Source organism: Momordica charantia, assembly GCF_013281855.1.
Source record: "Momordica charantia cultivar OHB3-1 chromosome 8 unlocalized genomic scaffold, Mcharantia_2.0 BLBB01000008.1, whole genome shotgun sequence".
Classification (NCBI taxonomy): domain Eukaryota; kingdom Viridiplantae; phylum Streptophyta; class Magnoliopsida; order Cucurbitales; family Cucurbitaceae; genus Momordica; species Momordica charantia.
In genome coordinates this window covers 2,182,418-2,250,698 of record NW_028275166.1, presented here as the reverse complement: position 1 = coordinate 2,250,698, position 68,281 = coordinate 2,182,418, and the positions used below count along the sequence as shown (strand labels likewise).

At 35.8% G+C, this 68,281-nt stretch overlaps 10 protein-coding genes across 21 annotated transcripts in view; 4 read left to right on the top strand and 6 right to left on the bottom strand.

Annotated features, from left to right (window-relative positions):
• The window catches only part of LOC111004827 (ATP-dependent protease La (LON) domain protein), a 5,268-nt gene extending 5,063 nt beyond the window's left edge, over positions 1-205 (bottom strand). The window contains exon 1 of one of the 3 annotated variants that reach the window (XM_022276040.2): positions 1-205. This exon is cut by the window's left edge and continues 106 nt beyond it. In XM_022276040.2, coding sequence (XP_022131732.1) covers positions 1-22 — 22 coding nt within the window. In that variant the 5' untranslated portion in view covers positions 23-205. The other 2 variants (XM_022276039.2, XM_022276041.2) reach the window with 2 other exon arrangements.
• Positions 206-1,035: 830 nt separating this feature from the next.
• Positions 1,036-8,051, top strand: LOC111004602 (histidine-containing phosphotransfer protein 4). 6 transcript variants are annotated; one of them, XM_088127650.1, is made up of 8 exons: positions 1,036-1,332; positions 2,997-3,087; positions 3,233-4,275; positions 6,538-6,671; positions 6,750-6,818; positions 7,458-7,529; positions 7,605-7,677; positions 7,768-8,051. In XM_088127650.1, the coding sequence occupies exons 3-8, from the start codon at positions 4,135-4,137 to the stop codon at positions 7,819-7,821; spliced, it is 543 nt and encodes a 180-aa protein (XP_087983776.1). In that variant the 5' UTR covers positions 1,036-1,332; positions 2,997-3,087; positions 3,233-4,134; the 3' UTR covers positions 7,822-8,051. The 6 variants fall into 6 exon arrangements, with proteins under 6 accessions (XP_087983776.1, XP_022131353.1, XP_087983777.1 ...); XM_022275661.2 differs by having other exon boundaries at positions 3,206-4,275; XM_088127651.1 differs by having other exon boundaries at positions 3,206-5,731.
• A 2,852-nt stretch (positions 8,052-10,903) lies between these two features.
• LOC111005134 (kinase family with leucine-rich repeat domain-containing protein) lies at positions 10,904-15,285 on the top strand. The gene is made up of 2 exons (XM_022276526.2): positions 10,904-14,331; positions 14,655-15,285. Exons 1-2 carry the CDS (start codon positions 11,598-11,600, stop codon positions 15,032-15,034), a joined length of 3,114 nt encoding a protein of 1,037 aa, XP_022132218.1. The 5' UTR covers positions 10,904-11,597; the 3' UTR covers positions 15,035-15,285.
• Positions 15,286-15,354: 69 nt separating this feature from the next.
• Positions 15,355-21,019, bottom strand: LOC111005135 (nuclear poly(A) polymerase 4). 3 transcript variants are annotated; one of them, XM_022276527.2, is made up of 13 exons: positions 20,512-21,019; positions 20,308-20,385; positions 20,030-20,137; positions 19,748-19,810; positions 19,454-19,612; positions 18,860-18,973; positions 18,712-18,774; positions 18,302-18,631; positions 18,050-18,214; positions 17,022-17,963; positions 16,831-16,926; positions 16,219-16,320; positions 15,355-16,069 (listed from the first exon to the last, which is right to left on the bottom strand). In XM_022276527.2, exons 1-12 carry the CDS (start codon positions 20,641-20,643, stop codon positions 16,276-16,278), a joined length of 2,295 nt encoding a protein of 764 aa, XP_022132219.1. In that variant the 5' UTR covers positions 20,644-21,019; the 3' UTR covers positions 15,355-16,069; positions 16,219-16,275. The 3 variants fall into 3 exon arrangements, with proteins under 3 accessions (XP_022132219.1, XP_022132220.1, XP_087984297.1); XM_022276528.2 differs by having other exon boundaries at positions 18,584-18,631; XM_088128171.1 differs by lacking the exon at positions 20,030-20,137.
• Positions 21,020-25,810: 4,791 nt separating this feature from the next.
• LOC111005097 (early nodulin-93) lies at positions 25,811-28,194 on the bottom strand. Its single transcript, XM_022276483.2, has 4 exons — positions 27,900-28,194; positions 27,389-27,450; positions 26,285-26,360; positions 25,811-26,116 (listed from the first exon to the last, which is right to left on the bottom strand). The coding sequence occupies exons 1-4, from the start codon at positions 28,009-28,011 to the stop codon at positions 26,019-26,021; spliced, it is 348 nt and encodes a 115-aa protein (XP_022132175.1). The 5' UTR covers positions 28,012-28,194; the 3' UTR covers positions 25,811-26,018.
• Positions 28,195-30,837: 2,643 nt separating this feature from the next.
• On the top strand, positions 30,838-31,224 carry LOC148209380 (oleosin Ara h 15.0101-like). Its single transcript, XM_088127757.1, has one exon. It carries the CDS (start codon positions 30,838-30,840, stop codon positions 31,222-31,224), a length of 387 nt encoding a protein of 128 aa, XP_087983883.1.
• Positions 31,225-32,249: 1,025 nt separating this feature from the next.
• LOC111004718 (ephrin type-B receptor) lies at positions 32,250-51,045 on the bottom strand. The gene is made up of 22 exons (XM_022275876.2): positions 49,954-51,045; positions 49,558-49,673; positions 48,383-48,591; positions 48,023-48,142; positions 47,117-47,245; positions 46,909-47,034; positions 41,960-42,015; positions 41,779-41,878; positions 41,578-41,695; positions 39,448-39,657; positions 38,425-38,761; positions 37,773-37,866; positions 36,548-36,656; positions 36,049-36,320; positions 35,825-35,952; positions 35,417-35,651; positions 34,333-34,521; positions 33,962-34,221; positions 33,586-33,799; positions 33,233-33,475; positions 33,023-33,105; positions 32,250-32,922 (listed from the first exon to the last, which is right to left on the bottom strand). The coding sequence occupies exons 1-22, from the start codon at positions 50,778-50,780 to the stop codon at positions 32,775-32,777; spliced, it is 4,323 nt and encodes a 1,440-aa protein (XP_022131568.1). The 5' UTR covers positions 50,781-51,045; the 3' UTR covers positions 32,250-32,774.
• Positions 51,046-52,408: 1,363 nt separating this feature from the next.
• SIGC (RNApolymerase sigma-subunit C) lies at positions 52,409-57,164 on the bottom strand. 2 transcript variants are annotated; one of them, XM_022276129.2, is made up of 8 exons: positions 56,790-57,164; positions 55,737-55,900; positions 55,513-55,636; positions 55,058-55,338; positions 54,755-54,985; positions 54,010-54,150; positions 53,724-53,921; positions 52,409-53,192 (listed from the first exon to the last, which is right to left on the bottom strand). In XM_022276129.2, the coding sequence occupies exons 1-8, from the start codon at positions 56,881-56,883 to the stop codon at positions 52,914-52,916; spliced, it is 1,512 nt and encodes a 503-aa protein (XP_022131821.1). In that variant the 5' UTR covers positions 56,884-57,164; the 3' UTR covers positions 52,409-52,913. The 2 variants fall into 2 exon arrangements, with proteins under 2 accessions (XP_022131821.1, XP_022131819.1); XM_022276127.2 differs by having other exon boundaries at positions 55,058-55,636.
• A 2,676-nt stretch (positions 57,165-59,840) lies between these two features.
• LOC111004910 (EPIDERMAL PATTERNING FACTOR-like protein 2) lies at positions 59,841-62,595 on the top strand. 2 transcript variants are annotated; one of them, XM_022276184.2, is made up of 3 exons: positions 59,841-61,201; positions 61,517-61,630; positions 61,763-62,595. In XM_022276184.2, the coding sequence occupies exons 2-3, from the start codon at positions 61,528-61,530 to the stop codon at positions 62,116-62,118; spliced, it is 459 nt and encodes a 152-aa protein (XP_022131876.1). In that variant the 5' UTR covers positions 59,841-61,201; positions 61,517-61,527; the 3' UTR covers positions 62,119-62,595. The 2 variants fall into 2 exon arrangements, with proteins under 2 accessions (XP_022131876.1, XP_087983894.1); XM_088127768.1 differs by having other exon boundaries at positions 59,843-61,286.
• A 221-nt stretch (positions 62,596-62,816) lies between these two features.
• On the bottom strand, positions 62,817-67,675 carry LOC111004909 (inositol-tetrakisphosphate 1-kinase 3). Its single transcript, XM_022276180.2, has 10 exons — positions 67,235-67,675; positions 66,827-66,908; positions 66,550-66,582; positions 64,922-65,042; positions 64,732-64,824; positions 64,330-64,449; positions 64,046-64,222; positions 63,733-63,788; positions 63,551-63,635; positions 62,817-63,420 (listed from the first exon to the last, which is right to left on the bottom strand). The coding sequence occupies exons 1-10, from the start codon at positions 67,393-67,395 to the stop codon at positions 63,329-63,331; spliced, it is 1,020 nt and encodes a 339-aa protein (XP_022131872.1). The 5' UTR covers positions 67,396-67,675; the 3' UTR covers positions 62,817-63,328.
• Positions 67,676-68,281: the final 606 nt, after the last annotated feature.

Below are 68,281 nucleotides of genomic sequence, written 5' to 3'. Positions count from 1 at the left end.
CCAAAACCCTCTCGTCCTCCATTGCTTAGGGCTCTTGTAATGGCGAAACTGAGATATTCATCGATCCACAGGAGCGTACCGCCACCATGCTGTGCTCACTGACACATATGGAGTTTGTTCAATCGATCAAATCTCGTAAAAATTTCTGCTCTCGGAAATGTGCTCGGATTTTGCCGCATCAGCAAATGGCGCCACTTCAGTAACATTTCTTTTTCTTTTTCTTCTTTCTTATAAAAGAAAATTAAATTTTTATGTTTTATTTAATTTTTAATATTAATTATGTAATTTATAAGTTGATAATTATAGAGTAATACTTTTATTTATATTATAATAAATAAATTTGATTGGATTGTTTCTAAAATTTACTGAAAATATTTGTTCGAAACAAAAAGAATACAACCAGACACGTGTATATATGTTCAAAAACGAAAAATGAGAAATGAGAATGTCACTAAATTATTCTTATTTCTAATTTATTTTTTTGTTTTTTCTAATAAATAAAATCACAGCTGAATTTTGTAACTATTTTATTGTTTTTTATTAAAAAATAATATAAATATATTTAGTAACTATTTTTTAGTTTATTTTTAACTAATATTTGAAATTAAAAAGGAGTAAACTGTTTCTGGAAGATTAACATTTAAAATTAAATATACAAAAATAGAGTGCTATCTAACGAGTCTAAGTGATAAAATAATACTCTTACGTGTGTTTTGAAAAAAAAAATTATAAATAAAAATAATAAACAATAAATTTGATTTTTTGTTTCTAAAATTTATATATAGTTTTAGAAAGGTTTATTAAAGATAAAAAACGAGACTACAAAATACTACAAAATTAGCTTTTTATGCGCGGATTCAATGCCACTAGGTTTTATATGAACAATCAAATTTGTGTTGAAAAAAAAGTCAAATGCCCCTTTTTATTTTATTTTTAGGAAAAATATGTTGCAAACAAAATTTACTTCGATAAGAAAAAACAATATTCAGTAAATTATTAGTTAAATTACAAATTTAGTCGGTTGTGTCACAAGCTTTCTGATTTAAGGTAATTCCATCGTGCTTTCTTTCTTTTTTTTTTTCCCCGCCCTAAAAGGAAAACAGAGTCGCCGGACCGGAAGGAGTCTGCCGATTCCGATTGCTCTGCCGAAACTTCAATAAGCTCTCGCTAAATACTCTATTTTCTAAGCGATGCGTTTCTGCATTTCCCTTCAATATCTTCGGAACTACATATCAGACTGGCATGTATGATTTGGATTCAAGCAGATAAGAAGTTACTCGGTTTTTCCATGCTATCATGGTGTTTCGGCAGCTCAATCTGCTCGAAGTGCAAGTAATTATCCCTTCTCTAAGACTGCTTATTGACTTAAAATTTAATTTGTAACTCTAGCTTTGAAGTATTGCTGGATGATAAGTGTTTCAATTGCTCGTGTGCGTATTTTACCTGATTTCGTGTTTCTAGTGATTTGGATTATTTGTTAAACTAAAATGTATAATTGAAGTGTTGAAATGTTAAATTTATTTGCATGGAGATAAGAAAACTACCGGCGGCGTTTCAAGTAAAAAACTTATAGAACATATCATCCGGTTGAGGTCAGTACATTTGGACCTCAATTAAAATTTCTCAAGCAGGCTAAGGCAAACTCCTAGCAAGAAGGAAAAAGAAAGAGTGAAAATTAGGAGCCAGACGTTTATAGGAATTATAGGGACAAGCGTCCTCTTGGGTTCTGACGCCCAAATTTCTTTCGTAATTATCAGTGTTCAATTACCGTGTTGGTGTCTCTATGAGTCTGCGTAATCCATCTTCTAGTAAGTAAAGATTTTGTTCATCACCTACTTGCGTATATCATTTTTTAAAGATAACCTTATGTAAATGATGAATCAAATGAAAAAGAACTACATTAATGTTATTGTTTGAATGATCAATTGAAGAGTGAGGACAACAACGTTCAAAAGTGTTGCTTCTCGTCCTCTGTCCTATCACTGGTGATGTTAAGAACTCCAAGAGGTTCAAATAATTTTCACTGTTCGAATTATGCAACTGGTTGAGCAACACATCTCAAGTTACATATTTTTCTGGTTACAATCACTATCTAACTATCTCCAAAAAGTTCTTTACGAACAAGGTTCCTTACATAATTATGCATGTTGTCTTACATTAATTCAATGATATGTATGTGCATGTTTAAATAGTCTCATGACTAACAGTTCTGATGATGCAGCCATATCATAGGCTGGTATCAAGTAGTTCATATTCATGACTAGTATTTATAAAATGGTTGATTAAATGTTGATGTCAGCTGTATTTTAAGGAAAACCTGAAAATTACGAATATCATATGAACTTTTGGAAACTAGTTAGATCAATTATAAACCTTTGGTATCAATTTGAGTAAAAAGTACATCTTTTCTAGTGCTTGTGTCTATAATTAGGATCCAATTCTGCACATTTATCCTAATATAAATTACTTTAACTGTTGATGTCATTAAATTCTATGAAATAGTATGGAAAATAATTTGAAAGAGATAAAATATAGATAACAAAGTGAGGCTTAGGTCCGTACCCCAAGTCCCCAACGGCTACCTTGTGTGGAAGGGGGAAGGGGAGAAGATATTTATGATTAAGATATGTTTTATTTATTATTAGAATATTGGATGTTTTTCCTATAGATATCAATGAATATCCAGTCAGTATCCACGGAAATGTTCGCGCCAGTAACATGTTATGATATTGTATTCTTGTGGATGGAAAGGTGGTTGACTGTATAAAAGAGAATCCATTTTCCATGTAGTGTTGTGGAGAATACAGAAATGTAGAGTCGTAGACTTATCATCGAGTATTGATAATATCATTGATATCGATGATATTTTACATAATGGTTGGTTCAATGGTCAAAATAGATAAGGTATTTATATAAAGTTATGTATTCAAGCCTTGACAGTCACCTATTTAGGATATGAATATGTTGTGAGCTTTTTTTGCCTTTAAATGTTGCAGAATCAAATTTCACTCATGAACTCAGTCAAGTTGCATACAAGCAACGTAAACACAACCATTATATATGAATAACCCTGTTATCATGATGCTGGTAATGATCCTAACATGATTATCTTCCCCTCTGAACTTGTGCTTATAACAAATGATGGCATTTCCGTTATCCATTTTCACTATTTTGGTTCTTTACAAATATATTATGTTTGATTCAGCGTATGTGGATGATATTTTGTCCGAAGGTGCTCCAGAAGTTGCAAAAATGTTGTGGATGCTACCCAATAATTTCTATGCTACTGGATTCTAGTGGGAAGAACAGAATAAATGCTTCAGGAATAATAAGGAATGATCAATATGATAACATAACCAAAGTCTACTTTTGGATGTTCTATCATCCCCCACAAGTTTTGGACTCTACCAGTGAGCATATACTTGATTGAGAAAGAAAACAAATTATTTTTGCTTCCATCTCTCCTCTTATGGTACAGTAAATTTTATGTGGTCCGTTCTTAGCATGGGATTTTATCGCCCTTATCTATTGATTTTGGTATATTTTTCAGATCAGGGCTTTTTTTAGTTCAGTATTCACACTTGAACAAAATTTTCTTTAGCACATTATATGATGTGTGGTATTGGTGAAAATAATTTGCATTTAACATGCTTAGAGTGGTTTGTTCTAGTGTGAACCCATATTACATTAGGGGCACAGCTGCAGAAGCTTTATGATTAATTATTGGCCTATGAGAAAACTTGGTCCCTTCCATCACTTTGCAGCTATAATACAAATGTGAATAATGTATGTGATTAGGCAGGGGACAATTACAAGGTGGGTTTGTGTATATTTATCTTTTGTATTTGTGTGTGTGGGTGGGTGGGGAGGGGGGGAACTGAAAAAGTAGCACCTTCTTTTCTTCAAATATAATTTGAGGTTTCAGATAGAATCTTCTCCCCTATTTTCTTCTCTTTTTATTCTACTCCTGTCACAACATGTATTTATTTATAAATAAGCACTGCACTACGTGTCGGGTTTATCATATCCATGCTGGGATTCTTATCAATTTTGGGAGACTGATAATGAAGAATATCAATCCCTTCGGTGAAGAAAGGAGGGGAACACATAAATTCATATTCTCAATCTCATTCGATGCACCCACAACTTTTGCAAAGGAGGAGGGGATGTGACCACAGATTTACAAAAATCGCTAACAGAGAACACAAGATGTCAACGGGGCAGCAAAAATCGACCGAGGGAGGCATGGAGGGGACCATGATCTGCCAGCCTGAGGTAATATTCTCTTTCAATCATTTGCCCTCCACGTAGCTTCTTCATTCATTATCTTCTGTTGTCTTTGCCTGCAAGTTTTGTTAACCAGAATTATCAAGAATCTATGAATTATTGTAACAATCAGTCTTTGGGAAAAGGGCATTTGTTGTACATATTTGATGAATTGACTATTTATATAGGAGCATTTTTCCAAGTTTTTAGTGGGGCTCTAAATCATGTTTTATGTTTAATGGATGGTGTCGTTTCAACTTGGGCTCCAACTCGGTTGAAGTTGATCTTAATATCTGCTTTTTCTTGATCTTCTGCACTAAATGGCATATTTGTCTTGTTCAGCCGAAAAGTTCTCATATACCTGCCAGAATGAGACGCCAATTTATGTTAATGTTTTAATTTAACATGCTTTTTCTATTCAAGATTGTGGTGGGGCAGCCCCATGAATAGTTACTGTCCTGAGGTTCCAGGAAATTTTTATTCACCGGATCACTTAAATTGCTTATTTTCACATTGGTTCGCCACTCATTATTGACTTTTACACTAAGCACTGCATCTATTAGTCCCAGAAAGGTGTCTATGAACGAGTGAGTGAATAAGCTCTCATGCTGTGGCTGCCCAAAATTGTAAACATAAATTTTGGTGCATTAGATGCTTCTTTTTAATTTTGACTAACCAAGTGATGTTTAATCATGACAAGATTCCTCGGCTCCTATTCCCACACAGAATTTGGACCATTAGCTCATTCAGTGTTGTTACGAATATAATAACAGATCAACAGGATGCTTTTAACTCTCTCCCTTTCTTTTGAATGCAGATCCATAGATCTATATGAAAATAGAGATGATTCCTTCGTTTTGGATCTTTCTGTTTTTGGTGAATTAACGATGTTCAGGGCCATTCCTTTAACATAGGATAACTATGAGTTTCTCAGGAAAAAAATCTGCTGAAGTTGTGTAACATTCACCCTAAAAGCACCTTCTTCCTAGTACTTATCATTTAGAATCTTTACTCACTTGGTTTCGTATTTCTTATTAGCATGGAATTTGCTTGACACGTAAGTTGCAACCCTTTATTTCTTTTCCTTCTTTTATCCATAGAGTTGGATTGTTCCTATATATGTTCTTTTCAATAAATTTATTGAATCATCACTTTTTTGGTTTCATTATGTTTTAAAGAGAATGAGAGCATAAATTGACAGCATATGGCATTTAAATTGCAATCTCAAAGATGGATAAACTCTTCTGCATCCTTCTACCATACACTTCTTCCACATGCTAGCCTATAAATACCTTTTGATTGACATATTGTTGTATCATTTAAAGAAGGCAAGATACTTACAATCTAGTTCTCATCTCATCTATCATTTATTTTCATCAAACCTGCTACTTTTTTTTGGTGAGAGATGGACTCAAGCCTTTTGCAACGTCAAGTTGCCTACACGAAGAGGTGCTTTTTTGAGCAGGTTTATTTTCAAAATACAGGAAATTCTTTCACTTTTCTTCCGTCTTTGACATGGTGCAGTTGGTACTTGTAACTCATACTTTTCATTAAGCATGTTTGAGAATCCATGGTTCATAGTTTCCAGTACAGTGCAGAATATATAACTACCAAACTTTGTGTCTAATTTGGAAGGGCAGGTTTAGCCTTATGGTGCATAAGCCAAATAGGAACTGGTTTCCTTCGGATAGGAGCCAAACTGAGCCATTGGTCCAAGAACGTATTCATATCCTTTATTTTGGGACGGACTAGATATGGTAATTGAACTTGTTCCTAATCGTGCTATGTCTTGGCCTTGTAAATCTTCCATTTGAGAGTGAAGTAGAGATTAAAACCACAAGCCTCCAAATATTTGGTTGAAGAATAATCTGTCATTTACTTTTTAAAGTTGTTTCTCCAGGTTCTGAGTTCTGGATTGCTGCATAGTTTTTACGGTGGGATGGGCTAACATGAAGTCAAAGGTCTCAGCTGGTCCTTGTTCAACTGGCTCACAGTTGTACTGGATGAATACACTTGTGCTCTACGTTTTGGACCAGCAAAAATTATCGGCAGACCAGGAATAAGACAAACTAAATTTATAAAATGCTAGCCAGTTGTTATGATTCTCGTGAATCTTAGCATTCACATCCATAAGGATATTCCTTCAGTTTTGAATCGTCTCTCTTTTTGAAATTTGTGGATCTTTATTTACTAATTTTTACTTCAAATGATTGACAAATATCCTACTATTAGGACATAAATGGTTGAACCAGACAGAATCCTTTGTTTCAGGGTTATCTTGATCGTGATCAATTCACTCAGCTTGAAGAATTGCAAGATGATGCTAACCCAAATTTTGCCGAAGAAATTGTGTCATTGTTTTATAATGATTCTGCTAGACTCATCCGGAGCATAGAACAAATTATGTGAGTATTGAGCCTTAACATTATCAAAATCATACCGGGAATCATTCATTAAAGCCACTGTTTTACTGGCTTGTACAGGGTCAGTAAGCCTACGGATTTTGAAAAGCTTGACAACTACGTGCACCAGTTCAAGGGTAGTAGCTCAAGGTAAACTACGATAATCATGTACAAGAAAAGCATGGGGGTGGTAGGGTGCATTACCAATTACCCTAACTTCAGATCTTTTAGAATATACTTGTAAGTGTCTAGGTCAGCTTGTACATACCTCGACTAATCTCACGGGACAACTATTGGATACCACTACATTTGGTTGTCTAAAAAACCCATAGGATATCAAATCCTTGGCAGATATTAAATCCTATGGTAGCCACTGTAATTTGAATCCATTTTTTCTAATTCATTTACTTCTTTCCGTTGGCCCTAATGATCACTAGGCCGACCCGTGGTAGTTCACCTGAATTTGAAATTAAGCACAAAATATTTGTACAAGAGCTCTAGGGATGAACAGATACGTGGTTTGGATTCACCACAAGTAAGGAACTATTTTATTATATGATGCCAGTCACTAGAACGAGCTCATCGTAACACTCGGAGCAATGGCACTTTATATGGTTGTTATGGAACATTGGTTCAATGACGACACCACTTCAACCTCATGTGAAAAGCTGAATCCACGATGTGTCATGTAGGTCTACTTCATAACAAAGAAATATGGTAGTTGTCATAGAAATAGCGTTCCTAACTCTTTAAGAACCTTGGCTTTAATCCACTTCAATTTGTTTCTAGTATTGGAGCCAATAGGGTGACTGATGCATGTTCAAAGTTCAGAGAATACTGCTTGGCAGAAAAACTTGAAGGGTAATAATCTATATTCTCAGTTCATACTCTGTTGACAAGCTACATTAACTTATAACATTTTTGTTTGTTCTATAGATGCATCAGGAGTTTCCAGCAAGTAAAACAAGAGCATGAAATTCTGAAGAAGAAGCTTGATACCTATTTCCAGGTTTTTCTTTTTTATTATCTCTCATTAATATTAGAAATTCTCTCTCTCTCTCTCTCTCTCTCATGTCTATGCGTTGGTTTCAATTTTTAGCTAGCTAGACAAGCTGGAAAGGCCGAGAATGAGGAATGTACCAAAGCTGGATAAGATTATGCGAATGAGAGGCTACAGCTTTCATTTTGTGTAATGCATATGCGGCCACATACACAATCTTTTCTGATGTAGATAAATGATAATTCTCTCTATAATTAAATCTCATGTTACTCTTTGCAAAATATATGTATCCAAATATTGTACCTTCTACGTGCATGGTTATGTTGATTATATCGAAATGAATGAAAAGGAAAAAAAGTCGACCTCCCCAATGGCTTAGATCAGATTTTCGATCCCAACTCTCGTAAGTTGTTGTCTTTGTGCATTAATTGCTCAAGTGTTTGTGACTTCATATTTCGCCTGTGTTCTGTAAGGAAGATTCTGTTGATGACCCTATTTCTACATCTTTCTCTTTGATATCAACTGAATTTCATTATCAAATACAGTTTCTACACCACTTTGGAATCAATTTCAATCCCACTATTACTTGAACAAAGCAAAATTTAAGAGTTGATGGATTAGTGAATGAGATCGAAGAATTGAGAAAATTCTAGATGGTAAAAGAGGGAGTTCAGATTCATGGAGCCAGGAAGATAAGATTCTAGTGGTTGGAGAAATTAGTTTGAAAGAACAGAAGGATTTGATTGAAATAAATCGATAAATTAAATCAAAGATGAAATTGAAAGTTCCAAAAGAATATGGGCAAAATTGAAAAGTATAAAAAATTAGGGACCAATATACATATAAATATAATTAAAAAGGACATTTTTAGAAATTTAAAAATAGAGAGAAACAAAACAGTCCAAAAAAAGAATTTGAACCATTCTCCCTTAAAAGGTAATAAAAGATAAAGATAATATACCCAGTCTACCAACTGCATTTCTACACCCATTCCTTTAAAACTTAGCCCCACCTGCAAATGCAAATCCAAATCCATAGGTTTCAAATAAAAGGTTCTTACAAAAAGATTTCCTTAACTAAAAACCAATCAAGATCAAAAGAATACACCACAAAGTGAGGGACAACATTGGAATGTTGTTTTCACATATGGTTTATTTTTAGAAATATTGAAGTTATTCTTCCTATAAAAGGTAGCAATTTGGGAATAATTACTCACATCCTCATTGATTTTTAAGATAAAAGGATAAAAATGGGACATCTTCAGCACTTTAGTCTAAAATAATAGCAAATCTAACACCGGTTAAAAAACTTTACAAATATGGCACATTTTTCAAAAATTTTCATCAACATATCTCAATCTCGAATGTTCTATCAGCAATAGATGTCTACAATCTCCAACCAAAATTAGGTTGGTGTTTTCAATGCAAGAGATTTTAATTCAAAACAACTCATTGGTAAAATATTCCAAAATGAAACAAATTTTAAACTAAGGATGCTTATTTAAAGTTTACCTATAAAAATATAAAGCCTCTTGTATTTATTAAATTTGTTCTTAGTCTAGTCTTCTAAGTTCTACCGAACTTGAAAATGAAATGAAGCAAATTAAAGCTATTCAATGCCTTTGAAATTTAAAGAGTTTTTTTTTTTTTTTTTTTTTTTACTTTACCCACCAATATCACTGCCTTATTTAAATACTAATTATCCAAAAGTATCCATGCCTATTTCCACTCATTTTCTACTTAAAATATTATATATTTTTTTTTCAAAGATTTCAATGTGCCTAATCTTCCATCAATTAATTAAATTATAATTTAAGTATAAAATGCTCTTCTAGGGTCTAAATCCTATACCATTTTGTTCCTTGTTGCACTTTAAATGAATCTTTGAAAATGTATGGGTACCAACTCCATTTAAGTGATGCTTTGATGAAGTGGAAATATTTTTAAGTAAGATGTTGATAGTTTATTTTTAATTTTATTTTAGTTCCTAATGAAAACAAAATTGAGAACTTAATTGTAATTCAGAGTAATAAAAATTAGTTTTTCTCCAGAAATAAGTTCTTTAAGCCACACATAATCTTTGAACATATATAAGTTCACTAAGCAATAGATAAGCTTGCTTCTATAAGAAACAAGCTTTGTAACAATATTTTTTTCACGATTTGTTGTAGGATAAAAATACTAAAGAATTTTTAAAATAATTATTACAATAAAAATAGGGTGGAGATTTGAATCTCCGAACTCAAGAGAATTATGTGCCTTTACCGTTAACCTGTTCATATCGACAATGTTAAACTCATATACTCCATAAGTTAAGTACTCATACTTATAAATTTTTAAAAACAAATTACAAATTTTAATACATAATATCTAGATAAAAATACATATTATAAGATAATTAGGTCACCCACCACTATCTTAAGTCTAATAATGAGGCCTCAAGGTAAAAGCCCAACTTGCATATATTAGGTGCTTTTATGTAAATAATTGATTGGGACACCAATGAAACCAAGTAGAATAATCTTTCCTAACAAATCAAATATCCCTTGGGCCAAAAATTTGAGAAGAAAAAACCAATATAGAAAAATGGTTTTTATTTTTTATAAGTATATAGAAAAATGGTTAAACATTCTTGCTTTAACCAATCAAATTTAAAAATATTACTGCTAAAGCAAGTATAGCTCAACGGTGATTGACATATTTTTTAAGTCCTCATATTTTACTATTTAAAAATTTTTGATTTTTTTGCTCTTATCCGTTTAGCATTAACCCATAACATTAATCAAAGTTGAGTAGAATCTAATATAGAAATTCATATATATTCACACAACTTCTAAGATTAACAAAGAAAATACTAAACCTTTAAAAAAATTGAAAATTGCTAGAAATGCTTACTTGATAAGGCGCTCAATAGATTGAAATGAGGGTCTCCCTTTGTGACTTTCTCGTTTAGTTAATGTTAACATAATATGACGATTTTAATCTATCTATTCCCGAGAAAAATTAACAAATTTATAGTCTAAGATAAACAAACTCGCATAATCTTTAACTCATTCACCGTCAGAAATAATATTTTTTTGAGGGGTTATGGTGTAGGTGAAGGTTGTTTGATGATGGGGAGCAATCAGAGCAACAATGCCCTCAGCAGTGACAAAACAGACATGGCATCCATGGTCAACAGCCAACCCATATCAACTTTCAAAATATAATACTAAAAACAAAAAGCATTCAATTTGCACTAAACAGTGTCACCTTTGAATGTGGCCACATTACATTATTTAATATCAATTATAATTTAATATGAAGTGACTTGACAACTTAGTCAAAAACAGGTACTAATCAAAATCTTCTGCTTCAGGCAATCCATGGCTGATACATGAAATGAAATAAGGAAACATGGGGCAAGCTACTGTACAAAGTTGATCTCCTTTCAGCATTTGGTCAAATTTGAACACTATGAGATCACATGGAAACCAAGATCCATCCCGCTTTAAGATTCAGGACCCTGTTCAAGTTTCTCATGCAAAATTTCCAAACCAAAAAAGTGATACTACAATGCTGAAATATCAATCAAATCCAAAAACTGAAATGCTACGATAAGATCTATATAAGTAAATCCTTGTGTTGTTTTTTTTCTAAAATGCAGTCCGAGATAAGCGTGATCGTGTATCCTAACACAAGTATCATATACTTTTCCAATATCTCACATGAAAGTATAGAAATTTTGAATGTAGAACTTGAGAGAAGCTTAAAAGAAACAAAAAACAGTCTACGAATCTGAGGAGATGAATATTCATACCTAGAAAGTAACAATCATGTCAAAACCATTCGTGAGTTTGGCAAAGAACCTAACCAGAAATAATTACTAGCTTTTGGACTTTGGCTGTGCCGTGTAAGAACAAAGCTCCCCCAACTTTTGACTCTCAGTATATGTTAACTACATCACATGACATCTTCATTCCACAATCACCTATCCACTCTTCTCCGGTTGTCTTTCTGAACTTTGCCAGGCGAATCGACCTCACCGGAGTAACGATGGGAGCATTCGAAATGTCCCGACTTCCGCTCCCTGTTTTCATCTTCTACTTCATCTCCATACCATTCTATGTAAGTTCACAAACTGTCAGCACTGACCATGCCATCTTGCTTAAGCTCAAAGAACAATGGGGGAATCCGCCATCTCTCTGGTTATGGAATTCCTCGTCCTCGCCCTGTGATTGGCCTGAGATCGTCTGTAGAGAAGGCGTGGTCACTGGAATCTCTCTCGGATGGAAAAATATCACTGGAGGAATCCCGGCTTCCATCTGTAACCTGAAAAACCTCACTGCTCTTGACCTTTCATGGAACTACATCCCTGGTGAGTTCCCGGAAGTTCTATACAACTGCTCCAATCTCAAATATCTTGATCTTTCAGGGAACTATTTTGTGGGTCCAATACCCCAAGGCATAGACCGAATTCAAACTCTGCAGTACATGGACCTTGGCGCCAACAACTTCTCAGGCGATATTCCAGCAACAATAGGCCGGTTGTCAGATTTGAGAACTTTGAACATTTGCAGAACTCAGTTAAATGGCACATTGCCAGTAGAAATTGGCAACTTGTCCAATCTTGAAACTTTGAAAATGGCGTACAACACTTTGCTGGTCCCATCGCCAATACCACAAGATTTCGGGAAACTGAAGAAGTTGAAGTACCTGTGGTTGACAAAATCGAATTTGATCAGCGAAATTCCAGAAAGCATACTGGATATTTTGAGCCTTGAGCACTTGGATTTATCCTGCAACAACTTGGTTGGCTCTATTCCTGCTGCGCTGTTCTCTTTGCAGAATTTAAGCAATTTATATCTCTACCAAAATCATTTATCCGGCGAGATACCCAGATCAATCCGAGCATCAAATTTACTTCATGTTGACCTCTCCACAAACAATTTAACTGGCACAATCCCGGAAGATTTTGGGAAGTTGAAAAGGCTGGAGGTCCTTAATTTGTTTGAGAATCATTTGTCTGGTGAGATTCCAGGGAGTTTAGGCCTAATTCCTACGCTGAAAGATCTTCGTGTTTTCAATAACAACTTAACTGGAGGCTTGCCACAAGAATTGGGTCTGCATTCAAATCTGAAAGCTCTCGAGGTCTCAAATAATACACTAAGTGGGCAGTTACCTGAACATCTCTGTAAAAATGGTGTCTTACAGGGAGTGGTTGCTTTTTCCAACCATCTTAGCGGCGAATTGCCGAAAGGGCTTGGAAGTTGCAGGACCCTACGCATAGTCCAGCTTTCTAATAACAATTTTTCTGGCGAAATACCTCTAGGTCTCTGGACTACTTTCAATCTATCAATCGTAATATTAGATGGAAACTCTTTCACAGGCAAGCTACCAGATAGCTTATCTTGGAATCTCACAAGACTGCAGATAAATAACAACAAATTTTGGGGTCAAATTCCTGATAACGTTTCTTCATGGCGAAACTTGGTTGTGTTTGAAGCAGGCAACAATCTGCTTTCTGGTAAAATTCCAGAGGAATTGACAAACCTTCCTCATCTTACCACACTCGTGTTGAATGGAAATCAACTCTCCGGCCGACTTCCATCGACAATTGTTTCATGGGAATCATTAAATACCCTAAATCTTTCAAGAAATGAACTTTCAGGCCATATTCCAGCAGCAATTGGTTCCCTTCCTAGCCTAATTTACCTGGATTTATCAGCTAATAACTTCTCAGGTGAAATCCCACCTGAAATTGGCCACTTAAAACTGGCTTCCCTCAACTTGTCTTCCAATCAGCTTTCAGGGAGAATCCCAGATGAGTACGAGAATCTAGCATACGGAAGGAGCTTCTTGAACAACACCAACTTATGTACCACCACCGATGTACTTAACCTCCCCACCTGTTACTCCAGACAAAGAGATTCAAAAGGACAGTCCTATAAATATCTTCCTCTCATTCTAGCTCTCATTGTCACCATGCTCGTAATTGCTTTACTATGGATCTTCTTCCTATATAGAGGTTATTACAGAAAGGATGAGAGATGCCACCCTGACACATGGAAGCTTACTTCATTCCAGAGACTGGACTTCACAGAAGCGAATATCTTATCAAATTTGACAGAAACTAATCTGATAGGAAGTGGTGGATCCGGCAAAGTGTACTGCATAGATATCAACTGTGCTGGTTATTATGTTGCTGTCAAAAGGATTTGGAGTAACAGGAAGTTAGATCAAAAGCTTGAGAAAGAATTTCAAGCAGAAGTTCAAATACTAGGCTCAATTCGGCATTCAAACATAGTGAAGTTGTTATGCTGCGTCTGGAATGAGAACTCAAAGCTCTTAGTCTACGAATACATGCAAAATCAGAGCCTAGATAAGTGGCTTCATAAAAGGAAGAGAAGGTTGAGGGCGGCTGCAATGGACTTTGTTGATCAATTTGTCTTAGACTGGCCGAGGAGGCTGCAGATTGCCATTGGAGCTGCACAAGGCCTCAGTTATATGCACCATGATTGCTCTCCACCAATCATTCATCGAGATGTGAAATCAAGTAACATCTTACTAGACCGTGAGTTCCAGGCAAGGATAGCAGATTTTGGACTGGCCAAGATGTTGGCCAGGCAGGGAGAGCCCCACACTCTGTCCGGAATAGCAGGATCTTTCGGTTACATAGCACCAGGTAAGTTCATTCCAGATTATCCTTGGAAAAAACAAGGTCTTTAAACATCAAAATCCTATAATAGCCCCAGGTTAATCAAACCAAGATTGTTGTGCAAAGAACATGGTCTTTAAACATATTAACTCATATAAATCCATATCACTTCTGGTTGTTTCATGTGTAGGCCTGCCTGCCACCCTAGCTTATTTCTTGCATTAGTAAACCACGTAGAACTAAATTGCCACTGGTTTGAAATTCTATCTTTCAGTTTGAAGCCACACTAGAGGGAATACCATCTCCATAATACTATTCAGTTTGACAAATTTGCTTCATCTCTTCTGCAGAGTATGCCTATAGAACGAAAGTCAATGAGAAGATTGATGTCTATAGCTTTGGGGTTGTACTCCTGGAACTCACTACAGGAAGAGAACCTAACTGTGGAGATGAGCACACAAGCCTAGCAGAGTGGGCATGGCAGCAATATAATGAAAGAAAGCCTATTATCGATGCTTTCGACGAGGAAATCACAAGCCCATGTTATTTGGAAGAGATGACTACTCTATTCAAACTTGGTCTAATTTGTACGAGCACATTACCTGAAATACGACCTTCTATGAAGGAGGTTCTGCACGTTCTACGCCAATGCAGCCCTTCAGAAGATTGTGATGGGAGAAAGATTGCAGGTGAGCTCAATGCTGTTCCCGTCCTTGGCACTCCTATATGACCTCAACAAGATCCTTTCTATCTATGGAAAATCAGTGCTAGCAAACATTCGAATTTGTAGCCATTTGTATACTCCACCAGAAGATATGGGGTCATAAAATAGCTGCCAATCCTACCCCCTTCTTCTACACCCTTCGTTGATGTTATGGGATAAAGAATTTTCTTTTCTTTTTTAATCAAGATATTATAGGATACAGAATTAGGAAAGAGAAATTTTAATGAAGGGAAGAAAAGAGTCTTGCAGTACTGGAATTATCAATTGCATCTTTCTCAAGTAACTTGCAGGTTAATGAATTAGACTTCAGAGCAATCTGTATCATGTAAAGGAAAGACAGGAAGAAATCTCATAAACTACAAAGAGTTTCATAAAGAACACTACACCGCAGATGTGAGATGTACAGACACCAGTAAATTTACATACCCAAAACATTTTTGAGACGCCTAACTAGAGTACAAGCAACCCCCCTCCTTTCTCTCTCTCTTCGCCTCCCCCCACCCCACCCTCAGAGGAAAAAAAAAATGGAAAAGGAAGAAAATAACTTTCTCCGCACAATTTGCAATTAAAAACTCCGAATGGTTAAACTGTAAGATTGATCTCAAAAGTGTAGAAAATATTCGTCCCAGAAACGACCTCATGAGCAGTTTCTTCACAAACAATCTCCCGCCTTTAAGAAATGGGAAGCTGTGACAGCAACACCAGGCATCTAACATATAATGCACCAGAATCTTCAAAGCATCGCATGCACTTATTTGTTCATGTTTTTTTTACAACAGCTCTCCCTCGGATTCCCATATTGAAGGGCAACAAACAGCATGTTGGAACTGAACCGTATGCCTTGCTACCAAGACATGTGACTCCTTCCCAGTTCCGCAGTGCATGCATGATCAACACCATTTATATCAATAATCAAAGCCAGTGATTGAGGTGATACTTACCAAATGCTGGCTAGCTCCCATCCTCCAACCCATCCGGCATCTAGTACTTCACCTCCAGAAGTCATGCCTTGTAGTATGGATTCAGTCTGTTCCAAGAGTGCTAAAGATCCAAACAAGCAACATAGAAGATGATTAAAATAAATATAATTATACAACTTAAGTACTAATGAACGAAGAACACATGCCCTATTTCCAGATTCAGCAAAACCCCTTTTAAATTGAAATTGCGTTGAGTCTTAAAACACATGCCTTCTAGCTGGATCCTCCGCAGACTTTTTTTTACCAGAATTCTGCAAAGATTCTGATTTAACTCCATTCTGGGACTGCATGATCACTGAGTTTGATCTCCGGCTAAAAATTCCAAAAGGAAAAAAAAAACAACAAACTTATCAGGCTAGAATTTTCACAAGAGAGGAAAAAAGAGGCAATGCAGGAAAAACTTGAGCAGAAATGGGTTCTTTAGCACAGTTACTGGAAACATAACACGTATAGTGGTGCAGGACCTGCCACCACATATGCACCAGTCAGAAGATTGCCTGTGCGAAAATTTGGTATTACAAAATGGTAATCAAAATGCAACAGGGAAATAGACCAATAATTATGGGTGGAAAGAGAGCAGAAAAGTGGTATGGATAAAAGATAAGGAACGAAACAACAAGAGAGCTTTTTGCAAAAAGAAGAAATATTTAAGGTACCAAACCAGAAACGGGTTTATATCTTCTATTCCTCTGAATGATATCAATTAAAATCTCAACCTCCCTCTCATCCTAGAGATTCCTTGGTGGAAGCACCGTAATCAGTCATAATAATGTTATATATATAAGCTAAATGAAAGTCAATTTAAAAAAAAAAGATTCAAACCTCTAACTCTTTAGATTGACCATTTTGAAACACTCTTGCAGTCACAACAGAACCATTTTCCAACGCCAAATCTGGATCCATCCTGCTATCATCGCCCTGCAAATACCCGACTCACTATCTCCAGAATGCCACTTCTCTTACCGCCATTGACTATGATTTGTAATCCAATGTAGTCAAACTCAGTCACTCACCTTGCAACTAAGGTTATGTGTATTGCAATTTGATTGAAACTCAACTTGGGTACTCTCTGCCCCGGTTGTCTGACCAAATGGATTTGCTGACTCAGAGTCAACCCCTACAACTTCCTTTGTCCAATGGAGTAAAGTCCTGATAGCTACTGTATGTGCACTTCCAGTCATATTTGATGCTACACCCTCAACTTTCTCCACGTTCATTCCAATTTGTAAAGAAGCTTCCTTGGTTTCAGAAAGACTGACTTCATATAGATCAGGCCCCTCCTTCCTTGAGGAAGATCCCTCCATTTCTTTAGCTAGCTCTACCTCATCCCTGGTAACAGCAGTCTCCTTAGTCAAAGTTGGAATCTGCATGCCATATCCAACAGCATCCATCCTGCCATCAAGCTGTTCAAAAGATGACCAAACCTCAGAATTATCATATGCATTTGCAGATTTCAAACACAGCAATTTTCCATCTGACCCACCACCATTAGTTTCACGCATAGGAGATTCTTGTGCTGGTTGACTACTGACAAGGGCTTGTTTCTTTTCTGTCTCTGTTTCTTCACTATCAATTTTCCTCTTTTTCCCTTTTTCAGTGATCCCAGACTGATCTTGTAGCATATCAGCACAAACTGCGTCAGCTTGCTGTCCTTCATGCCTGGATAGCTTTGCCCGTTTGTGCCCATCCGGGAAAACAAAGGACGGCAGTTGCTTCCTCCGTACATGAGAAACATAGATATCCATCCCTGGCTTCCAAAAGGTATACATGTTTATCTCTTGCCTGAACTCATCAACTGTTCCCCGTATGTCAAACTGCTGGCCTCCTTGGCCTCTTAATCCCTCTTTTCTCTGCAAGCCCATGAAAAAAGCACAGTGATAACACGGCTTGGATGTGTCAGAATACTCAATGGGATAGGGATGGCACTGCAGCATCCCCCTGGTGTCCCTCTCTATCTGCAGGAAGGAAAAATAGAATATATCAGATTGTTGAAAGACCCTCCAACTTCAGATAGATAATAAGGAAAGGCTAATAGACTTACCTTCAAGGTAAGCTGTCTAAAGCGAGATTCTACCCATCCCTTCCAGGCTAGCAGATCGTCAGCATCTGCTGCAATCATATCCACCTGTAGATAGTTTTTGTATGTCTCAAAAAATAAATATGGCTCAAATAGAGCACTCCACTGGGCTTTGCTCAACTCAATCTCCTGTAAGGCACTCAGACGTAAGAGAAAATACTATTCAGAGCAGGTTGTAATTCAAAAGAATTAGAATCCAAATAAAAATGACCTCACCTCGCAGATGTTATTACCATAGCAGAACTGTTCCATCATAACACGAAGAGTACTAGTTGAAACATTATAGCTAGAGTTCATGCAAGGGTAAGCAGGAGTTATTATTGGCATAAGATGAAATCGATCACGAGGATTTTTACGAGGATCCCAAACAGGAAATCCAAGTTCATTCTCTTCTATTGAACATAGCATTACAGGATTTGGCCAACGCCACTGGGTGTACACTCTGAAGAAACGAGAAACTAGCATGCTGGGAATTGCATTGGGGTAAAGCTGGCATACCTGAGCAACCAAAAGTGCCCAATTTACACCTCCAAGGAACCCAGTAACCTATACATGAAAGAAGAAGTAAAATTAAAATGCGAAAGAAATAAGAGAAGATAAGGGAGGAAATCCTTGACACAACTTACATTTGAATATACACCCCGTCTTTTGGCCCAAAACTTTAAACATCTAAGTGTTGTGCGAAAGTGCTACAATTATAGGTCATAATACAGAAAATTTTCAGCAAATAAGTTTCTGGACAAACAACTCAGGTTTTGGCAAGATATGTTTCACCTCTACATTTGGAACAAGTCTAAGAATTTGATCTGCAACTCTGCATCCATTAAGACTTCGAACAGTTTGTTCATCAACATTATACAGCACAGATCCATGAGAGATGTCCAGGTCCTAAAGGTAAGTTAATTGCAGAAAATTTATGGGAAATAGCAACAGTTAAAAAATAACAGAAGAAAAGGGGAAAACAATAGGAAAACAGTAAAAGAAAAAGAGAGAGAGCTGGACATGCACTACAAGAAATGATGATAACTGCGCTGGAGGATACATGAAAGCTGGTATAATTATAAATGGTTCAACTATAAATAGACTATATAAAAATTTCCATATGAATATAATGATAAGTACCATGCACGTAACAAAGTTCAGGAATTGGATTTTTAAACGGTAGGCAATGCTGCAGGAATTATTAGATATCCACCATTAAACCGAACATAAAAGTTGAGAGAGAAGTAACATATAACATACAATAGTTTGAAATCTCATATGATGAACACCGATAATGTAACAAGAAGAAACATAAAAACAACAAAAATAAATTCTGAAAACATAGAATAAAACCAATAAAACTTTAAACAAACTGCTGAAACTTACTTCTGGAACAACCAGCAGCGAAATGCTCGCATACAGAAGATCAATTGATATTCCCTGAAATTTGAATCTCATCACTGGAACATGTGCATCAGGAACTGGTTGAAGATCAGTAACCTCTTCCATTTCGGCCAAAATATTATGCAAGATGATGAAGAAATCCTCCATTGGAAACACACAAATTGTCAGATAAAGAATAAACTTCAATTTAAGCCCAAAATGAGAAGGCAAAAAAACTTGCTGGAAGAATCAGCGGTTTATATATAGTTGAAATTATTAGCATTCTACATGACTCACTTCTCTGTTCACGTAAGATGGTCCAACACACAAAGTGTCTATGTCACTTCCTGGTCCATGTACCTGTCATATAATTAATTTTATGCCACATCCTTGAATAAATATTTATAAGTCATATATTTGAACACAATGTACGGGTCAAAAAGGCAAGAATACAGGAAGAGATCGTTACTCTAAGCATACATCTAGCACCATTGCACGCTCCAACAAAAATTACAAAGATTTACATAAAGTAAAAAGTAAGTTACTTTTACGAAAAACTAAATCAAATATTATGCTTACCCCCAGACGATAAGACCCAAAAGTAAAAATTACAGCATTTGCATCCTCCACCATCTGCTCTGTGTATCCTCTTAGGAGGGTTAATTGCTTGACCCAATTTTTAACAATCTATAACAGAAGATAAATGGCTAAGGACAAGAAGTTCATGACATAAAAGGAAGTAAACCTCTCAATTAAACTTCGATTTCCTCACTGATTAGAAGAAACTGAGATTCTTTTGTTCAAGATGGGTATTGAGAATAAAAATAAAAGAATCTATAAGCGAACAAGGTTGGCACCTGGTCAATGCGGCCCAGAACCTCTTCTCTATTCGTAGCTTCTTCTTTACTCTCGTAAAGCCCCGAGTCAATCAAGAACTACCAATATGCAAAACATAGTCAAAATTGAGAGAAAATAAATTTGTTTAGTGGAGCTTCACACGGCAGAAAAACCGCCAAACTTTGTGAATTGAGATTTAACTAACAAGTAAAAGTAAATAACACCTTCTCCAATTCCGTGTTGCGTTGAATATCAGCATCCGTCGGCCCAGCAAGAGAGATCGGTTTCGTGACACCATTCTTCCTCGCCGGTTGTGGCGCCAGGAGAATACCAGTTGAACTGTCAGAACCTGCCATTTCCTTCAAAGCTAACAAGAATCCGACAAAGCACGCAACCCTGAATCCGACCAATAATTGGCAAAAAAAACCCGAGCAAATCTGACAAAACTCTCAAGCTAACTCAGCAAAGCACTTCTGATGCAGGTAGTCGAAATTCGGATCAAAATTTGAAATGAAGGGCTGAATTAGAAAACGCATAGAAGGAAGCAGGCTATGAAAAATCAGTCTGCGAAGAAAGACAAGGTTTGAAGAGTATCAAAACGAGAACAGATCGGAAACTTGATTCACGCCGGCAATTGGTTTACGGTTCGTAAACCGGTCAAACTCAGGGCTGCACGAAGAGAGAGGAAAGAGAGATGAAGGAGAGAGAGAGGGTTACGGCAGTGTTGGGCCCAATAAATATTTTCTCTCTTAATAGATAAAAAATAATTTTTTTTTTTTCATTTGAAGAAGTTATTTCTTTATTTATTTAGTTTCAATAAAGTTTTTTTTTTAATTTAGTTATTAAATTTTTAAAAGTTACAATTATATTAAAATACTCTTTACTCCCTTTTTTTAATAGTTAATTTTGGTCATTGTACTCTCTTAAAATGTTACTCTTTTGATATTTTTTATGAAATTTTAACATACATTTTATAAATAATGAAAAATTTTCCATTTAAACTATCATAGTTATATTTCAAAAATATATTTAGTATAATGTCGTGTTGAAATTATCAAAATTAAAAAATTAAAAGAGTTACTTTTTTTTAAGTATAGGTACTAAAATGAAAGTATACGGACAAAAATAAAAATAGATAAATCAATATAGTATTTTAACTTTAAAATTTCACCACCCACGTGTTACAATTATTTTCAATTAACTTTACAACCCCTTGTTAACAAAAAAAATTAAGTTTATAAACTCTACTTTTACTTTATTTGTTGCGTTATTAAAGTATTTTCAAAATTTAAGTGTAATTTGGGAAATTAAAAGAAAACAAAATCCCTGTCAAGAACTTTTTATTCTCTTTCTTAAAATTTTAAAAACAAATAATAAAAAAATTATTATCTAACATTATTTAAATATTAAAAGAATAATGATACAAAATTTGAAAATGATTATTTTTATGCAATTGTCAATCTATAATATAACATTATTTTAAATATATTAGTTTTCTTTAACAACCAACAATTTTAAGTTAACTAATTTTTCTCAAACTTTAAGTATAGTTGGTTAAAGCATTTGTCCCCGATAAAAGATTGTGAATTCAAATCTTCACACTATATATTGTACTAAAAACACTAATTTTTTTAGTTTAATTAAGTAATGAGTTGGAAATTCAAACATATAACGTTTGAATTGGGATATATGCTTTAACAAACAATGCTCTACTAGCATATTTTTTACTCTGCGTTTTTAACCTCCGACTTCTAAAAAAAATAACAACATATCGACTGGGTTAAGCTTATGCTAACACTGAATTAATAAAGTATTTTTAAAATTTTTTGATAAATGAGAATTTAATTAAAGATAAGGTATAAGAGATAAAATTGAAATTTTTATTCAGACGCTAGAATATATATTTTCTTTTTTATTTTTAGGAAAAGAAAAAAAAAGGAGTAAATATATATTTACTCGCTTTTAAATTCTAATTAAAATATTCATACCGTCTAAACTTCGACACCGTGCACTACATATAACGCTGCTTCCAGCTTGTCTTCCACTTTCCAAATACGCCAATTTAATTTCCAATTTTTGCTTATTTTATTGTAAATAAATTATATACATTTTATTTTTATTTCATCAACAAGTGGAATAAATACGTGTTACATTCTCTCAATTTTCTACTATTTCAATGGGTTAAATTAATTTTAAAATTTAAAATTTGTGTTCCTTTTTTTTCCTCAGTATTTTTAAACAATAAAAGGACGACTTAATGGTGTAGTAACTTTTTTTTCCCTTCAGAATATGGTTTTAAGATTCAAGTTCTCAATATGCAACAAATTAAGAATAGGAGAACTTGAACTTTTGACCTCAAGAAAATGAGTAGTTACCGATTATCGTTGAACTATGTTGATTCTCATCGATTCATCGTATGCCATTACATTTTCATAACGAAAAATATTAGACCCCCTCAACCCCAGGAAGCTCAAATTCAAAATTGCAAAACTTAGGCATATTCATCTTATACTCGAACATATTCATAAAAATGCATCTCATCATTTTAATTCTCTTGAATGAACTTATAAAAATAGCTTCACCTTCCTTTTATTCAACGAGGGTGTGGCATATTTAGTTGAATTTTATGAGTCTACAATTGGAAAGATCTCAGAGTTAACTATCTGCCTTGCACACCAAGGATGCAAAAGAACTCCTTCCAACCTTCTTTGATATGATAGCATTAGCACTAAGCGATTTTCTCGAGTCTTTCTTTCTATAATTATTCTCCCCCTTTGCTAGATCTTCTATACATTTCACATCCAACAAGGATGTGAAGGTTCGTGACTTTCCTTGATAAAACTTGGACAACCCTTTTCTGCAAAAGAAGTAGAGATTAATTCTCTTTCTCAGCTAGTATTGAGAAAATTTGGAAGTTCTATATCGGTTTTAAGAGCTTACTTGGTTGGAAGTTGTTGACGAGGTTCGCTTTGAGATGGCAAAGATGAAGTTGAAGATAACGACGAAGACGAAGAAGAAGACGAAGAAAATGATGACAATGCATCGTCACAAAGGTTCAATGACGTTACCGATCCAAAAGAGCTAGTTGAATCTTCCGAACACGATAGACCGAGTTGAAAATGAGGGAGAGTGATCTTCTCTTCCCTTCTTTTCCAATGGTTACATAGAACACTTGTAGCAAAATCTGCATCAGCTGTCAAGTGTCCAAACTCCATGCCTTCCCCTGAAGATTAGAGATAAAGAGGCAGAGGGTGAGGGTGGACTTCTGTTCTTTCAATTCTCTCTGAGTTATAGCTTATAATTCAAATGAGACCATCTAAAGGAAAGTATTTATATCTGGAGAAGCAAATAGGTAACAAGGGTGGAAGAATAAACCAAATCAAATCAACAATAATTTGGTGAACTTTTTCTTTTTGAGAGGATAAAAAGTACCTAACTTTTATAGTCTATCCTATATCCTTTTTGAGTCATTCCACATTATCATACAACTTATATGATTTATAATACAAACTAATTATATCAATAAATACATTTCTACTTTATAAAACAACTCAAAAGTTTAGTCAATAATTACCTTTGATATGTACATATTGAATATAATAAAACAAAAACTTCCTTGTTTCCCAGCTGAGCATCTCTTGGAGTTGACAGTTGTTCCCAAGGATAAGTTTGGAGCCTACTATGCATTTAGATAATAAAGTATACACAACAACAAAAGTGCCATCAGTTGTCCTTGTGAGAATATGTTATCTAAGAAATAAAAACTTGGAAGTTTTAGTTAAAGCAGAAGCTGAATTGGAAGTTGTGATCATTGGAATTAAGTAACTTCCAAAGTATTGATATTTAGAATTTGGCTAAGTAGATTTTATAAATTCCACTCAGAGCAATTGGTTGGTGCCAAGCCACTTAAGATTGTTCATTGCTTATCTACTCTACTTCTTACATGGGGCATGGAAATTGATTCTTTTTTGTGCTTTCCAAAGAGAATATACTAAAGTTGAGATGCCTGTGATCCTCCCCTATATGGAATCAAAATGGCTTGTTGTTTTGTGTGCAAGTTTTTTAGGCAACATTAAATTCTTGTTCTTAGTTGAGATTTGCAGAATTTAGGGCTATGTCCATACCTTTGCATTATGACGAATAGGAACTCCACAAAGAATCCTGTCAAATTGCAATGAGTTCCAGGCTAACAATGTGCCACAATTTTGGTTAATAAAATAGTTACCATAGGAATTACTATAAGATAAAATTTACACTCATTGATTCATGAGACGTGTTTTATTTTGACAGAATTGTTCAATAATGAAAAAAAAAATAGAGTGACAGCTATACGATTCTCCTAAATCCAGTATAAAAATGTGGCACATTCATAAATACATAAAAAGAACAGAAATGGTAACATGTCTGAAATACCTGCCGACCAAACGAACAAAAATAAGGTATTTTTTTCCTCATCAGCACATCATTTAGCAGCAAGTTTCCTTCTAAGTTGGCTAACCTGAAACCTTCCATAGATTTGGCAGTGGTTAGGTTGGAGAAGATGTGGTCTTGCTCTTCTTATTCTTTCTGTTCCTGTGATATACTAGATTCAAATTTTCTCTGAATATCAGAGAGAGAGAGATTTGTATGAGTTCAGAAAGAACTTAGCTTCTAACTTTCAGTATTGTACGCAACAATACAACTATAAGCCTGCAGTGGTCAGATGAAAATTTTCAGCAGAACTACTTTAAAATACTGTATGCTTTCGCTCCCAGTTGCTTGTTAAAATTCTTTGGTTGTCTTCTTTCTAAGTCTACTACATAACAGTAGCCCAAAGTAACCTTTGGGGTGATTGTCACAACGTTAGACAATTGAATGTTATTTTTTCACATTCTGATTCTCATTCTTCTAAACCAAATAAAACAGCATAATACTTGATAATGAATGTATAATGTGATCCTAAAAGCCTAATATGGAGATAGGTGTCATGTTCACTGACCTAATATTGTGAACAAAGGAATGAAGTTGACCAGAGTTGGAACGTTCACACGAAAACTGAATGAATTGCACCTCTATTTATCTAAATCCGAACTAGGGGGCTCTGGTTCATGTCAAAAGGCCAAAGCAATCCTTTTGAAGCTGGCTTGGTAATCTTATACAGAAAATATGAGCTAACACCTACTGAAAGTAAATCACATCCATAGTAAGTGATATTGTACCTTAAACTCTCTGGCTGTTAATGAAAGTTCAGGATTAAGTTCAAATCCAGAAAATGCCATGGTATCAGCAATCATTGGTTAATAACTCCAATGACACCCAAATATATCAGGTTTTTATCCAGAAAATTTATGATCATCTTTAGCAACGAAGAAAAGATATATCTTGTTTAACCAGAAAGTTTGAGAATGATATTTCACACTGAGTAAATTATTTAAGAATAATGAACGGAAACACAGAGTAGAATGGCCAAAGAAAGCATACTAGCACTCCGAAGCAAAAGGAAGGGTTAACATCAATACTGGTAACCTCTGCGTGCATAAAAGGTAATAAAATCTGACATTTTATTGCATTTTTTTTTTGTTTTTACATCTACTCTGCCGAATGAAAGGAGAGTTGACAATGAGAAGAAAATGAAGAACAAGTGACGGACTAGATCTCAAACAGGCTCTCAGCATTTTGGAGCCATTTTTTCCATCATACAACATCAGAATTCAGAACAGACTGCAACATAACACACCCAAAATTACATTCATCATCCTTGGCGTCTCAAGGCATCCTGTAACTGAGAATTTCTTCTTGCACATTCTAAGATGGTTTTATCCGCAGTGATGAAGTATGCAGCAATAGATGCTGTTCACCATTAAAAGTAAAACGTTAATTCCTATAATAAGTAATTCCTTGTGACATTTTTTTAACTCCTTAGGCTATTCACAACCCTCTAAGCTGTAAATAACATATGCTGTGTTTGAAACAAATGATGACAATTGATTAATACAAGTTTTTATATAAACATTATACCTGCAGAAATGATGAGTGCCTGAGCAGTATAATTAAGGTTTGCTTTGGCCCAGGGAACCATTCGAACAGCAACCAACTGACAAAATAGGAGAAGAAGCAAATTGAACTTAAAAACTAAAATTTACACACACGCACACATATCTCACAAATGCAATGAGGATAAACTTAACTCTCCACTTGCCCCACTTCTCTTGGAAACTTAATACTTCGCCAATCATAAAAAGGTGGTTTTTTAAAATTTCTTCTATTTAAACTCAGGCAATATTTCAACCATTACAACAATTGTCTAGACTAACTGCAAAGATATATCACGTGGCAGGAGGGAATAATAGTGTGATTTTAATTCACATGATTCATGGTTCCTTGTTCAACTAAGAAATGGGGGAAAAGTGTTCTATAAAAGATCCAAAACATTTCCCAACAAACATTAAATCTGATGTTCAGAGAAGATCTCGTCAAACAACTAACCTTTCATCAACCCACCAACACCAAAATTTTATGCCATTAAGTTGCATCAATTTTCACCAAAATAATAGTGTTTTTCTTAATATATGTATCCATGAAAATTGACAAGTGCACTCTAGTAGTAACATGGAATGGGTCTATAAAGAATACCAAAAGCTACAAAGACATTGCTCAATCCAATGCAAATTAAATTGGAGGAAAGCTTTATGATTTATGCTACTAAGTATTACCCATGACCTGATGAATAACATCAGCAAAATCTTGCACACTAATTGTTAGTCCTTATGCCTCCTCTTAAGAATGTTCAACCTACTTATTGATGATCAAAGTTATGCTACTTTCAGACATCAAGCACAGTCAACATGAGCAAAAATCTTGCATGCTAATTGTTAGTCTTTATGCCTCTTAATAATGGTCAACCTACTTATAGACGATCGAATTTATGCTACTTTCAGCTACAATACAGCAAGCACGGGCAACATAAGCAAAAATCTTGCTTACTAATTGTTAGTCTGTATGCCTCTTAAGAATGGTCAACCTACTTATAGATGATCAAAGTTACGCTACTTTAAGCTACAATACAGCAAGCACGGGCATCAAATCAGATTGGAACCATGGCTTTTATGTCAGATTGAATACCGTAGGCACTGCACTGGCAACACATGCAATAGAAGCCGCCTTGAAGCCAGAACGAACACCTTCTGCAAATTATACAAAGGCTAACTGATGTAAGATACAAAACCTGATGCGATAAATACTCCACTTAAACATGTAAAAAGATCAAATCTGAAAAACACTGATCGCACTTGCATCTCCAGCTCCAAAGAAGAATGAAACTGAGACGAAGGGATCCTAGGAATAATTGCCCTCTAAATAGGTTAGGAATTCCAAAAGTAGTGTATTTTTCTAGTCACCCCCTCCCCGGAACAGTTTTCATCGTATTGAAACGACAGATTCTCAGGTTGAAGAATTTTCCTAATTCTTCCAACAGATTATCCAGTGACGATTTACGCCAGCAGCCAAAGTAGATGAAATCCTTTGCGCCAGTGTCGAGATTTCATTGTTCAAATACGAATTCCATGTTCTAATCAACCATAGGAAGCTTAAAGGATCGAATAAAACAAGTAAGGGATCGAGCGTAGTAAGAGACCTTGAGTGCAAAGCTTCGCGTTCAGCACTTTCCGTTCTTCAGCTGGCGACGGAATTATCAGAGCATTCCTTGTGTTCACCCACAAATCCCTCAATTCCGATGGAATTCCCATCGTCGTCGTCAGAGACCGATTCGCAAAATTCACAGGCGTTGAATATATCGATTATGTTCAAAGTTCATGAATCCATCTTAATTTATTTGCCATTAACCATCGAACCGAACTTTTTCTTTCATTCTTAATTGGAACCCGACCAATCAAAGTTTGCTTTGGCCTCCTGTCCCGATCTTGCACGCCGATTGTTTATTTTTTTCATCAAATTTTTAGGTCAAATTATAAGCTTTCCGCGGATTTTTTTTTAAATAATTATTTTTTTAAAAACAAATGACAAAAACAAATGAGAAATCTAAGGTAAGTTTCAAAGTCATTACAAAATTAGGGTATATAAATCGAATGGATAGGCTGCGATTTATGTCGAAATCACGGTCATTGACCGCGATTTCACTAAAGTCGCAGTCAATTGGCTGCGACTTCTGCGTGGCGCAAATGGAGCCACGTCTTTGCTGATGGACCATTTATTTTTTTAATTATTTTTTTATTTTGAATTTGGAAGTCAACGTCTGCCACTTCCCTTTGTTTTTTTGGTTAAATTTGGGAGGGGCAGCCCTTCCCCACCTCCTCTTTTATTTTTTTTATTTTTTATTTTTTATTTTTATTTTATCTTTTGAATTTAAAAATTATAGTCCTGCAACTCCCCACCAATATCCCTTTATTTTTCTTAATTTTATTTTAAAAGACTATAATTTAAGAAAAATACTATCATCTTAATTTTCTCCATATTTGGAAAGTAGTTCTTAATTACCTACCACATGATGGACATATTCCTATAATGTAATAATTTAAAATAAAATAATTGTAAAACAAACAAAACCCTAATTATACATATCCCAAAATTTGGTTTTTGTTTTAAAGCCATCTATTTCGCGATGCAAATGACAAAACATGTGAGTTTCATGTAATTTATACATTTACTTTTATGGTTTTATTAATTTAATAATTTTTTATCGATTTAATTTATATTAAATTTAAATGTTATTTTATAGAACATACGAAGATGAAATACAATAAGCTAAATGACATTTTAATCATCAAATTGGTTTTAATATAAGTTTAAACTTTTAGACTTTAAATGACATTTTAATCAAATTTAAAAATAAAAAAATAAAAAATAAAAAATTTAATCACATCTTAATTAAAATTCGCAATATTAATAAAATAACAATATATAAATAAAATAAAACAAAAAATAAATAAAAATGTGGAGTACGCGACTTCCAAAAAAAATAAAAATAAAAAGGTGAATGTAGGCGACTTCCAACTAATCACCTGCCATGTTTGCACGGAAATCGCAAGCATTGTACGCGAGTTTTAACTTTTATTTTAACCTAACCTATTTTTGTCAATAGTTTTGAAAACATAACTTACCTTTGAATTTATTTATTTAAATTACATTTATTTTATAGTTTTTTTAAACTAACATTATTTTTGTAATTTATTTTTAAAACTAGATTATTTTAAAACTTTGTCCAAATATGCCGCATAATTATTTTTGACTTCTACTCCAACTTTAATTTATCTTTTGTATTTTGAAGTACATCATACCAATGCTTGATTACTTAAGGTACAATTTTTCCATCAATCTAATTGTGTCGGTGAAATCTTAAAATATCAAATAAAGAAATGATAAGTCTCGAAAGATATATTTATTGTGTGATATGTGGTTGCACTCCGTCCAAGTACATTTGAACTTTGGATAAGACCAAGACTCTTGTTTTGATCTAAGAGTGAACGGATGACTACTTGAGAAGAGATTCGATGATACTTTATTCAATGAAAGAATTGTTGAATTTGTTATGAAGTGCAAATAAAATATCACATTAATTAATAACTTTGAAAGAGTAGATATCAATTATCGCATAACTATTTTCAGGTTGGCATCTTTTGTTGTAAAAATAAAAAATATATATATATATATTGTTTATAACTAACGTAATTGACATTTTTTTATTATATTTGTTGGGAAAGTTAAAATAGAATTTTTACTAATATATCGTTTAAATCCTGATTTATTAATCAAACTTTAAAGTATGACAAGGTTAAATTGATTATTTACTATTAAATGAATTCATATTTTAGTCCACATTTTTTTAAAGTAAAAATAAAAATAAAAATTATTTTATTAAAGTTATAGCAAATAACATAATTCGTTTAAAATAAAAACTATAAAACAGATTTTTTTTAATATTGTAATTATTACCCAACCATTAAGTTCTCCACCAAAGTAGGGTCTAATTAATACTCTAAAAAGATTTGAAATAAAATAAGGTTTAAAACGACAAAAGTTTAATTTCAATAGTTTAAATACATTATTATAGTTTATCGACTTTCCCTACCTAGCTACCTCACTCTAATCTTTAGTTTAATATTTATATGTTCAAATACACCATTTTAAAAAGTCCAATTATCAAAAGTATTTTATTCTTTTTCTTAGTTGAATAGGAACAAAATAATTGAAATTTTCAATCTTTAAATAAATAAGTAATAATATTTTGAAATATTATCAATCTATAGTTCATAAACTTTTTAAAAGAAATCTGAAAAATTTAATAGTGTCGTTATAATTAAAATTTAATTTCTACCTTTATAAAAAGATGCAGTATATAGCTTGTGACGACGTGTCGTAGCAGCAGGACTGAAGGGCATGCAAATTCGACACGAATCACTTCAACTTCAAACCAGCACACAGTAACTCAAATTTCTTGTCCAAATTCGAACAATAAATTCCGTCCATCTTTCTGAATCTAATTTCTGGAGAAGCGAAGAAATCGGATTGGCGATTCCTTCAAAATTTCAACTCAATCGAAAACCGCTGGCGTCGTCATGTCCGATCAATCGAAACGCGTGACCGGCCGGAGGATGTACGATTCCGGCACTCCGTCGTCTCGCCAGGCCGTGAAGTTCATGACGGCGGCTACCATCGCCTCCATCTCCGTCGTCTCTTGCGGACTGACCTTCACCGGGACGGTTATGCTTCTGATTGTGTCGACGCCGATTCTGGTCCTGTTTAGTCCGATTCTGGTCCCGGCGGTGGCTGTGATTGTCGTGGTGGCGGCCGGATTGTTGTTGTCGGGGAGTTGTGCGGCGGCGGCGGCGGCGGCGGTGTGGGGGATGTACAGATACACCACGGGGGAGAAGATTGCAGAGAGGCCGGGTAAGGAGTATGGGCAGAGCGTTGAGAGGAAGGCCGAAGAGACGACTAATAAGTAAAGTATTGAATTGGGGAATGGAATGGGGCATGGGGCGAGGGATTTTAGGGTTAGGGTTTGAAATTGTTGGACTTTTGTGGAGTGCTGTAATCTAATTATGTGTATCTGTCTTATTAACTTGGCTTCTTTAATTATAAGTGGTTCGTTTGGCGTTTGAATTTTGTGGCCATTATGCTTACTTCTTCATTTTGATCTTCCTGTTCTTAGTAATATATAAGTTGACGTTGAACTCGCTTCAAATCCCACTCTTAAATTTGTACCCAAAATACAAAAAAAATAAATAAAAGGAAAAAAAGAAAAAAGAGGATGAACTACTAGTTTTGTCAGACACGAAATTTTTTTACCTTCAATGGTGTAATCATAGTCCATGTGTATCTTAATTCGAACGCCAAAGTTGAGAATCGGCCTTGAATTCACTTAGGTAATAATTCAATAATTTATTTTTAATAATTAAAATTATGTTTTCTGTTTTTATATTTTTTTAACATTAAAAAAATCACCACAATTACGGCGAACTCTCTCCCATTGTCCTTGAGATGTTAGCCCACTAAATGGGTTGATAATGTCAAAGTTACCTGTATATGAACATGTTAAAAAGGTTTTTTAAATAATATATTAACATTTATATTTTATATTAAAATCATTGAATCGATCATTTTGAGCCGAACCAAGCGAACCCAATACGACATACCGACTTAAATGGGCTAATCCAACCCAATATGACATACTACTTAAATGGGCTGGCGGATCCGATTTAGAAAAACAAAAATTCATATTCGGTCGAATTGATGCAAGAACCAAATTGGATGAACTTGGATCGAATCGGGTTGGATTTGGACCGATCTTTTAGACTTCGGCTTCGAAACATTGCTTAACATTGTTTTAAGATGATCAAAATAAAATATTAGGTGGTAGTATTCTATTTTATTGGCATTAAAGATAAAAATGGCTATTTTATTTTTTATATTTTTCAAAATTCAGAGGCTAAAGTAGACATGAGAAACAAAAACCAAAAAAGAATCAACCTTACAAGAATCTCTCACTTCATTTCAGAGCACAATTTTCCGCCATAGCCACTGAGCTTATTACAGGAAAATAATGGTAAATATTTTAGTGGGTTGGGTTGAGTAGAAATGATAGAAGCCCAGAGTCGTGAAAGAGGTACACAAATGGGATTCAAAAAGACAATAACAAATCCCAAGTTATATACAGCAATGGAGACGACCCAAAAAAAAGAAAGATGCTGTCTTTATGGGAAAATAAAAAAAAAGATGGATTTGATTACAATTGTTAATGCCTCTTTCTTTTTTCTTTTTTCTTTTCCTCCTTTTTACTTTTTTAAAGCTATTTCTTTGGATTTTTTTGTTTAAACTTAGAAGACTGTTAACTATTTCTGCTCTAGTAGTGATGAGTGTGAATGATGAAGCCGTATGTGGAGAAATGGTAGTGCCTATGACCAAAACCATGTGGTAAACGAACAACTTTCCCTTCCCCAGACAAAAAACAAGGTAAGAGAAAATATAGTCTGTCAAGATGAGCAAATAATAATCATCAGGACTGCCAGAACATATCGAACTCGTTACTGTACAAGGATCGATCTTGGATCTCCAGATTTGCGACGTGCCAATTAATGAGTCGGGATTGGAGAAATTTACAAACAACCAATCCTGCCGGGAAGATCCACCATTCACTTTCATCCCTGCAAAGTGCAAACATAAACCAGGGGCATAATCGTGCATCAGTTTGGTGTTCCAATGAAAGAAAAAAATAAAGTCAACTAGTTTGAAGAAATCCCTCACATGCTAATAGTCCATGGCTGAAAGCTCGGATGCTTTGAACTCGACGATTTTGAGTGAACATATCCACAGAGGAATGATACCAACTGACAACAAAGCAAAGAAATGGATCAGATGGGATGATCCAACGACGAAGGAAGTTATGACTTGTGAGTGAACCAAACTGGTTTGGATTGAATTCAGGAAATGGAAGTTAATGTGATCGTTACTTACAACATTGAACAAGGATGTGATGTTCCACAAAGCATAGACACGTGCGAGGCCTGCAGAACGTCGAGGTCCTTGGCTAAATAAGGCATTTATTCCAGCAGGGAATGGTAGAAGAATGCCGAGAGGCAAAATAAACAAAACAAGAAAAACGTCTGCCAATGAAAATGAGAACATCTGGAGCAGAGTAAGCAAAACCAAGCTGAAATCCCCTAGAAGTAGCATTGATATGACTAGACCAACAAGATCCTGCAATTGGAAAAAGAATACCACCACATGTAAGGTCCTGCCCACAAATTACCACAAGACTTGAAACCATAGTGAACCTCGAGTAAAAGTTAAGACAAAGTGAGATATACCTGGTGACCAACAGGTTTAGTGTTGTGAAGTACATAAGATAGAGGACAAGATATGTCTCTTTTCTCCTCGAGCATTTGTAGATTACTGACATCTAAAATGCCCCCACATGTTTTCTTTCGCCTTGAATGGCCTTCGCTAGAATTCCGGCCTTGGCTTAAATGTGCTTCTTCCCTCAAATGGACAGACTGATTTTCTCTAGGAGTGTTTTTCACGCTGGAAACCAAGGGTGGTAGAACATAAGAGACAAACTAAAGTAAACCCGACGAGTATGCCAGAAACATGCAAATATATCTACAAGTCCAGTCTCGTCTGTTGGACAATTATCAAAACCAAAAACCACAAAAAAAAATTTTGATGTCTACAAGAAAATATTACCATGAATTAGGATCGTTTTGTTCATGTCTGCTTCTTTCAACAGCATATATTTGGAGACCATACTGGCAATAACCACAAGCTGTAGCCTGAAACCAGGCAAGATCCACACGTATGCCATGATTCCCAAGAGCAGGATTCGCAAAATTTTCCAGCCATCTGACAACAGGTTGAAATGTTGATCTAAGCTGACCACGACGAACCAAACGCAGCTGTGCATTCAGACCAGCAACCATCCGATACCATGTCGTAGGTGGTAGAGCCTGCAAATCATAATACATAATCTATCAGAATTGCAGAAAGAAAAATCTATTAATATGATTATTCACACAACTAAAGTCTCGAACTTGAGTTCGTAGTCTCGATTAGCAAACCTGACTCATGAGACTGGTAAGAATATTATCGTTATGGAGTGAAAAAGAAGCCATGTAACTTCCATCACCCCCAAAGAGTAAAGACAGTGGAAATCTTTGATTCAAACGAGGAGGAAGGTCAGTTCTTTTTTCATCTCCACCCAGGAAGAAGTCCACAAATGCAAGCATTAGATCGGATGTTGCTGCGACCTATAGTTACACAAAAATTTAGCTAAAATCATCAGATATCAAACACTGTGCACTGAGCTAGCTACTTCCACATGAAAGATAATGCTAAAAGGGAAAAGGGCAGATAAACAATGACAATTCTATGATTAATAGAATGGTAAAGAAAAAATGCATAATGTCTTCCTCCTGAAGAGTCATCCCAGCCTAGCTTTTTCTTATTCACTAGGGTATGTTGATAGCCTCTATCTTCCTGCTTATCCCACATTCTTGACTCAAGCTACATGAGTCACATTTGGTAATCAAACATTCATATTCTCACCCCAGAAGTTATATATGCAACGATAAAATATAGTTAAAATAGTGTTGTACCCTCCCCGTTCAATCCTAGTCAACCTAGATTATAGTTCCAACCATAAATTTTAAATACAGCTCCTCCAAAAAGTTTTTTTGGGGAAAGGATACGTTTTCATTAATGTAATGAAATATAAGAAAGATATACAAAAGGGGAAAGGTATCCCAAACCAATGGAGCTACAAAAAGGCTCCTCCAAAAAGTAATGCTAAATTGAAACAATAAGACTCCAATCCAATGTAAAAAGAGTTTTCTTCTTCAACAATTTATTACTTTTTCGTTCTTAAAAAATATTAATAGCATGTCTCACCCTCTGCAAATGCATAAAGTACCTCCGATCGAGACAATTCTTTCCAAATCAAGCCTAACTACACCCTACACTCACAAAAATCTAAAAATGAATAAAGCAACAGCAGATGGAGTTGAAGGACATAAAACATGTTATATTGAGAAAGGTTGTTGAGACAATATAGGAGGCATAAGTCCCTTACGACCGCAAGACATTGAGTTCAAAGTCCACATACAACCCTGACTGATACTATGATATATATAAAAACAAACCTACCTTAATGCCTTCATAAAGAGCACGAGAGCGGCAAGACCGCAAGCAAGCATGATCATATTCTGATCTAACAAACTCACGCAGACGTTGCAATTTTAGCCTTCGACGCCATTGCTGCCATGACCATGCAAGAGGATATGCAAGAGCACTAAGAATACTGTACACTGCACCCTCCCACCATTGATACGCAGCTATACCATTGATCTCATCCACAAATGTATTAAATGCACTTTCATATCTGAATATCAAAATAGGGGAATTCAAGGGTTAATTCAGGAACAACATAGCACAAAGCTATGGGCAACTTTTTGGATAAGAGGTAATTTCACTGATAGCTAAAAACAAAGTAATATATTGCATATATGTTTACATCAATGAATGCATTGTAGCAATAAATCAACTATTACTTACACAATCTCTTTCAGTTGTTCTGGAGGAGAGTGTGAAAGATGCCAGGGTTCACTGAAGGTGTTTGGACCCATAAAGTACATTCTATACACATGACTCTGCGACTCCTCGGCTCTATTTGTTTCCAAGACCTAAATCATATAAAGCACCTTATCAATGGAACAACATTTATTTATGTATTTAGGATGTTTCTGAGGGGCTAAAGGTAGTTTCATTCAGAGAAAAACCTCATTCAATGACTCCAGGAAAGGAAAGGAATGATCTATTTGAGATCCATGTTGAGTGGGTACAGGGCCAGGTAACTCATCCACCCCGACAAATTTCATCCGTGCAACACTAAGCACCAATGCTAGCAGAACAAGGAGACCAAGTAGAAGACCACAAAATAGCCAGGGACCACCAAATGTATAAATTAACTCTTCAAGAGCAGTATAACAGTTTGGCATGTGGTATCTATCTGAAACGCATTTGTAAGGGCAAGGAGTTTCAGCAATCCCACCTGATGAAGATAAATAGATGAGGTTAACCGACCTTACATACAATGTTAACCTTAAATCTTATAGCCAATCTATAAAAGTTATATGAATGAAATACATAGATTGATTTAACATGGCATTTTCCACTGGACCCAAGCATAGAAGCACTATCATAGTCCACAAAACAGTACATCCATTAGCAACAATTCTCTGTTGAATTCTCACCATCAAGACTTGAATAAGAAAATACCTCGAACAGGTATGTAGATGGCACGATGTGGTAGCTCATAAGGAGGACAACGTTGACAAAGATTTCTATCAGATCCACTGACATTCTTGTAAGTACCAGCTGGACATTCCTGGAAAGATATTTATCCACTTGAGAGAGAATGGTGGAGAGACTAAAAACCTCACGGACTAACAAAATCCAGCAACTAACTAATAGATAGTTTTTTTTTTTTTTCTCTTTTGTGATTCGTGCTATGGTTGGACAAGACTCTAGGCTATTTTCCAGGTAGGGGCTCTTTTCATGCCATGCTTTTATGTTGGATTTGGACAGTTTGTCGCCAAGTTTAGTGCTATTTCACCTGCTTGATTTTTGGCTAGATTATTCACCTCTATAACTCGATTTGGGCAGCATCTGTGTGACTTTTATTTTCTGCATTTTCTTGGTTGAATATTCTGTGGTTATTGGTTGGTTCACGGATAATATTCTGGCTTAGTTTTGAATATGGTATTAATTTTGTAGCATATTCGAGTTTAGAGTTTAATTGGATGAAATTGAAAGTTAGAGGTTAAAAATTGACTTACAAAGCTTGCAACAAAAGATGAATTTTTCGTTAAATTTTATCTGCATCTTTTCAACTTTAGGAAATACCAAGAGACAAACATCCATACATAGGAAAAAGTAGAATCATTCTGGAAGGTTTTTAGAACATTGAAAGTGAGAAGATCAAAGTGAATTGGAAAACTCTTATAATCTAAAAACCATGTTCTATGGCAAGATGTCATCACAATTTATAAAGTTTAAAATATTATTACCATTTTTCAAAAATATTTTAGAGTTTTAAATAATGAAACCTTAAAAATTAACTTAATCATATTGTATATCCTTCCTTTGATACAAATTAGAAAATTTTCTTAGTTACTAAAACCCAATTCACAAAAAACTAACAAACAGATCAAATTCATTCTATAATGTAAAAGTTCGATTATAAAAAATCAATAAAAAGCTGATATTTATCCAAGAATAAAAGAAGATTGAAAACGATAACTTATAAAAAGAAAGGAGAATCTAGAAATACAGAACTTCTCAACATTTACTAAATTCTTTTTACTTTTTGGAAATCTGTCTGAAACAATTTCAAATAATCTAGAAAATGTGGCGTTCTATGTAAAATTCAAAATAACAAAATATATATTTTTAGATCACGAACCAGAGAAGGCCGTAACCCATCAAAGAAATAGAAACAGACCTCACAAAACGTTCCATAAAGACCTTTAGGGCATGCTTTACCAGTCACAGTACCATTTTCTCCTCCACCACCCTGTTCACCACCTGCACCTCCCCTACAAAGAACAAGCAATTGATGGTTAAACGGGGGTTTTCTTTCTCGTGCTAAACTGGAAAAAAAGAATCATTGAACAGCTTCAAAAATGAAACTAAAACTGCTGAAATGAACATAACAGATGGCATCCGATCTAGTTTCTACAAAACAAATAGCAATGAGCACTATAAGTCCATAAAAGAAACAGAACATCCAGAAGCTTCAAATATTATGGAGTTTTCCGGGTTAATCAGGATGGTATATCTACTTCTTCAAGGAGGGATGACACTTGCATCATCCCTTTACCAATCAGACCAACTCATCCAACCAGTTTCTCTTTGGTTTCCATAATCACAGTTTTCATCAAGATCTAGCAAAGATGTGAACAAGTTTCTCATAGTTTTCCAATCCTTTATAGTTCTTGTCAGAAACAAAAAACTTATTATCAATTTTATCCAAAATGAGCTTACACGAAAGAGATACCTTAACAATTAAGTTGACAAATGCCTATCCTGTACCATTAAAAGAAATTTAAGGAGGACCCGCATAAAATAAAACAGTATATAGGCTATGTACTAACCAGGTATAAATATCTCCTTTCACACTAGCAATGGGCTGGTACACATCTCCAGTAGGTATGTCTGCCCAATGAAAGTGAATCCTTCCTCCACCACCTCCACCACTTCCATCTGCTCTACTATATCCACCAGCACTTGAAAGAATAGCAGACTCACCAAGAGCCAGCGTATGGAGAAACAGGAGGATAGTTCCACCAGACCCTCCCCCAGGGCCTGCACTAGAGCCTTGAATATTAGTCAACTTTTTCTCTTTCGCAGTTCCATTGAAATTTTCTCCATCAGATGTCAATGAGCCTTCAACGGACAAACTTGACAATGGATGCGCTATTGAACCCATCACTACAAATAAGAGAAATAGTAAAACGATATGGGGAACATTATCTTAAACAGAAAAAAAAAAAGGATGAATCAAGCAAATACGTCTAGAAGCATGTTGTTTGGCTGTTAAGCTAATTTAACAGGGTTTTCTTTGTTGTACTAAATAAATAGTATTCAGGCCCCACTTAGAAAAAACTCGATTTGGAATCTATCTATTCTATGATTACTACTCGACACCTCGAACAAAATTGGTACTGAACATCCATCCTGTAATTGTACATGCACCCATAGCAATAACATATTTTGGTTCACTCCAAAATGGAATTTTCTATTGATCCAATTTTATTTCTCCTCGTCATCCAGGAAAGACAAAAAAGATTTAGGGTAGCAAACATTCTCGAGAATTTCTCTTACATTCGAACCCACAGGGTTTAGCCAAAGGCTTAGCTCCGGACCCTACTACTCGTCGTATTTGGTTTGGGAAAATTCATGAGCTTTGCTTCCCTACACCTGAGAGCACCTCTACCTGCCCCAAGGCCCAGACTTGGGAGATATAAAGGATTTTTTGTATTAAGTTCACTCAAAGGTTCGAATTTGAGACTTCTAAGTCAATATGACCAAGAGACCCCAAGCCCTTGCCAAACGGGTCGTCCCTAATTTATATATAAAAAAACAACGCACATAAGAAACATGCAATATAAACCCACCTATAATGCCTCCACCTGATGAGAAACTAGCTAAACTATCATTTCCACTTCCACTGCCAAGCTCACAGGGAAGATCCGCTTCCCCATAAGAGATGCCACCTGCAACACAGTTACTATTAAAGCATCCTTCCCCACCTCTACCACCATACCCACCACCACTGTATATTCCACTGCCAATGGCACTCCCACTTCCCTTGCCACCTGTGCAGCCTGAAATCACAAAAAATTTCAAGTAATTTTAGAAAAGAGGAGAAAAGAAAAGAAAGCATGGTTTTTTCAACCCAATACAACAATTAGTAGAAGGCAGGAATAACCAAAATAACAGAAATTCCAAGTCAGAAAGAAGAAGTATAGATAACTCAAAGAACCTAGAAACCCTTTCTTTGAGTAAAGCCCAGTGCCCAATACAAAACTGTCAATAGTAATATTCCTTGTACTCTTCTGGTGATAAGGAAAAACTAAAAATTAAAAAAGGGGGCTTTGTTAGCATATTCCTTCTAAATCTGGTTATCCATTTCAATGTATGGTCATAAAGAGTTGTCCAAAGACTCCAAACATGAATTCAGAAAATACCAAACAAGAACACAGCTTCTAAGTAATTAGGCAGTGAAAAACATAACACTTTCAGTCTCAGAAATCATTTCAACACAAAAACAGAAACAAGGAAAAAAAAATTTACATGGGTGTCTCCATTGAAGCATGTGGGCCATATTAATACCACCCGCCCAAAAACAAAATAGAAAGATGAGGAATATCAAAGGACCTAAGCCTTTTACCCAATGATTCTAAAAGGCCTTTGAGGTTTATGTCTTGAGACTTGCCTCAAGGCAAAGCTCAATGCCTCTTACAAACAAGGGTAGCACCTGCATGAGAACACACGAATATGTTTAGGGGCATTCACTGAGGGTGTTTTGTATTCATTTGACTTGGGATGTTTCAAGTATGGTTTTAATAGGTTTGAACTTATAATGCCTAGGATTGGCAATCCCGAATGGTAAAAGAATGCATTATAGAAATTTATGTTTGAGTAACTTCGTGTTTGGTCCGTGGAATTATAATTTGTAAACGTTATTCTGTAGTATAAAGTGTGAATGTTATAAGTCTAGGTTTGAGTAACTTGTCCATGTGAGTTTGGTAAGTCTAGGTATGAGTAACATGTGTTTGCTAAGTGGATTTATAATTTGTAAAAGCTCGTGTCTAGTATAAAATAGGTATGGTGGGTAAAAGTTAGTCTCTAGTATAAATTGTGAGTTTCAAAAGGTTAGGTAAGGTTTATGTAGCCCAGCATAAATAAACCCACATACCTACATTGGCTTCTGAACCCAAATTTTGACAAACCTAACCATGATTACTACCCCTCAAATACTAAGAAAGTTTCTTATCTAAAAAAAAAAAAAAGATTACAACCCCTTAAAGAACTTTTAGTGACTTGATGGAAAGAAACAAAAGGGTTTTCGAAGAACAACTCGCGCAAGAAGATGGATTAGCAAAACATAAAACTTGATGTCTCTAGGCCTTGGAGTGGGCGCGGATGCCCTTGGATACGGAGGAGCTCCAAGTTATAAAAATAAAAAATCATTAAAAAAAATTATTGGCAGTGTGGCTTTGTAATAATTTGGTAATTATTCTCCAGAAGTAATTAATCTTAGTTGGGGGCCTTCTTGTCAATACCAATGGACAAGAACAGCTTTTCAAACCACAAAAGTATCCAAATGACCAGAAAGAACAAAGAAATACAAGTAGATAGTTCTCGAAGTAGTGTGATGAACCTAGAAGCTTCCACTTGAGCAAACCTCATGCAAGACTCTCTATGATACTTCTTGCCCTCTTTCCTTATTCCACTTGCTGATAACATTTCCCTCTTACAACTCTAACAGGCTCTCATATGCCTCTAAGTCATACACAAATTAAAATTCCAATGTGAAACATAATAGCACATTTTCAGTTAATATATAATTGTAGTTTGTTTATCACAGTATTTAAAGTTTAAAAATTAACTCATCGAGTACCAAACATTCAGGTTTGCGAGTGGGAGAGTGCATACCAAAGCAAAATAAATGAATGATAAGTGATAAACAATAACACATGACATGGGAGAACCTTTGAGAAGTAAGGAAAAAGTCAACCTACCCATCCCAGATGCACTGATCATCCCATAAGACTGGATAGATATAGTTCTTGCCCTGTGAAAATGAACCACCGAACCTTTGATAAGACCCTCTACAGTGATATCTTCAACTCTGCAAATCTGAAAAGCCGACCAATATAAGCATCACATCAATACAGAAATATAAAATCCCATGGCATGCTCCAATACATTCCGATAAGCACCTGGAGAGTGAAAGATAGTGAAGAATTCACATTGCAATCTTCAGGCGGATGGAATAGTTCAATAGGGCATTCTTGGTCTTCACAATAGAGCTTAGGAGTCCTAACGAAGTGAAAATTGAAATTAGCAGGTTCAGAAGGAAAAAATATGTAAAAGAGAAACAAAAGAATCCAGCAAACTTACACTGCATCTTTTGCTGCATCATCTACTGGGCCTCGCAAAATAGATCCAGGACCAACCTTTTCCCTCAAAATAGATAACCAAATTAATAACCAAACATAAAAACCATAAACCTACTAAAGCCATACATTAAGTATTTTCGTTCCATTGGCTCGCTAATGATTATCATCAAGTAAACAAGGGAGTTAACAATTCTATTAATAAAATAATATACTTGACAACATTACTTGCAACTTTGCAAGGATGGAAGGTTGTAGACTGAGGCAACATCTTATGGAAATAGAAGAGGATTCTAAAGAACTATTCACTACTGTCCTTAAAAGACCCTTGATGAGAAACCGGGAAATGCAAGGAATTCTTTCAGAGATGGACCTACAGCATCTTTTCATGATCAAGAGTCATCAACTCTGCTAAATACTTGAGACATTCTTCTAGTATATTGAACAAGAAACAACAATTTATTTATTTATTTTCTATGAAAAAGAAACAACAATTTAATGGGACTTGGATCTATTCACTACAGTAGAATAATTACATAAAGCTGGTAATATTTTGTTGTCAACTTAAGTATGATAAGCATGGTGTTCGATTTTAAAACAATTTTTGCATCCATTTATAGCATTCTGCCATGCCAGATCTAATCAGAATCAATAACCAATGGACTTTTACAACTAATCAACAAACTGTGGCAAAAAAAAAATTCAATAACAATTAAGATAGGTGATTCACATTAAAAAGTACAGTCAAACACAACCTGCCATTTCTTTTCCTATTCCACATTACGAAGAGAATAAGGATGTGTTTTCAGGAGAAAATTTCAAACTTTCGATCACAGGCATATTTGGATCATGCAACCTTCCAACATGATTGAAGGTACTTTTTCTGTCTCTTTACTTTGGCCTATGGCTTCAATGTTTGGATTACAGGCATGTATGGACCCTCTATCTAAGAGGCTTCCTACAGACCTTGCCAGCCCTACAAACCTTCCTTCTAACAGGAACTATAGAGTCTCTTTCTTATGTGTCAAATTAAATTCTTTAAGTTGATTTCAATGTTTCTGGATAGTATTGGGAGAAATCACCCGGCAAACCAGCTATAAAAGTAAGCAACTTTTAAAGAAAACCATTGCTGAGCTAGCCTCAATGATATTTCCCTTAAAAACGGCCATTTTGCTTGGCAAAGTCTCAAAGAACAGCTCTCTGTCCCTCAGTGAAATTTTTGGCTTTATATAGATGTAATGTGAATTCACCAATGCCAAGAGATTAGAAAGATCCTCAAACCACTTTCCTATTATGTTAGAATGCGGTGAGATCAAATGGAGCTCCTGTTTTTCTAGATTTGAGAATATGTGGTCTCTTTACCAAAGTTCGTCATCTCTAGCGTAACTGGTGAAATGATACTCCTTTATATGGATGGTTGGATCATGGATTAATGAAAAAGCTGGAGGGTCTCAACAGAGTTCTTTTGTCGTGGAACAAGGAAACTTTTGGCTGCATTTTCTCACTAAACAACAAGCTTTGTGATATCTAACAGAAACTTGACGCCTTATTGGAATCCTCATCACTCAGTCATGATTTGTAAACAAAATATAAAAAAGAGATTCCATCAAGAGAAGCCCGCCTCCCTTGCAACTAAAATAAGGGGGCCTTCCATCAAATTACAGCTTCAAGCGGAATCTAAAAGCTCAATTTATGGAATTCTCTCCTTGAAAGGAGAAAACCTTTTCTGTAACCCAGATATTGAATAAGAATTTGTAGGTTTCCTAAAGTGGCTATACTACCAAAAAAAGAGGGACAATCATTTTCTGCCCCTTTTCAGCTCAATTAATGGAGAATTGGTGGGGTCTCATTCATGTGTTTTTATTGACTTCGGGTCTTTCTCTGAATGTCTCAAAAACTACTGTGATTGGTGTTAATTGCACAAGGTCAGAGGTTAGCTCTTGGACTTCCTCTTTTGGTTGCAAGATGGATTCTTTCCCTTTTAATTATCTGGGTTTCCCCCTCGGAGGGAACCACAAGACCACTAGTTTTTGGGCTCCAGTGGTAGACAAAATGCACAAAAGACTCCAAAAATGGAGTTCTTTGCTTCTTCCAAGGGTGGTAGGCTTACTCTTGCTCAATCGGTCCTCAATAGCATCCCCTCCCCGTATACTTCTTTTCGATTCTCAAAGCTCCAGAGACAATCATAAAGTCTATGGAGAAGCTTACGCGGGACTTCATATGGAACGATGGGATTTCTAGATCGGTGGGGAATTTGGTGAAGTGGTCTTGGTCGGCTTTGCCTCATAAACATGGGGTCCTTGGAATTGGTTCTTTGAGGCTAAGGAACAATGATCTTTTAATGAAATGGTTATGGCAATTCACAGTGAAAAAAGATAGTCTTTGGAGACGGGTGATAGCCACTATTTACGGTGTGGAGTCTTTTGGTTGGTGGACAAAACCTTTGGGTGGTTCTTCTATCGGAAGACCGTGGAAGGGACATACAAGGGAACCTTAGAGCTTTTCAAAAGTTCTCCTTCTTCAAATTATCCTCGGGTGCTCAAGTCAGATTTTGGGAGGACCCATGGATTGATTCTGCCCCTCTTTCCACCACTTTCTCGGACTTGTTTGCATTATCCTCCAAGAAAGGTATGTCCATTGCGGATTGTTGATGTACAGAGGCCTCAACCTGGAATCTTGGTTTCAGAAGGAATCTCTTTGAAAGGGAAATGAGTAGATGGCAAACTTCACTGGAAAAATAGAAGGTGCAACTATCGGAAATGGAAGGGACATTTTATGCTGGAAAGCGGACCCATCCAGCCGTTTCACGGTCAATTTAGCCTTCATGGCCCTCACATCCCCTTCTCCTCAACTTAATTCAGCTACTGCAAGCTTGATATGGAATTTTAGAGTCCCATAGAAGGTAAAATTCTTCATTTAGACTTTGTTCTATAGAGGAGTAAATACAGCGGAGAAACTTCAAAGGAAATTACCTCATTGGACTCTTTCTCCCTCTATGTGCACAATGTGTATGAGCAACAATGAAACAGTGGACCACCTTTTTCTCCATTGCCCTTTTGTGTCCAAAGTTTGGGGGTTTATAGCTTCTTTGCTAGATTTCTCTCTCTGTATTCCTAGAAGAATTGAGGATTTCATTGCTGAAGGGTATGGAGGAAGGCAGCTCAAGGGCAAAGCTTGGGTTCTTTGGAATTGTGCTGCCCGGGCTCTTTTATGGTCAATATGGAAGGAATGGAATAGTCGGCTTTTTGAAGATAAGTTGATTTTGTTAGATTCTTTTTGTGTGAATATTAAGCATGTAGCTTCTTGGTGGGCTTTACTACACAAGAAAGTTTTTTGTAACTACAATCTTATTTTGCTTACACAAGATTGGAAAGCGGTGATTGTATAGAGCTTTGGGGAGGGTTAGCTCTACCCTCTACCTTTTGTTTGTATCCCCTTTAGGGGCCTTCTTGATTTGAATACACATATTTTGTTTCTTATCAAAAAAGAAAAAAAGGGACAATCCTTTAAATCGGTACCTGGCGTCCAATCTCTTCTAAGCATAATCTTTAACTCAAGGCTGATTTCACACAGATATAGTTATAAATATCATCAACTCCAAGTTCAAATGGCTTTAGAATCAAATTCCATAAAAAATCTTGGAATACTCTCAAGACGACAAATTGAGGGTGTTCCATGATTTTTTCAAAAAACAATATCATCAATGCTAACTTGAATGAGATCTAAAATTGCCTTATTCCAAAGAAGACATATGGAAAAACTATGAAAGACTTTAGACCTATCGGTTGCATTCCTTGCATATACAAAATCATTCCCCAAATTCTTTTATAAAAACTCAAAGAAGTTCTTCCATACACAATTACCAAAGATCAATCCAACTTTATGGTAGGTAGATAGATTCTGGATGCTCCACTCATAATTAATAAGCTTATAGATGAGTGCATGAGGAAGAAGAATGAGTAGTTCTTTTTTCTTTTTTTATAACTGGGAGTCGGAACTTTGCTCCCTTATACCCAGAGGCACTCACGCCGGCCCAAAACCCGAGAGACATCAAGGGTTTTTGTATTAATCTCACCAGAAGGTAGAACAATGAGTAGTTTTAAATATCAATTTCAAAAGTAGACTGAGATTTCTTAGACGTGATTCTTCTTGCCGAAGGCTTTGGCCCCCGTGGGGAAGAATGGATATGCGCTTATATTTCTAGTGTTAATTACACATCATTATCAGGTAGACCAAGAGGCAATACAGGCAACCCTGGGCAATGGGCATAGACAATGTGATATATTATCATTATCTCTTCCTCTTCATCAATGTTGTTAACGACCTCAACAGATTTTTATCCCATGAATCCTCTTTATCAAGGGCTTCAGTGTGGGTGGTAGTGAGTTTCCATCCATCATCTACTGTTTGCATAAATGACACCATTCTTTTCTAATCTCATCAAAAGCATCATATATACAATCATTTCAACATTTTCATAATTTTTCTGGAAGCATCTAGCCTATTACATAAATATGAGATTTTGGGCGTAACTTCATAAATTTTCTTCTTTAGATTCACTCCACTCGGGCTTTCTTATGGATCCTTTGGCTTGAGAGGAACAGTATGTACTACAAGGAGAAACCCTTTAGACGGTTTTCTAGACACTTCTAGTTTTATCTTTTGTTGCTGCCTCTCTTAGTGAAAATTTTTCTTCTCCTTGTAACAATTACAGTAGAGTATAAATACTTTTTTTTGCCAATTGGAAGAGTTTTTTTTTTTGTTTTGTAATCTCCTGACATGGGACTTGGCTTTCCTCACCTCTTCTATGATTTCATATCACGTATGAAATAATTTCTTATCTAAAAAAACTTAAGAGTAACCAGTTCATACTTGATCCAACTAACCAAACTATGACATACGATAAGTATTAGAAATGATAGTCAGTTAACAAGTAAAATGAATGCCACTTACATGAATACTGTAAAATAGAGACAGAACTAGACGCTGTGCTTCAATCCAATCTCCAGGACCTGACAAGTTCAATAAACCTTGTCCATGGACTCCCAGGTTAGCATTAGAATGTATAACAGATGATTCCTATATCAAAAATAAAACAATGAGATGCCTTAAAATGGAAGGCTACAAAAAAGAAATGTCAAGGAAGTTAAGATTAAATTACCCGAAGAACAATCAAGTTACTAGCCTCAAGCAAGGATGTTACAACGCCTGAATCTCCACCTCCATCTATGAGCATTTTAGAATTCCACATCAAAAACATTTTCACTGACATGCGTAGTGCCCCATATACCTGGAATTGTAGATCAATTATTCTCACATCACAGCGCAAGTAAATTTTTAACAAGAAATAAGATGAAAAGGAATACAACAGACATAATATTAAAACTATGAAAAGAGACAGAAATTAAACTATGCTGCAGTTCACCTACTTTCAATGCCAAAAATAAATTAAACTTAGACTTCCCTAATTTTATATACGACAAGCATATAAATAAAACACAATATATAATATTAAAACAATGCTGCAGTTCACCTACTTTCAATGCCGAAAAAGGAAAAACTTCAGTGAGCAGAATCTTTAACTCAAAATGGTGGAAGATAGCTTTGGTTTATAAATTAGGATAATAAATAGAGTTGGCTTGCAGAGTCGTACAGTTATGTGATGTTAGCAGGAGAGTGTCAAGGTTCTTGATCCCCCTGGTTACCCATTTTCAAGGTATTCATGTTTCAGATTAATACAAAACTATACTAATGATTCTTTCTGCACTGTTGTGTGCGTGCATGTGTAGGCAAACCATCACACACCATCACAAGGTTTGAGAACATCACATTTAACAAGTTGAAAATTGACAATAAGACAAAAATATAAGCACACATGACACAACAAAAAATACCATACTAAAAAATGAAAAGAGAGAGAAATGAAGACAAACTGACACATGCATGAAACAAAAAGGTTTCACCATGAGAAACATTGGTTCCCATTTCTAATTCAGGAACAGATGAAGAATAAAAGTACTGCAGACATGCATAACATAATTGTAAGACACAGAAAAAAAAAGGTTACCTTGATTACTGAGTCGCTCATTAAAAGTTCTTCTGCCAATAACTCAAACTCTGATGAGGCATAGTGCGCCAACCCAAAACTTAAAACCCCACCAGATAAAAGACTAATCTGACCTTGAACCTAGTTGGTAATATTGAGAACCAAGATTGAAATTGTTAATAGAGCTCATAACAACATAACCACGAGGGATGAAAAAAATATATATCAGATGTGTCGACTGAAAAACTTGGCATGCACAGAATGACACTAGATTATCTATGACTATCTATGGTCCGTACTATTCTGCAAAGTACCATTTCTCCATATCCAGATTCTCATGCCTGTACACATTCTAAACTGTGTTGTAGGTTAATTACAAACCTGGACACGACTCCAGAGCAAAGGAACAGAAGCCCTAGCATTATTTCGAACATAAACATTTGTCATAAGTGGTTGATTGGGAAACTCCAAAAGAAGTGTGTCTGTATCTGTTGTCAAATTATTATTGGAAATTGTAAGGCTTCGAGGAACAGCATCATATAGAGTTCCAGCACCACCAGAATTCTCCGGACAAGCCAAACTATGGCCCCCTACAGAAATAACATTTATTTGGCAATTGCTTAGCTCTGGTACAAAATGAATTGACACATAAAGACATGGTGCAAGAAACCGTCCATAGTAAGCAATCAAAGGAGCATTGCAAACAAGCAATTGTCACAATCACAACCAATAAATAAGTTCCCAAGTACTGAATAATTATTGTAGAAAATAATTGTTGCAGAGAGACAAAAGAAGTCAATCTAATCTCCTTCATTGACTCGTGCTAAACTTCAGGAAAACAATAAGAGTTAAACACGGCTTTGAACACCACAAAGAAGGGGAAATGGGGACCAAACATCATTGTCAAGTGATGGAAGATTTGTCTAGAAACTGAAGCAAGCCCTTCTCAAAGGAAGAGTTAAATCAAGGGAAAAAGTGGAAACAAGGAGAATCTCAAGCAGGATGTTTCAGTTATCCATTCTCTATACAGGTATGTATGATACAGCCAGCCCCCCAAGTAGATAGAAATATTGGGTTTTGTTTTAAACAAGTTTCGAGCATTAATACAACACACATTTTTAAGATATGGTAGGATATACCATCCCACTCCACTGTAAAAACTTTTAACCTTTTTGTATAGGATTGAATACTTTAATAATTGAATGAAATGTTGTTTCTTCAAAAATTAGAGAATAGTCACAATAGATAACGGCTTGAAATGGGAAGGAATAATAAAAATTGATAGAATATAAAAGTCAAATCAAACATTCCCAAGTCTCAACTCTTTCACTGTGTAAATTTTACTACCTTTATTCCAATTCTTATACTAATCTTAACAAGAAGTGGAAGGGTGGATTGAACAACAAAATTCATACATACATAAACATGCATATAAGTGTGCGTGTGTGTGTGTGTGTGTGTATGTGTATTATAATATAGATGCTGCATATGAGTTTGAAACATGTTCCACAACTTTGTAACGAATACAACACTCAAGTTCACCAATGCCTTCTCACCATGAACAAAAATTTTTGGGTCATCATGCCTGCTGAAAACATCAACAGAGATTCTTCCACCACCACCTCCACCATATCCATTGCCTCCACATGCACTTATCCTTCCATCACCAATCCTGTTCTTCACAAGCAAAACACTTTAATATTCAATTATTTTCCATGTCCATGCTTTATGAAAACAAAAAATAACCAGATTTTTTTTTTTAAATGGCGAATCAGAAGCTAGCTGAATTTATCCTTCAAGTATTCTCACTATCAAAAAGAAAACAGACTCATATAACTCTCGCCCCATCAAAACATCAATAATCAATCAAATAGGAGGATATACGCTATGCTGATGTGAAAACGAGTTGAAATTATAGAAAGTACGTAAACAGAGGAGTGATTGATAATTACATTTTGTGAGCAAGGATATAGATGCTGCCACCTGACCCACCTCCTCCTTTTGTCCCTCCATCACCCCCATCGGCCAGAACGACCCCATCAATTACAAGAAGGTCCTCGACGTCCAACTTCACCTTCCCGCCACCCTTTCCACCATAGTCTACCTCCTTGCTCGTTGAACCACCCCGGCTCCCAAAACTGCAAGGTTTCTGCAGAGACGCCCATGAGTACGCGTCACCTCCCCAAACGTCCTCGGGAAGCTTAGTTGTATCCGTCAAACAGCATGCTCCCCTCCCTCCATGTCCCCCACCTGCCCCATCAATACCTTGTGGGGTCCCACTAGTCTGCGACGGCGGATTCCCAGCTAAAGCAGTCGTATTCACCACAGACCCGTTGAGAAAGCTAGCATTAGAGGCGGCCAACTCAAAACTCCCGGTAAATATAGACGAATCGTTGCTCAACGTAAAATTGCCAGTAATGTTAATGGTAATCGAACACCCCGGTTTAGGACAATTAAATTTCACCCCAGGCAGAATCTGAAAATTCCCCTTCCCAGCTATATACACGTCGTGAGTGAGGTTCAAATTGTTGACAATCTGACATGTAGTATCCAGCGAGCCAACGCCATCTAAATCACCGGTGCACGAGACCGAAGGCGGGTGAGGCGGCGGTGGCGGTGGGGCCGGCGGGGAGTAATCCTGGTGGAAAAGAAGCGCATCGTAATCGAATATGGAAAATTCATCGGCCGTGGATGATAGGACAGAGTGAGGCTCTCCCACAAGAACTACAAACGCAACAAAAATGGAGAAACGAACAGTGCGAGAGTGGAATCGAGCCATTCACTGCTGGCAAAAGTCATTAGGTCAGAGGGTATAAGGATTGGTAGCTGAATTAGCAAATGCGATTGCGAACAAAACCAAATCCACCATTAAGACAATTTCATGAAATTCAACTGCTGCATGCGCTTAGTTGGTAGAAATTGAAGAAGAAGAAGAAGAAAAAAACCCCTCCTCTGAAAACCCTAAAAATCGCTCTGCACAAACTGCAACAAAACAGACAGAGAAGGTAAGATTGAGGTTTTTTAGAAGAGAGGAAGGTTGGGGAAAAAAGAGCCTTTACTTATTTCCGGGACGACTAATGACAGAGAAATGTTTTAAAGCGGCTTCAATTCAATGAGCTCGCCCACGTGTCACTCTTTCATTGGTTATGCTCTATAGTCAACTTTCTTTTTTGACTTTTTATTCTTTTCCCGCGCGGGAGCTGGCACGTGTGGAGGTTAATCGTGATACTTTGTCACCTTCATCATTAAATAATAATTAACCCTACCCTGTCCTAAGCGCGTTAAAACCACTCGCCCAATTCGTAATTCGTAAAACGGCGTCGTGCAGTGGAACCATCGCTTTCGGTCGTTTTCTGCTCCGAAAAAATTCGCGAGTGTTTCTCAAGCGCGGTGGTGTCGCGTGGTGAGGTTCAGACGACGAGATGTTCATTACGGGAAGGGCTGTAATTAGATGTTCCAGGCGAGGACGGAATTCCGTGACCGCCCACTAAAAATGAGACAGCTAGGTCCGTGGTCAATGTCATTGACTTTTTTCAACGGAATGGCGATACGTGAATGGTCTGTGAGCGAACTTGATGGGCGACCCGGTGACTTTTGCGAGAGAATTGGCGGTGATCGTTGATTGACAGTCGCGCAGGCAGTGAAAGCGAGTAGACGTGTGTAAATTTTGGAAAGACAACAATATTGCTAGCTTACCTCCACACATGGGTTGTAAAATACAACAACAAATAATTTTTTTGGATATTTTTTTAAATTTTTAGTTAAAATTATATATTATTTCCGTACATATTTGGGGTGCGGGTTCGTCATTAAACACTAAACTATTTAGGTTGAGTTATAGTGAACGGTTTAAAGTTTAATTAAACCTGTCTTGGTGGTGTGAGTGTATAAAACACGAGTTTAATAACAAAATCAAGCTTAATATATTTATGAGACAAAATTAGTTCGACATCTTAAACCAAACCAACAATCCAAGTACCCTTTAAAGTTTGACGTGGCACGCTTTTGACACTTAGTTAGAATAGCTATCGTCATATTCTATGTTTCGGGGAAATATCATATTAAAACTAATAGAAAATTCATTGCTTTTGGATATGGATATGTTTAAAATTCTTGTTTTATCTTTAGAATGTAGTATACAAATTGGCATCTTCAATCTAAATTGGTGTTAGCTTTCCCCATTCGCCAAGAAAGACCGTTGATGACAATAAATTATAGCATTCAATTATGACTTGAGCAAAAGTATGCTTTTACCAAAGTTGTCAAACAAAACAGATTCCTCTCTCTTCAATTCACTGTTTCTTTTGTCCATTTCTTCTCAATAAAGAAAAGTATTGTATAACCCCTCAAGTTTCTTCTCAATAAAGAAATGAAAACAAAAGCATGAACTTGGTCTGAATTCACATGTGAACACAAAGCCAAAAGAAAATCTGTATTGATAAAATCAACTATGCTCCTCCAGATATACACCTCTACAAAGTGGCATGGATTGCCCTGCATATGAAATATTGTCATATATGTGGAGCTATAGGTTTAAAATTGCTATATGCATATACATATACATGGAAGGTTTGGCCATACCTAGGATAACAATCTTTATCTAAAGCCTCATCAATGCATGATGGGAATATAGAACATCAGATTTTACATCAAAAAAACACGAACCAGTGAGCAGATGGGTCGATGTTTCAGCAGTACAGAGGCTGGCATGTAATGCATCATGTATGGAACTGTACAGAATTCTTTACTCAGTGAGAGTCGTCGAGGAACGAGATATCTCGTTTGGACCATCATCGTGTTTTCTTGTGACTAACTTTGTTAGTATGGCATGAAAGAGCAGTTTGAACCTAGGCTTCCTTGGCCTTCTGCAAGTTTAGAAAATACTGGAGTTTCTCATGCTGAAAGAAGTATATCAATCCAAATAATGGCACAAATTCCCCGTAGTCTCTTCATTTTTCAGCTTTGTCATGGCTTTCTTTTCGATTTTTCGAACCCACTCCTTGCTTACGTGCAAAAGTTTCCCAATTTCCTCAAGTGACTTGGGTTGGAAATCCTGAAGTCCATATCGCAGTGCCAGGACCTGCCTCTCCCTTGGCTCCAAGCCTTCAAGAAGATTAAAGATGTCTTTCTTCATTAGTTTCTGCTTCACGGTTTCTTCTGGGCTTTGTATTGACGTATCTGCTGTAAATTCCTGCATCATAAGTCATAACATGTTTAAAGAACATGACGTATTGAAAATTAATTCTCATAGACATTTGTTATTTGTAACCTTAAACCTGTGATCTGTAAGGCACAATCTTTCTCAATATTTTTTCTCCTACGGTAGAAAGTAAAGTCGTAAGGTCAAGACTTTTTTTAGTACAACAAATTGGGGGCAGGGGGTTTGAACATCTGACCTCAAGGGATGGAGTAGGTATCAAACTGAGCTATCCTCTTCTCACGTTGGTAGTAAGGTCGGAATATTTTTAACTTGCTCCTCTTAAACTAGCTTAAATTCACCAGTTGGAGTTTGCCAATTTTGAAACTGATATATAAACTTTAGATGAACTAACTTCAGAGTTCAGAAAGCAGAATTCTAGCCCTCCACTAATCAATATGAGAAGGGAAAAAGACAAAATAAACAACAAATGGCCCAGATTTGTCTTGAAGTTCAAAGAAGAAGGGGAGCAAAGGATATCCGTGTATGGAAGACAAAGCGAGAGACAGAGAGAGAGAGTCATACCATATATTTCATATTTAGTCCATCACCCATCTTCTGATCAACAGAACCCACAACTTTCAAACAGTTGCTAGCAACCCTAACCTTGGCCAAAGGTAGACCAGTAGCCTTTGCTATATCGTCATCCGAATATCTTCTACTGCCATTGTTCAAGGCTTTTCGAGCTTTCTGTATCTGATTTATTGCCTTGGTTAATGACCACTACAAAGAATTATAAAGATGGGTCAGTTCTACATGAATATGAAAAATTTTATGAAAAAGAGCGTCCTGGTGAAAAAAATAGTCATACTGGAATTTGAATTCCCCTTGAGTTTCGCGCCACAACTCTTGACATTGATTTCCTTATCCAGTATTGGATATAGGTCGAGAATCTAAAACCCCTTTTAGGGTCAAATCTTTCCACACCTTGCAGAACACCAATGGCTCCTGCCTGCATATATGAGAATATAAACATCAAGATGCATATCCTCTTGCATTTTCCCTACTTGGAGAACATATTCATATGTTGACATCAAATTCCTTGTTAAGCATCAATTTGACAAAATAATTAATAATGCAATGTGATCCTTGTCTTATTTTTTGCAAAGTTTATGGTAAGCTGAAAAATTCATCATCTGCTTTTCATCTCTTTGGTGATTGGTTAAACCAGAACTGCTTCTAACAGTTGACACAATGCTGACATGAACACTCCATTGAGAATTAGATAGTCCTAGAAATTGTGTTTCACTACCAGATAAAATTGTCACTTGAGATAGATAATTTTTATTTTTTTTTTTATTTTTAGTACAACAAACGACGGGGGTGGGTGATTGAACCTCCAACCTCTAAGGAATGAGCAAGGTGGCTTAACCACTAAGCTAAGTCAGTTCATGTTAGCATTGGAAATTGATCTTGTATTATTAAGGATTAAACAAGGGAAGAAATGTTATATATTCTCTGTCCAAAACACAACAATCAAAAAAAAAAAAAAAACATATACACAAACACTGAGACTCAAAGAAATAAGGTTTCTCAAAGAATAGTATTGAAAAGACCTGAACTAAGTCCTCCATTGGTAACCCCGTGCACCGATATTTCTTTGCAAGAAATAGAACTAATGAATTAGTGCTCCTTAAAAGCTCATTCTGGCAGAACCAACCAAATTGCAACTGTTTATGCAGGTCCTTTATATCAATGCCAGCAGCATCAGCCCAGCAACTCATACTTGCTCTTTTTTCAGATTCCTTTTCTAAAGTTTCTCTAATTCTTTCTAAATTTGCAACTACCTGCAATCAGACAAGCTTAGCCTAATGAGTATTGAAAAGAAGAGGTTGTGTGAATATCAAAGATGAATCAACCTTAACCCCTGTGGACATTTCAGCTTCATTTCGCGCAACCATCAGTCTTCTTCTTCTAGAATTAAACACTCTTTTTCTTGGAAATCTAGCTGAGTTATGAAATTTTTCTTTAGCAGCTCCTGTTGCTGGCGGCTGGGAAGCAACCTTATCAGCCTTATCCCGTGCTCTTTCTTTTATTGATCTTCTTCCTACTTTTTTCCCAGAGTAAACTATGATGTCATCATTCTGGCGGTCAGTTTTCTGGTTAACATTATGACCTCCACCATCCTCAATGGGTAAGTCTGACAAATCCAGAAAACTTGAGGTTGAGGTTTTAAGAGTCCTAGATAGACAGGTATTAAAAAACTCCAAAGCTCCAAGTTTTGTTAGTTGCAGCACAATGTCTCTTTCCAAGCTTAGCATGCCTGATTCAGTAAAAGCTTCCTCCAAAACATCAAGGTTTTCCATTAACATACCAAAATGTGACGCCTTGCCAGTAGGCAAGCTTGTACAGGAAGAAAAATTGTCCTCTATCTTGGATGGCCCAGTATTTTTTATCCCGTAATGAAAATGACTGAGTGGTCTTGCTCTACTGTTTATCTGAAAGACAAGAGCAATGACCCACAATAACATATAAGATACATCCCACCAAGTGCAAGAAACTGTGGGTGTTGAGTGAAGTTCATAGCAAAGGGCTAACCTCTATCTCATCCAAATCTAACAGATCATCAGCTGAGGTTTGCGGAGCTTCAGACAAGCAAGTGTATGTTTTCAAGGTTTCTCTAGAGCTAGATTCCCCTTCCTCACAAATAGCAGAGAAGAAGGAAAGTCTTGCCGAATTGAAAGAAGCTTCCCTGCCTTTAGCTGTTTTAAAATGTAGAACTAAACAGAATTAGAGACTACGACTGGTACGTTCGAAACTAACTTAGTTAACAATGCATTCCAACACCAATAATTATATATATTTTTTTCTTCTTTTTTGGATAAATAGGAGTTGGAGCTTTGCCCCACTATAACCCGGAACACCAATAATCATAATACAACCTTAAAGAATGATTTAATTAAAATATGTGAAGTAATGAGGCCCTTTCCCACTCGCATCCAAGCATTGGTTATCCAAGCAGGAAGAAAGAAATTAAAGACAGGTCCAAGATCAACTTAATTGATAGACAAACGAAGTTATCAAAGACTAATCAGCCGTAAAAAGATTCAGTTGCAGTCAGTAGTTCCCATGGAAAACTTTCAGACCTACCAATCCCAAAATATATAAAACAAGTTTAAATTCGTGAAAGTGTTACTTTATAAATCTCCACAGAGACCGTTATTCATCTATGTGACAAGACATACTCTGATTATGTGCACCTATGGTGTCTCAGAGTCAGAAATATGTAATTGTTCGGGAGTAAACTTTTAGTGGGTTAAGTTCACCATCTCCTATACAAAATTTCCGAGAAAGCCCCGAAAATTTTATTCTTCAAATGATTTAGATGATCACAGAGCAATAAGAAAAAAAAAAGTCTCACTATTGATAACAAGTAGAAGAACAGCGTAAGCTGAAAATAATTGAGAGCTTGCTGAACTGCATCATCACACGTCAAGAGAAACAAGCTCCAAACTAATACATCAAAAATTTCACAAAAAAATCATAAACCCAGATATCAATCGACAAACATTTCACAAAAAAAAAATCATAAACCCAGATATCAAATCGACATTGTTCTCAATTTGGGCATCTTAGTAATAGCTAACTTACAGGCATGTGGATAAAACTTGGAAGGGGAGCAGTTGCGGGAATGAGTCTGCATTTGGAAAGCCCACTTGAGATTTGGCCTGAAACTTGTTCCCATCGTGAAAATCGGAGCCAGGGAGGGGCGGAAGCTGGGTGGTGAAGAAGTAATTACTCATGCAATCTGATGAGTGAAAATGTGGACGACGAAACTACAAACTCTCTACCACCAATTCTTAATCCCCTTTTTGAGAGTTCGGAAAAGAAATAAAATGGGGGAAAAAATTCAACAAGTTTTTCTCTTCTTCGCACCTCAACCAGACCAAGCAATTCAAAAATATCGCCTTCAAAAATATCAGCCAGTTCGAAGGGGTTCTTTTCCCGGATCGGGTCCGGGTCTCAGTTGAATCCCAATTCCCAAATGAGGCCTGACTCAGTTGTTTTTTGTTTGACTTTTTTTCTTTTAAGTTTTTTTTTTTAATACAAAACTTTATGTAAGTTTGAGAATATTAATGGATAAGAATTGGGGATCGAATGCTTGCTACCATGTATCTTATCCATTAAACTACCCATGAAAGTGGAATTTTGTCTACTAAACTATGTTCAAGTTTACATGAAGTTCGAGTTTTATTTGCTAAACCTTGCTCGAATGGGCATGAAGATAGAATTATGTTGAGTTAGTTTACAAGTTTAATCTTCGAAATTTCGAGTTTGTGTCTAATATGTCTCTAAATTTTAAGAGATAATGTAGAATAGATTAATAAACTTTTTATGTTTAGTAGTTGTTTGAACTCTAAAACAACTTTTAATTTTGCATCTAATTAATCTTTTTATATTTAAAAAAAGTTAAATAAGTTTATAAATTTTAAAGAGTAGGTAATATATTAGAAACCTGAAAATTTAAACTACTAAGTTTAAGGAATTATTGATAATTTTTTTTAGGTGGATTGACAATATAACAAAAGTTTAAAAATTTATTAAAAACTCGTGGAAGAATTTAACCAAAATATTAATATTTGCTGAAAATATGGAACTCTTAGATTTACGACCATAAAATATATCAATGTTAACGAAAAATCATAAACAATTGCAAATATGTACTAAAAATACAACAACTGCAGATATTCTATATGTTCGTAGAAATTGTTTGGGCTTAAGAAGAAAAAGTTGGCATATCCTAAATGAGTTGTAAATAGTTGTTATGATACTTGTATTTGTTCATGTGTTGTCGATATATTTATTTTATTATTTTGTTAGCATTTTGGTATTCATAGAAAATATGAGAATATATATATATATATATATATATATATATATTTTGGTTTTGAGTATTACATTTAACGTTTGTTTGGTCTTTTGGTTTTCAAAATGCACACTTTGATTACGAGATTTGGAGGACGATTTTGAAATTGTTTATGAACTTATTTGACTCTTAGATAACTAACAAGAAAGATGATAGGTAGTTAAGTCGCGTTTGTACGACGAAACATATTATTTTTAATATTATTTTGTTGATGATTAGAAAATGGGTTGTCCTATCTCAACAAATCGTTATCGTTACTAATACCTCCCTTCAGGCAAGTAATCGTTGTCACCATTACCAATCTATCAAAGTAAGAGAATGAACAACGAAATATGAACTTTCGTTCATTCTCATATCTAAAACAACTTCATTTGAAATTTGTGTAGATATTTACAGTGCGAAACTTCCATATATAAGAATGAAGATTTTAGATCCTTTGTTCATTCTTTCATCATTATTCGTTCTTGATGGATTAAGCACAACGACAAGGGGAGAATAGCGAGGCCATCAACGATGGTAACTGGTGAGGAGGGAGGTTGCAATTAAACTTGCTTCTTTCTCACCATAGTCCTCTTTATATATATATATTAGATGGTAAAATAACAACAAATACCAAAGCAGATACTTCTGAAAAATGTTAAAAACTAAAATAAAGACATCCTAAAATCCTAGAGACGAATATTCAAAATAATATTTTAAAAGTAGAAGGATCAATATGGAACAATATTAGACTTCAATAACCAAAATAAAATAACAGTTTTAGTAAAAAAATGTTTTGATTAACAAATTTTTGGACAATCTTTCTCAACACAAGCGTCCATGGTTTATCTCAAAATAATAATAGTAATAAATTAGAAAAAAACGTGTATTAAACAAGTATCCAATACACATGGTCTATTTGACTAATAGGTATTTGACACATGTCTATTATGGCAAACAAGTGATTAATTAAGTAATTAAAGTGTTTATGCTCCTTAGACTAATTACAGTACGGTAAAACCTTGATTTGTACAATTTACTCGACTGTAATTCTTAACAAGTACCACCAGTACTTAACTAGTATTCAACACTCGATGTAATATGACTTGAGGACACTTCAAATTATAATACATCTTTATTTAAGAGTTTTTTTATGTAATTTTGTTGCTTCCTAATTTTACCCTTTCTTGAACTTATATTAGGGGTATTTCTATCTTTTGCTATAGTTTTTAATGCGGCCATCTAGGATTTAAGATATGTTTGGGAATGATTTTGGCATGGTCAAAATTACTTTTGTCATTGTCAAAATCACGTCCCTATCCATTGATCATATTTAGTAAATTAAAAAATTGATTTCAGAAAAACTTAAAGTCACTTTAAACTGATTTCAAAATCACTAATTATACAGTCACTCCCAAAGACACCTTTAGTTGGGAGGGCTAGGGCTATCTAAAATATTGTCATTAGAATGTTTGACAAATATCGGTTTTTGTGTCCACTATCTTGCTCGCAGGGCTTTCGAATTAGAGGAAAGTGCATGTTGGTTTTCTTGTATCCTTGATTGGCTGGTCATTGGGGTGAATCAGGTTCTTATTTCTTCTTAATAAAAGTCTATTCTTTCCTAAAAAAGAATATAGCCTCTTAGTTTTTCCTTTTTAAGTTAGCCAACATATTTTTGGACCTTTGCAATTTCATCTCTCTTTGAGTTGCATGTCAAAAACATTTAAGTGGAATTAATCATCACAACTTGTGGAGTATTCAACTATTGAGATAAGAAACGTGTTATTTGTCTCAAGAACTCAAATCTCAAGGCAATTTATTTATAACATAAACCTTATAGTTGAAATCAAACGAACACAGTAATATTATCAAAAGGTTCCTAATTCCAATTCACTAAAAACCCGCACGACAATCATCCAATATGTATTAGACACATACATATTAGCCCCAAGTGTCTTCACTTCAAAGAACACAGGAGTCTCCAAAGTAGATTAAGTACCTTATTTTTTACAAATCAGTTAACCACCTTCCTTAAAAAACATCTTTAAAACAAAATGAGGAGAGAAAAAAAAAAAAACCCAATTGTTGGAAAATAGAGCCTGTGGATTGAGGAAGAATGGCACAGAGGTTCCATTATATACTCTGATGCAGATTTCAGGGAAAGCAGTGTGTGCATGTAATTCCAGAGATTAAGACAGATGAAAAGAAAACATCTCTTTCAATTTTGTTTTTTTACTGTCTGAAAAAGAGTTCATTTTTCGAGTCCCAAATCTGCACGTTTCGTCTGCTGCATTTGAAAGCTCCTTTTTACCTTTACATCATGATCCAATTTCAAGAGGAAAGAAAAAAACATTCCCAGCTTCATGATTCACTAATCAACCAAAAGGTTAATCCTAAGACAAAGAGAGCTTCTCATTAAATATGAAGTGGCAGACAAGTTTTGAGGAACAAACAAGTGCACAAGAGAGATTCATGGCTTAAACAAGGTTGTTTGTGGAAGTGGATAAATGATTAGGCCATTAACGAGCTGAGAAGAAAGAAAAAGAGGCTCCAATGGCATCTAATGAAGTTTGGCCATTGCAGAGAAGTCGCTTTCCATTCCATTGCAGCCAAAGCCATGTTCAGAACCTTCAGAAAAGAGTTTACGTCTCAACCAAAACTTTCATCCCAATGATTCCTCTATAATCACCAATGATCAATCAAAGTATAAGGAAAAAGCAAACTAAAAAGAAAAAAAAGAGAAACTGATATCATCTAAAACTGTTTTCACAAAATGAAAGAGAGAGGGACCAAATAATTTGGCGTGTAAAAGTGGAACTGCCCAAGATTCTATGCACTAAAAAAAGAAAAGAAAAATGGGAATGGGAGACAAAATGAAGGAAAACGAAAAGGCATTGAGACCCAGCTGGAGATTTGAGATTTATATTCTTCACCACTCTCCAAAAATGTAAATTTTGGCCTTTTTTTCCCCCTCTTCTGAATTATCTGCAATGGAACAGTAGAGTCAGTTCATTTTCTTTCTCGTGTAAAAGAACAGAACGTTGGCTCGTTAAACGAGGGTGATGTCCTTCCCCTTTCTTCTTTGGATTATTGCTTGTACTCGCTTGCTTTTAACTTCCATCCTCCATAAAAGAGAACTACAGAGAGAGAGAAAGAGGTAAGAAGAAGAACGATGGGTCGATTTTGAATTATAGAGTGGGCACTCAATCTCTGCTGACTGCAGCTGATACCCTTTTCTTTTGGTACACTTATAATATTCAGGATTCACAGTTTCAATTTTTCTGCTACACTTTTTCTCTGTCACTCTTCACCCAAATTCTCCCCCTCCCCACCCTTCCAATTCAATCTACAAATTCTTCTCTCTTAAATCTTCCCCTTATTTAAACAACTTCTTCTTCTTCTTCTTTCTTCTTCTTCCATACTTACCTTTACTCTTTAACCTTTGAACTCCTCTTCTTTCTACCTTTTCAAGTCTCTGAAAAGATGGGCAGCCTTCAAAATTGGCACAGAAACAAACAACACATTTCAATTTCCTTGCTCCTCCTCTCTGTTTCCATCTTTGTTGATGTCATATCCATGGCTGAAGGTAAGCCATTCAATTTCTTTTGTTTATTCTATTACATTACATCTCTCCCAGTTAAGGGTATAGGATTTGGAGAGGGAAAAACCAGTATAGATTGTTGACTCTCATCAGTTGCATGTTCTTGGAATGATGCAGGCAGAGGAATTCCAACTCCATTAATGGAGGGCAGGAAGGTGGAGGCAGCAGGCAGCTGGCCGGAGCTGCCGGAGAAAGTGGGGATGATTAGGAGTCAAATAGGGTCACGGCCGCCGAGCTGCCGGAGAAGGTGCAGGGAATGCGGCGGACATTGTGAGGCAATTCAAGTACCAGTGGCACTGCATGACTCACAACAGAATCAAAGGAAAAAAAGAAGCAGCCATTTCCCTGCTGCAGCGGCAACATCAGCAGGAGCTTCAAACAAGGATATGGCTCTCTCTAGTGAAGATGAGACCTCTAATTACAAACCCATAAGCTGGAAATGCAAGTGTGGGAACTTCATCTTCAACCCATGATTTTTTTTGTTCCTTCTTTCTTCTCTGAAAATTTTCTTGAATAAAAACACCAACTTGTATAAAGATCAGATCAAAAGCCGGAAATGACCATCTTGTCCAATCATAGTTTCTACCTCCCTTCCCTGTCGCTGTATTTTGGGGAACTTTTTGTTGGGAATGCTTTAATTTCTGTGTTTTCCAAGACAGTAAGAAAGGGGACGTCAGCTTGAGGAAAATTGCAGAGATTTGGTAATTGTAAAGGGAAATGGGGTAAATGGTAATGAGATTTTGAAAGTTCAGAAGAGAGAGAGTTATGATGACAGAGAGGGAGTGGGGGAGAGAGAGAGAGGATTGTAAAGAAAAACGAGGAAGTGTTGTGTCAGGTAAGATTTCAGACAGTTCTGGTTTTCGTATACTACAAGATTTCTAGATCTGGAAAAATATTCAACAAACCCAATCAGTAACTTCTACAATTTACTAGCTTGGTAATTTTGATCACCTTGTGTTTGAATCATAATTAAAAAGTGAGTTTTGATCTTTGTTTGATCAGTTTAACACAGAGAAGCAAGCAAAGGGATGATCTTTGAAATTGGGTTGGCCTTGGCCATGAGTTCATCAGTATAACTAGAAGCTCATGTAAATCACCTGTTAATACAAAGTTCCATGATCTCTGTTGGGTCTTATTCATTTGGCTGAACCTTAAGTTTAACGATTGAGCATTGAAGGAAAATGGGGTAGAATCTTCTATTTGAAATATTTCGATAACCCTTGAAGGAAGAAAGCTGTTATAACGTTAATTAATTCCTCTAAAACAAAATTTACATTCAACCCTTTAACACTTCCCTTTTCTACCTTGGAAATATTTACAGTCATTCTAGTAACTCCCAACAGAAGCAGCAGGGGATGGAGAGAAAATTAGTTCAGATTTTGGGCTAATTGATGCAAAGTTAAAAAGGCATATTTACACCTTCCAACCGCAAACTCGTCAACTTTGTGATCGAGAATAACATTAGATAATGGCTAGAAACCAAAGAACAGAATCAGGTAGTCAATTTCATACGAAACCGCACCTATACTTGGCTTCTCCCCCGCCGCCCTTGGCCAAGTAAGATTGTATGAGTTGCCAGAAGTAAAGCACCTGCTTGGAAGCCTTGCCCTTGTGCGCTTATTCGAGAGGTTTGATATTTTCTGGAGAGTACTGACCGTGACCGTTTGAGGATCAAAGAATTGTCTAGTAAGATGTTCTCTTCTTGTACTTGCTCTGCACCAGGCCCAACAGGAAGTCTGTGAATATGTGCTCATATTCCGGCATTTTCCCATACCCTATACAAATGACAACCAGTTTTAAAATCACAAGCAGAATTATGGGGGCGACAGAATAGCAAAACTGCACAATACTTGGATTCTGATTGACGAAAAATTGATTTCATGTTCATAAAAGATAATCACATACCAGGGAAGTAGTTGATATCGATGACATAGAACTGATCTCTAGTCCCATACTCTCGAATGATATCCAGGTTGAATAAACGAAGCCCCTGAACAGAACAGAGATAACAGGACCATATGAGCACAATCTATTTTTCCCAGCACATGATTTGCCACAAGAAAGATGAGGAAAATGGGCAAGCCTACCAGTCTACGCCTGAGTTCCTTTGCTAGTCTCTCTAACAGAGGTCGTGGAGGAAGTTCTACAGGAGAAAGTGAACACCAAGTTAAAGGTCACACTAAGAAATTGCGATTTTCCCAACAAAAAGATATTTTGCGTCCCAACGTTGGATATTGATTAGGGTTCACACCTTAAACCTTTCCTTTAAAGTATTCTATCACACACATAATACACTTACCATGAACACAGTAACTGATCCTGATCTCTTGAAATAAAAGGGAGAAGAAGAAAAACAGATCAAAGGTGTTAAAGGACGATTCTTCAAATTTGATAACTTACCAGCAATACAAGGATCCAGATCGGCATCTTCAGCAGATGCCGCAGCATGAGAAACTCTTGGAAAACGATAAATACCAGCATTTTTCAAGACCTCCCACATGCTGACATTTGGTAAAGAAAAACGTCTGACCACCTTTATAGCTTCACCAACGATGAAAACCTTAAACATGACACCTCCTAGCACCATGAGTAATAGCAATTCAGAAATAAAATTTACATGACTCAAAACTATGGATGTAAGTTTGTAACATGGAATGATGGGAATAAAGGTTAATATTACTCACCATGGTTGACAAATTCCTGGAGGACAAGAGGAGGCTCGAGCTTTTTGAGGGAGTAATTGTCATAAGCTAAAGATAATTCATGGGACTTTTCACTTCCATCAGCAACCAATGGTTTTGCAACTGATACCAATATAAGAAAAAATGTAAGGATAAAGCGTAAATAAGAGTTACAATCGCAGGATATATTTTTGACTAGTTACAACAAGTCTTGGAGAGCATTAAAAATAAGAATAAAGTTTTTTAGACACTTTATGACATTTCTTCATAGCCGAAAGAAGTATACATCGGCCTGTAGTAAACCACTCCTATCGAAGAATAGATAAAAGTATATCTAACAGAGATCACTTTACATTTTCTAAAAGGTGTCAGCTATAAGGTTCATTATCATGTAGATATACATACCAAGAGGAAGTTTTAGCCCGTCATTCACCACTGCATCAGAAATGGAAGATGCATCTTTCATTATGACTAATTGTTTAGGAACATCTACTCTGCCTGTGAAGCAAAAAAAAGTCCATTTTCCTTCAGTACATTCCAGAGAGTAATATCCCATATATATATGAGACTCAAGAAACATATTCTCAATAATTACCATAGGAGTCAGATAATTCCATGTCAGCAACTGCCTGAAGCATAGACTGGCGATTGTGTAAATGCTGTATCGCATCCGGAGGATCTAAAACAGTCACTTCTGGATGTGCTTGCCTATATTCCTACAACATATGCAAAGAGGGTAAGAGAAAATAATTAGAGTCTATGAGTTAGGAAATATGTCAGAAATTTAGTACATCATGGTCTAATGGGCACCAAAAAGGCCGGGATGCAAGAACACAAGAAAGATGAATTTATGGCTACTGCAAAACAAAAGAACAACATAATTCTTCCATTCCTTTGGTACACATCAAAAAAGTAGTTTCACTTGATTGAAACACATAACATACTGAATCTACCAAAGACATGATATGTAGTAATTAACAAAAGATGCTAGGAATGGATTCACGTAGACCAGAAATACAAACTACATATAAAAAATTAAATGCTAAATCACAAACCATCATCTGACCAGAATCAATTAAAATAACATTCATCATTCACAACCCACAATCGCTTAAAAGTCTCTAGTTACTCATCATGGGAATAAAGGAATTTGAAGTTAACACAATAACTCAGAAATAGAATAAAAATTAAAACTTTTGTTATTTTCAGACATTAGACATCCTTGCTATATACTTTGTGAATATTTAGGAATGGATGAGTTTGAGACCTTCAAACACATCATGCATAATTAAATAGAAGACGACAAGTTAAACTGGTTGCATATTTTCGGTCAAACTTGGATAAATCATAAAAAGTACAATTAGAGATATCAATAAAAAAATAACATTCATGATCCACAAATTTTAATAACTTTTTGACATCCTAGCTATACTCATTGAGAAAATCTGGAGATGTATCAAAATGAGACTCTTCAAACAGACACAACTAAATTGTCAGATGATAAGTTCAACAGCTCGTGCATCTTCCAATAAAATGATGGTGAAGTTAGAAGACCCTCAAACTTTCAGGAAGCTGAGAATTGTTCAGCACCTATAACCCGGCACAATCTTTTCCTTTTTCACAAATCATATGACCAGAACATGTGAGTTACTGGAAGCTTACAGTTGAGATAAACGACAAGGAGGAGGAGGTGACTTACAGAACCTAATCCTATAATTGGAAGTTCTACAAAAATCTTAAATTAATCGGTTAGGCAACTCTGAAGCTATCTGATGTTAATATTCAGATGGGTAACCTTATACCGTGGAGAGTGGAACCCATAAAAGTTAAAGCAAATCAGAAGTTGCCATTTTTTGTTTTGGCAAAAATTTCCAAGAAAACCTGAAGAAATCAGCCATGTGGCAAGAAGTGGAGACATCCTCATTTGTTGGAGCCTTAAGGCCTCGACCTCAACCTCAACCTCAACTACTGAGTCATGATTCATACGTAAGAGAACCAGTCTGCACATTACGCCAGATGTGGATGAGCTTTATAATTCAAAACTAGTTAGCCGATTAGCCAATGTCAGTGATCATTCGACTCCAACAGCCATATGATATTAGATGTCGCATAGTACACAAGTAAGGCACACGATACTACATTCCAGGAGGTTCCAGTGTAATTTGTACACAATAATAAGAAGTCAAACAGAAACTAAATTTGAATAGTCAATAGAGGACCAACCTCGAGAATCTGACGCCACTCTTTTCCAGACAACTGTATGTAAGAAAAACAGAGAGAGAAAGGGGCTGTCAGAAAGATTTGAAGACCCATAAGCAATCGTACAAACTACTGGGACCCACAAAACGTAAAAAAATATATATATAAGTGGATGCAAGTAATCCACATGTTGGTGGAAGAAGGATTATGAACCCCACTTTGTGACAAAGACGTAGATAGTATTCCTACCAAAATTATCAGATTTCTTTCGAGGAAATTCTTCGATGGAATAGAGACTAACCTTGTGAAGGACGATGTCAAACGGCCCCTGATCCGACAGAGGTCTGTTCTGATCAATTGCAACAAATAGAATCCCCTTATTCCTGCATTACCCAGGAACAAATTATAAGGTTAAGCACAATCACTTATTAATCTTAGAGTAATGGAGCTCATTTGGTCTTATTTTCATAACCCAATCTTAATTGTAGCCTCATATTCCACAGAAGACAAAAAAAAAAAAAAGGGTTGATTATTTTAATTTTTCCCTCTTTCCCCCCTCAAACGAAAAGGACGTAAGCGGCCCAGGAATATTCATCAACAGTCGGAAAACAGGCAGCCCCTTCCCTCCGGGGAAACAAAAACAAAAAACCCAAATAATAAAAACGATTAGTTAGGGTTAAAAAAGAAAAGGCGATGGTGGGGTTGGTACCTAGCTAATCTTTCGAGCTTGGGTTTCATGAAGCTCTTGGTCTTCTTGGAGGTGAGAGCATAGCCAACAACAACGAGGTTCCTGTGGTGGGGAAACCTGGATTGGTCCATTTCAGCCCCCCCTTCGTTGGCGTAATTTGGCAAATCCTCCTTCAACCTCATGGTTGTTCGTTCCCCTGCTTGAGAAATCGGACGAGAAGGAAGACGGAGAGAAGGGGGGAAAATGCAGAGCAAGAAATGGGAAGGAGAGAGGATCTAGAATAGAAAGAGAAACAACAAAAAATGGATGAGAGATGAGAGAGGAGAGAGGAGAGAGGAGAAACGAACGGTTGGCGTTGAGAAGCAGAGCAGAGGAAGAAGAGAGGCGCAGCGCAAAATCACGAGAAGCAGAGATCGAAGGAACAACCCAGGAGATGAGGTGGGAACTGGAGAAGTCTTATTTATACACACCTTTTTTTTATTTTCCTTTTCCTTTTTCTTCTTTCAGTTTCTCGATATATAAAATAAATAGAAAAAAAGGGAATGGTTTCTAGCTGTACTGTTATTTCTTTTTTTCTTTTCTTTTCTTTTTAATAATGGGTTAAATTGTTAAAAAAGAAATATCTCCATCTTTTTTCAAATCTACGCCCCTTTTGTTTCAAGCAGTTAATTTTTTTTTTAACAAAAAGTTACAGCATGGTAATTATTGCCTACCTAATTTTGTTAGGATCCCATTTTTAAAATATTACTTATATTTGTATTTTATGTCTTTTCGTACTCATAGGTTAATTGTCAATCGATATAAATTTCGTCGAAAAATCAAATTTTTTCGTTTAAAATGTTTATGAAAAGTTAAAAGATAATATTGAAACTTTTAAAATAATATAAATATTTATTAAATCAACCAATATTTTTTGGTTTTTGCCGAAAGTTAGAAACTCGAAAGTAAAATATATATATATTTTCAAGTTCCACTCGTTGTGGCCTGTTTTACACGTTTTGAATTATTTTGCTTCGAGAATCCATGGCAGGCCGGTTTGTTCTTCATATTCACTTCATTTTTGGTATC

Excerpts from the sequence above, each read along its gene's own strand:
- LOC111005097 (XM_022276483.2), bottom strand. The coding sequence starts at position 28,011 with ATGGGAATTCCATCGGAATTGAGGGATTTGTGGGTGAACACAAGGAAT. Across the intron at positions 26,361-27,388 it reads TTGCCAGTGCAGTGCCTACG|TTGGTTGCTGTTCGAATGGT; the intron begins GTATTCAATCTG and ends CTATTTTGTCAG. Across the intron at positions 26,117-26,284 it reads GGCACTCATCATTTCTGCAG|CATCTATTGCTGCATACTTC; the intron begins GTATAATGTTTA and ends AATGGTGAACAG.
- LOC111004718 (XM_022275876.2), bottom strand. The coding sequence starts at position 50,780 with ATGGCTCGATTCCACTCTCGCACTGTTCGTTTCTCCATTTTTGTTGCG. Across the intron at positions 39,658-41,577 it reads GATCAGTGCATCTGGGATGG|GCTGCACAGGTGGCAAGGGA; the intron begins GTAGGTTGACTT and ends TTGTGATTTCAG. Across the intron at positions 32,923-33,022 it reads CAGCCATGGACTATTAGCAT|GGATGAAAGTGAATGGTGGA; the intron begins GTGAGGGATTTC and ends TGCACTTTGCAG.
- LOC111004910 (XM_022276184.2), top strand. The coding sequence starts at position 61,528 with ATGGGCAGCCTTCAAAATTGGCACAGAAACAAACAACACATTTCAATT. Across the intron at positions 61,631-61,762 it reads TGTCATATCCATGGCTGAAG|GCAGAGGAATTCCAACTCCA; the intron begins GTAAGCCATTCA and ends GGAATGATGCAG.
- SIGC (XM_022276127.2), bottom strand. The coding sequence starts at position 56,883 with ATGGGAACAAGTTTCAGGCCAAATCTCAAGTGGGCTTTCCAAATGCAG. Across the intron at positions 55,637-55,736 it reads TAGATTTGGATGAGATAGAG|ATAAACAGTAGAGCAAGACC; the intron begins GTTAGCCCTTTG and ends CTTGTCTTTCAG. Across the intron at positions 53,193-53,723 it reads GACTAAATATGAAATATATG|GAATTTACAGCAGATACGTC; the intron begins GTATGACTCTCT and ends CTTATGATGCAG.
- LOC111004602 (XM_022275664.2), top strand. The coding sequence starts at position 4,135 with ATGCACCCACAACTTTTGCAAAGGAGGAGGGGATGTGACCACAGATTT. Across the intron at positions 6,819-7,457 it reads TTCAAGGGTAGTAGCTCAAG|TATTGGAGCCAATAGGGTGA; the intron begins GTAAACTACGAT and ends ATTTGTTTCTAG. Across the intron at positions 7,530-7,604 it reads TTGGCAGAAAAACTTGAAGG|ATGCATCAGGAGTTTCCAGC; the intron begins GTAATAATCTAT and ends TTTGTTCTATAG.
- LOC111005134 (XM_022276526.2), top strand. The coding sequence starts at position 11,598 with ATGTTAACTACATCACATGACATCTTCATTCCACAATCACCTATCCAC. Across the intron at positions 14,332-14,654 it reads TTTCGGTTACATAGCACCAG|AGTATGCCTATAGAACGAAA; the intron begins GTAAGTTCATTC and ends TCTCTTCTGCAG.
- LOC111005135 (XM_022276527.2), bottom strand. The coding sequence starts at position 20,643 with ATGGCAGGTTCTGACAGTTCAACTGGTATTCTCCTGGCGCCACAACCG. Across the intron at positions 20,138-20,307 it reads TTCTGGGCCGCATTGACCAG|ATTGTTAAAAATTGGGTCAA; the intron begins GTGCCAACCTTG and ends CTTCTGTTATAG. Across the intron at positions 19,811-20,029 it reads TTGGGTCTTATCGTCTGGGG|GTACATGGACCAGGAAGTGA; the intron begins GTAAGCATAATA and ends ATTATATGACAG.
- LOC111004909 (XM_022276180.2), bottom strand. The coding sequence starts at position 67,395 with ATGAGGTTGAAGGAGGATTTGCCAAATTACGCCAACGAAGGGGGGGCT. Across the intron at positions 63,789-64,045 it reads TCTGGATCCTTGTATTGCTG|AACTTCCTCCACGACCTCTG; the intron begins GTAAGTTATCAA and ends TTTCTCCTGTAG. Across the intron at positions 63,636-63,732 it reads AGGAACTCAGGCGTAGACTG|GGGCTTCGTTTATTCAACCT; the intron begins GTAGGCTTGCCC and ends TGTTCTGTTCAG.
- LOC148209380 (XM_088127757.1), top strand. The coding sequence starts at position 30,838 with ATGTCCGATCAATCGAAACGCGTGACCGGCCGGAGGATGTACGATTCC.